This window comes from Chenopodium album, chromosome 5 (genome assembly GCF_948465745.1).
Source record: "Chenopodium album chromosome 5, dcCheAlbu1.1, whole genome shotgun sequence".
NCBI classification, from domain to species: Eukaryota; Viridiplantae; Streptophyta; class Magnoliopsida; order Caryophyllales; family Amaranthaceae; genus Chenopodium; species Chenopodium album.
The window spans coordinates 40,743,313-40,815,401 of record NC_137838.1 but is presented as its reverse complement, the minus strand read 5'-3'; the positions used below and the strand labels follow the sequence as shown (position 1 = coordinate 40,815,401).

Sequence of the window (72,089 nt, the reverse complement as noted above, 5' to 3'; positions counted from 1 at the left end):
TATCACCATCGATGCTTCGCCTATGAGGATCAAGTCTATAGAAAACCCAATCATTATTATGGAGCACGACGAGGATGATGAAGACTTATGGGGCTTTAACGAAGAAGTCTCTTTAATCAAGGAGGATGAAAGGACCCCTCTTTGCCATGACCCCGATTCCAACATGGTTGTAAATGCTATGCTGAAAAAACAAGGACATTTCCCTGGGATGACCCTAGGAAAGAAGAAAGGAATAGCAAAGTCGCTGGAGTCACCTTGCCACCCTAAGTTAGACACTTTCGGACTTGGTTTCGAACCGACTAAGAAAGATCTCAAGCGATCCCAGGAAAAGTCAAAGGCACGTAGAGACGCTCGCATTCAAAAGAAAGAAATCCCAATGGATCAGTACCCTCTTATACTTAATGGTCAATTTATAAAAGAAAGAGAGGACTATCCATGTGTAGGGAATAATTTCAAGCCTTTAAAAATCCCACTAGCTCGAACCCCACTGTGATCATACACTAAAGTACGGTGGCGTCCAAAAGGGAAGAAGATTGAGCAAAAGAGTCGCCAGCAAGTTTTTTAAGGAACTTGTAAACCGTTCACGAGGTGAAGGTTACACCCCTTAACGATCCAAGAGATCGTCAACTCCATAAGGTCATGAACCAAATAAGGGTTCGGGGATGAAGGTACAAATCCAACCTAAAAGAGATTGAACCTGCCCTAATAATAGGCCTCTACTTTATTCTGATCGTATTCATGTGCGCTTTCTGATTAACATGCAATCAATAGGATTAACCCTAAACCTGTTTATCTATGTTGGTTTAATATAATGCACAAACAAACTATTATTGGCGATCACTTGAATTATAATCACAATTAACCCTAACAAGATTATTAATTATCCTATTAAGCATGATTACAAGTACCAATTCCCTTTAAACATGCATAAAAGGTGTGATCAAGCAATAAAGAATAAATATAATATGTATCAAGCAACATAATCATAATAATAATTAAATAATCATTATCAAAACAATAATAATCATAAATAATAACAATTATAATAATTATCATATTCATGTTAAAGCATAATAAACATAGCAAGATCCTAGGCATGATACTAACAAGATTAATAACAAACCCTAGCATGTCACTAAGCAATAAAAATCAAATCTTTAACCCTAACATGATACTAACAATCATAAATATTAGGAAGAAAATAGGAAGCATCGTACTTTTAATCATACTTGATATTAAAGTTACCCTAGACATGATACTAGGAATCAAAATAACAATATAAGCATGATTTCTACATCATAAATCAATTAAACCATTAAAGTACTTACTTGGATGCCTCGTACCTCTTTCTAATAACAAAATACACACGTTAGCAACTTCAAGGAAAATAATAATCAAAGCAATTAAATTAAATAATTGAAAGAGAGATTTGGGACCAAACCCTCAGAAATTAAAACCTTTCACGTCTAGGGCGAAGGCAACTTCGAATATGGCTAGGTGTATCAAGATCTTGTGAATGCGGAATTTTGTATTAAAAAGCAAGAAAGAACTAAAGAAAAGAAAAGAATGCCAATGAATTAATATTATTGAAAATTGATGAATGAATGAATGAATGATTGAAGATAAAGAGAATGAATTAAAAGAATTGATGAATGATTGATGCTTCTTGATGAGTGAAAATGGAGTTTTTGATACGATATTTATATAGAAAATCATCCAAAAAAGATAATTTAACAAAACAGAGTCTAAAGATCGGAAATCAACATTGGCGCCAACCCTGGCTAACTAGCGCCAGGCACCAGTGGCTAGCGCCAGGCGCCAATGGCTAGCGTCTGGCGCCAAGCCTGGTTCCAGGCGCCAAGGCCTGGGGTTGGACGCCAGTCTTAATTCCAACGCGTTTTTGAAAATCTTATAAATTTACCATACTGGAAGATAAAATAATATAATTTTTTTGAAAATGCTATTTGATCTTGATTAAAACTCTGAAAAGTCCTAATCGAATTAGGAATGAAAAGAACCTTCTAGAAGATTCTAGAAGACTAAAACCATTCCTAATTTCATTAGGAATGATAAATTACATTAGGCCCTCCCCTAGATCATTAGGCCGTACTTAAAGCTCAAACCGGGCCCAGTTTAGTAAATTGGCCATAACTTCCTCAATATTCATCGGAATTGGGCTTATAATATATCGTTGGAAAGATCTTTGCAAGCCCTATCCAACTACACCACTATTGGACCCATATCATGGACCAACCAAACTGGATTGGCTATTTTCTTAAAATAAAGTTTTCAAAAACAGGGAGAAGAGAAGAGAAATAAAACTTTCCGCAACACTAGACCTTTCCACACTTCGTTTCATTCGATTATGATTCGACGTGAAAGGCACTCATCACCGGGTTTGGTTTTGGGGAGACACAAATGGGTGTCTACAGAAGCCCCCACTTTGACTGAGTTTGGAGAAACGCAAGTTTCGAAAACGAAAGTCAAAGTAGCGATAGGGACGGAGAATGATTCAGAACGTTCTGCGATCCTAAATCACTCTTGTAATGCCGATACCTGCAAAACTAGCATTAGTTAAACAGATAAAAGAGTTAAGAAACGCGTATCTTGCATCGTCGAGCACACGTCTCTGAAAGTAACCACATGTTGCTGCTGTTGTTGTTTTGATGACCTTCTGCAAACTAGAGAATACCATCCCGCTTGAAAACCACTACGCCCGTAACTGCTTCCAAATTAGAAGATTGCTTCGCCTGAAACTATCCTCTCCGCTATGATAATATTCCGCGTCCAAGGGAATACCATCGAAGATTGCTTCTCTTGAAACAATCTCCATCCACATTGATAATATTCCGCGTCCAAGGGAATACTATCGAAGATTGCTTCTCTTGAAACAATCTTCAGTTGTTTGTGACAACTCTCCATAATCCAGGGAACGCCATCTTGCTATTTCGATGTTCACTCGTCTCTGAACAAAGAGCTTCTTCTTGATATGTTCACGCGTCTCTGAACAAAGAGCGTCCTTTTTTTTATATGATCTTCTGAATGAGGTGTCCACGCGTCTCTGAACGAAGAGTTTAATAATAGGATACCCACGCGTCTCTGAGCAAAAGAGCTTGAAAATAGGAAATGTCCATGCGTCTCTGAACAAAAGAGCTTGAAAATAGGAAATGTCCATGCGTCTCTGAACAAAAGAGCTTGAATGATATGCCCACGCGTCTCTGGAGCAAAAGAGCTTCTGATGGAAATGTTTACGCGTCTCCGAACAATAGAGCTTCAGTGCTTGAATGTTTGTTGCGATAATTTCTTGAAGAAAAATTTCTGAAGACCAACGTTTGTCGATCTCTAAAGCTCGCCTGAACTTTATTCCGCTAAAACCAGTATGTCGGTGTCTCTGTGATTAGGCGCTTTAAGCTAAGTGAGACGATCTTTCATCAGGTCGATCACTTATTGCAATTGTAATCAAACTGACTACTTAATCATGTCAAATTTCTTATAGGGGCTAACTGGCGTACCAAGGAACCCGAAATTGTTGTATGAAGTCGAAATCACCTTTCTGAGAGGCTTCGAGTTCTGTCGTTGCTGAAATATTTCTGGCGCCAAGAACTGATTCTGTCGCCGAACGTTGTGATAGGGTCTTCCCTGTTCTGCTACACCTGTATTTATTTTTTACTATAGAACTTTGCCAATTTCTTTAATTATCTTATGGTTGACCTAAGGTTTAGCGTTGCTTGACTCATCGACTTGACATGACTCAAGGTATAAACTTGACTCGATATGTTTAACTGACTCGAGGTTGACTCGACTCAAAGTGAAATGACATGTGTGACTCAAATCAAAGTGATATGACATGACGTGACTCAATGTGTACATGACTCGTGTGTGCATTGTAATGTGATCGTGCAACTTAAAAAATGCAAAAAAACAAAAATTTCCGTCATTTTTATGGAGGGTACCGACTTTCTTCCGAAAAAGAAAGACGTGAAAAAGAAATCGAAGTGTGAAGATGCATGTTGAATGAGCTTAGTAAAATGTCATTCGATACTATCTCTCAAGGTGCAAGGATTAATCCATCCTAGGCTATCTCAATGGTTGACTCCATGATGAAAGTATTTGGGTATCTTAGGCACGGAGGCTAAGCACTTCGTACTTTGTGATGCAATGATGATTATGATTGATGAGTGATTTTGACGAAGCATGCTTCAGCGTTAAGATTTCATGACAAAGGGTTCCTAAGGGAAATATATTTGGTCATGTATGTGTGCAGTGTGTGAAAGTGACACTAAAGCTAGGCCGCAAGAGCTAAATGTGTGGAAAAAAATATTGAAAAGAGTCACATGGTGGTGACTCTTAGGCTAGGTAAGCTAATAATATAGGGATCAAGCCCCCAAGTCTAGCTCTAAATGAAAAGGGATGAGCATAAGGAATTCCTTGATATGATTATGGTGTAAGTGTGTGAATGTGAATATGAATGCATGTTTATTACGGCCGCACCTCGATGTGAGGTTGCCTACGTATCCGTTAGGAATCAGGCTGAACGTAGCTCTAGCCAAACCTCGCACAAGTGTGTGTATACCTCAAAAAAGGTCTTTTTAAGGGTTGTAACGTGGTTAGGCTAAAGGCTGAAGAAGAAGGGGATAAAGGCTCAAGACCCTAGATAAGCCCCCAAGGTGTGCAACCTCGCTTTTGAATCTTTGTATTTTATGCTTGAGTTTCTACTCTTTTTTAGCTCTTTTTGCTTTAGCATTTATTTTTATTTTTATAAGTGTGAGCAATCTCGATCATGCGGTCTATCACTCACTTGGCATTCATGTTTCTCAGGCACGGTACCGAGCACTCGATAAGAGACGCAATCTGAGACATGTTCTTATCGAAGATATTTTTATATCAAAGACATTGGAACACTTGCCCTTTTGTACACTTGTTTTCGTTTTTTTATTATTGCTTATTTTTTGCTATTGCTTTCTTTTGAATTTGCTCAAGCTTTCTTTAGAATTGCATAAGTTACACACCATCCCATCCCAAGGTTAGGTAGATGTAGGTTGAAAAAAGAAGGGTCTATCGTTAGACGAAGCTCAAAGTGGTTTATGAAGAAAGGATTGTATAATTGAAGGGCGAAAGGAGATATGATGTGGCTACAAGGGGTGCCTCAAGTCATTAGTATACCTTGTGCTTAATTCGACATGGTTTTTTTTTTTTTTTTTGTTTTTTTTTTTTTTTAAATGCAATATTAATGCAATGATCTTATACAAGAAAATAAATGCTCATTTTTATTAAAAGAAAATAAATAAAGAATCTACAAAAATTAATCTAAGGGAAAAAAAAGGTTCCTATGCTAGACTTATTGGGGAAAGGAAAAAATGAAAAAGAAATAGAAAAAGAGGTCATGAAATCTTGTCATTGCAGCTCGCCTCTTGTCTTGTGTTGTTTCCTTTATCATCACCCGTTCTTCTTGTTAACTGGAGGTATGGGAAGCTTGTTATTATCAATCAAATGTTGGATAGCCTCCTTTAGCTTCCAACAGCTCTCAGTAGTATGACCCCTACCTTGGTGGTACTTGCAGTGTTCGTCTGGATTCCAACTAGGCAATCTTTTCTTAAGTGGGGGATCTTTAGTAGGTCCTATGGGAGTAATTATTCCCTTGGAATGGAGTCGATTGAAAGCATCACCGTAGCTAGTTCCAATAGGGGTAAATTCCCTTTTCGGTTGCTTTCGATTACCCATGGCTAGGATCTCACTAAGGTCGAAAGTACCAACACTATTACTGGAGTAGGTGTTTTCGGAAGAAGAAGGATAGTCGTTCTTCTTCCCTTTACAGCCATTGTTACCATTGTTACTAATCTTGGCCTTCTTGTCGCGCGGAGGAACATGAAGGAGATTTGAATCAATGAAGTCTTGAACACGATCCTTGAGGGCGAGACACTTTTCAGTAGTGTGACCGCGACCTTTATGGTATCGACAATAGGAATTTGGATCCCAATTAGGAGAACGTTTTTCAGATGGAGGGTCTTGACTGGGACCAATGGAGTGAATGAGACCTTGATCGTGAAGACAGTCAAAAGCTTCATTGTAAGTCATTCCTATTGGTGTGTATTCTACAATGGTCCGTTTTTCCTGTGGCTTAGGAGCATTGAGTTCTTCATTAAACTCTTGGCGAGAATTTTGTTCGATTGCCATCACCCGATTTGCTAATCCTTCTACCACATTCAAGATCATGGAAATGATATCTTGCAGTTTTCGAATTTCCTCTTTTAGACTTGACGAGTCTTCCTTGGTATTATCTAAGAAAAGACTTTCATCCTCCTCAATTATGGCCACTTCATCGAGAGAGATCATATAATCTGTCTCGATCACGGGCTCTCCTACAGGTGTGATAAGAAGTGATGGATCAAAGGATGCTTGGTCATCTTCGATGGCTAGAATCCCGGAAGTTTCATTGTCATCGATCAAATCTTGAATAGCTTCTTTGAGTTTCCAACACTCCTCGGTGTCGTGACCCTTTTCTTGATGATATTTGCAGTGCTTATTAGGGTCCCACTTAGGTGGCCTAGCTTCTGGAACTGGATCTTTGATGGGCCCTATGGGCATGACTAGTCCTTTGTGATGTAGCTTCTCGAAAGCCGTTTCATAACTTATACCAAGTGGAGTGAACACCCTTTTTGATCTTTGGATTCGTGGTTTAGAGGTGTTTGTAGCATGTACCTCATTAGATGAAGAAGAAGGATGGTCGCTCTTCTTTCCTCTCGCACTATTATCTTTCAGAAGGTCATCTTCAATGTCAATGCCTATATTATAAACAGCTTTGAAAGTATTCAAGTTGTGTTGATACTTTAAGTGCTTTGAATACTTCCCTTGGAGATTCTTGATAAACATCCTCACAGATTCTTTTTTGGTAGGAGCCTTGACCATATTAGCAGAAGTTTCCCTCCATTTATTGAAGAAAGAAGTGAACCCTTCTCTTTCCTTTTGTTTTAACATCTCAAGTTGTCTATGGTCTGTCTCGTCTTGGATGTTGCACTTATATCTATCTATGAAAGCGTTTGTTATCGACTCCTAAGAAGAGGTTTTTTATTTCTCGAGAGAAAAGAACCATTGTTGACAAACGGTTTCGAGAGATAGTGGGAACAGAGAGGGGAAAACCTTCTTATCAATACCCTTAATGCTCATTATAGTTTCAAAAGCTCTTAGATGGAAGTAAGGGTTATCTGTTGCCTTGAATTTAGGGATGTTAGTGGCGTTGAACTTATGCGGAAGAAGTTCTTTGTCCAGCGAGACCCCTTGCGAACTCATGCCCTGAAATTTATCACTAGATAGCTTGCTTAGACTCTCTTGCATGAGATCCATCTGTTGTTGCTTCACGGGATCATCGACCTTAAGTGTGAGGAGCTTCAGTGTTTCAGTCATGGTATCCAATTGGTTCCTAAGCTCATTGACTTCTTCTTGAGTTGCCATTATCTTTTTAGCCTTCCTCTTTTGACAAATCGGTTTATCAAAAAGCGAGACTTGAATAAAGAGGTTGTCCTTGATTAATCGCCCTTCTCTCCTCTACCAAGTACTGTGGGAAAGGAATTTGGGGATATTTATTGTTAATTATTTGACTCAAATTTTATTCAACATGCAATGGATGGAGGAAATGAAGAAAAATTGGAATAGAATGTGAAAGAAGATTTAGATGGAGGGATATGAAGAATTAGGAATAGAATGTACCCCCCAACTCAAATGACGGAAAAGACCGACTCATGCATGAACCTAAGACATGGCCATGGTGATGCATACTCAAAGTGTGTGCTAAGACTAGTGAGTGTAGGTGACATGTTAAGACTCATGTCATGACCATGTGGCTAGACTATGTGACCAAGACTAGATTAATGACTCGACAAGGGGTTATTGACAGCGGAAATTAACCGAATTAATTAGCAAACTGGTTAATTAGACCCTAGGTGATGACTCGACAAATAATCCGAACTGTCGGCCAAGCGACAGGACTGGCGTCACACTATGGTGGTTGGCGCCAGACAATTTAGTTAATGCCTGACGCTACGCACTATAATGTGGCGCTACAGCTCAGACTTTGGCGCCAATATTGGAGCATCGGTCTGGGACTGTTTTCGGTATTATTAGTCAACTGGGGTATGCCTAAAGTCGTACTAGGTCAATTCCGATTAAAAAAAAACTTTATTGACTCAAATTAATTAATTAATTAATTAGGCAAAGTTCTTTAAGTCATTAATTTTAGTCTCAACACAAATCAACAAACGGTTAAGAGAAACATAGAATATATATGCACAACAAATAATGCACAATTAGTCAAGTAGGCACAATATGATACAATGAGTTCGCAACCTAACCATGGCTCTAGTTCTCTAAAGTTCGGGATATGGTTTAGTCAAATAGGGTCCATGGTTAATTGTCCGGATGCACCGCGCAGAAGCCTAACCGTGAAGGGTTAGCGCGTGTGGATGGGACACCGCGAGTTTTTAGAAAAAACTCACTTCCATGGTTTGGTGAATTCAACATCTCAGATGTACCCTTTGTTGCCAGGAGCGTTCAATCGGGTAGATAAAGCATGAATTCCCAGAGGGTTATGTCCATATGTAGAACACATATGGGTTTCAGAAAAGTGAGAAAAAATTCAATCAGGAAGCAGGATCGAGCAAACAATACGAAAAACCGGTCGAAATTAGAACGCATATTTCTGGCTCGGTATTGGGGGAAATTGGCGCCAGCAAACAGAGACTGGCGCCAACTTTTAACTGTAGCGCCTGGCGCCAATACTGGCGTCTGGCGCTACGATTAAAAGTTTGGCGCCAAGCTCTGGCCCCTGACGCTACTTCCCACATGCCTCAGCAGCTTTCTGTGCTCGATAAAATCTTCCAGTTTCGCGCGGTGTTATTTCAGTCCTAGTTGTGAAAGACATTTCTCAAATTTCCTACGTGTAAAATCCTATGTTTTTGACTCATTACGGATGGTCTTTCCAATGAGAACCTTTTTATGCATATGACAATAATGTTAATCAAAATTACGCACATGAAATACTTAGAACTTTTCGAGTCTCATCCACTCATTCTAAATCATTGCCGAAACGAATTCAGGAATTAAAATAGAAATCCTCCCCAGTGGAGTCGCCAAAAACTGTAGAAAATAATTTCAAACCTTTAAAAATCCCACTAGCTCGAACCCCACTATGATCATACACTAAAGTACGGTGGCGTCCAAAAGGGAAGAAGATTGAGCAAAAGAGTCGCCAACAAGTTTTTAAGGAACTTGTAAACCGTTCACGAGGTGAAGGTTACACCCCTTAACGATCCAAGAGATCGTCAACTCCATAAGGTCATGAACCAAATAAGGGTTCGGGGATGAAGGTACAAATCCAACCTAAAAGAGATTGAACCTGCCCTAATAATAGGCCTCTACTTTATTCTGATCGTATTCATGTGCGCTTTCTGATTAACATGCAATCAATAGGATTAACCCTAAACCTGTTTATCTATGTTGGTTGAATATAATGTACAAAAAAACTATTATTGGCGATCACTTGAATTATAATCACAATTAACCCTAACAAGATTATAAATTATCCTATTAAGCATGATTACAAGTACCAATTCCCTTTAAACATGCATAAAAGGTGTGATCAAGCAATAAAGAATAAATATAATATGTATCAAGCAACATAATCATAATAATAATTAAATAATCATTATCAAAACAATAATAATCATAAATAATAACAATTATAATAATTATCATATTCATGTTAAAGCATAATAAACATAGCAAGATCCTAGGCATGATACTAACAAGATTAATAACAAACCCTAGCATGTCACTAAGCAATAAAAATCAAATCTTTAACCCTAACATGATACTAACAATCATAAATATTAGGAAGAAAATAGGAAGCATCGTACTTTTAATCATACTTGATATTAAAGTTACCCTAGACATGATACTAGGAATCAAAATAACAATATAAGCATGATTTCTACATCATAAATCAATTAAACCATTAAAGTACTTACTTGGATGCCTCGTACCTCTTTCTAATAACAAAATACACACGTTAGCAACTTCAAGGAAAATAATAATCAAAGCAATTAAATTAAATAATTGAAAGAGAGATTTGGGACCAAACCCTCAGAAATTAAAACCTTTCACGTCTAGGGCGAAGGCAACTTCGAATATGGCTAGGTGTATCAAGATCTTGTGAATGCGGAATTTTGTATTAAAAAGCAAGAAAGAACTAAAGAAAAGAAAAGAATGCCAATGAATTAATATTATTGAAAATTGATGAATGAATGAATGAATGATTGAAGATAAAGAGAATGAATTAAAAGAATTGATGAATGATTGATGCTTCTTGATGAATGAAAATGGAGTTTTTGATACGATATTTATAGAGAAAATCATCCAAAAATGATAATTTAACAAAACAGAGTCTAAAGATCGGAAATCAACATTGGCGCCAACCCTGGCTAACTGGCGCCAGGCACTAGTGGCTAGCGCCAGGCGCCAATGGCTAGCGTCTGGCGCCAAGGCCTGGGGTTGGACGCCAGTCTTAATTCCAATGCGTTTTCGAAAATCTGATAAATTTACCGTACTGGAAGATAAAATAATATAATTTCTTCGAAAATGCTATTTGATCTTGATTAAAACTCTGAAAAGTCCTAATCGAATTAGGAGTGAAAAGAACCTTCTAGAAGATTCTAGAAGACTAAAACCATTCCTAATTGCATTAGGAATGATAAATTACATTAGGCCCTCCCCTAGATCATTAGGCCGTACTTAAAGCTCAAACCGGGCCCAGTTTAGTAAATTGGTCATAACTTCCTCAATATTCATCGGAATTGGGCTTATAATATATCGTTGGAAAGATCTTTGCAAGCCCTATCCAACTACACCACTATTGGGCCCATATCATGGACCAACCAAACTGGATTGGCTGTTTTCTTAAAATAAAGTTTTCAAAAACAGGGAGAAGAGAAGAGAAATAAAACTTTCCGCAACACTAGACCTTTCCACACTTCGTTTCATTCGATTATGATTCGACGTGAAAGGCACTCATCACCGGGTTTGGTTTTGGGGAGACACAAATAGGTGTGTACACCTTGCCAGAAATTTCCCGAGCCATTTGTTGTAAACGGCATAAGGCAACCAGGATTTGAGATTTTCTTTGATTGTTATTTCACATATGAAATCCCAACTCCTGTCCACAAGGAGAAAGCACCCCCATGCTTTGACTTTAACGTCATGGGATTACTATTTGGGCGAGAAAATAATGAGCCAACTTACAGAGAAGATAACTCCTCGCTAATTCAGATAGTCCTACAAAGCGAAAGCTTTGATCCCTCGAAGCTAATCACTCCAGCTGAAGGATCACTACAAGGGTGGCGCAAGACTATTAAGGTGACTACTCCAAGCGGAAGAAAAATATCCATCACAAAAGGGCAAGGACCCATGTTTGAAGAGTCGTCTGAGTCATATTCTGAGTCGGAGTCCCTCCCTATAGAGTCTTCTAGGTCTTTAGTAGTAGCACCTTCCCTTCCTATTTCTTCTCCTAGAATAGTTAGTGATCAAGTCCTTGAGGACATATCACTCTTTGATGTAATGATCTCAGAATATAATAATATTTCTCCTTCTCCTTATTTCTTGTGTTCTTCTCTAACCTAAAGATGACGAACATTGCTTAACTAATAATGAAAAAGACAAAGAAATTATTAAAGCAATGGAAACACTCGAAAAGAAAACACCGGTAATTAAAGAAACTGAAACGGTTGATATCTATAATGATTCAACCAATAAAAGAGAAGTTAAAATCGGATTAACACTTAATGAACAAGAAAGAACCGATTTGATTAACTTACTTAAAGAATTTATCGATGTATTTGCTTGGTCATACGAGGATATGCTAGGCATTAATAGAGAAATAGCTCAACACACTATACCACTAATTCCATAAATGAAACCCGTAAAACAAAAGTTACGTCGAATGAAACCCGACGTAGCTCTTAAAATAAAAGAAGAAGTCCAAAAACAAATAAGTCCAAGTTTCATCAAGGTATCTAAATACCCCAAACGGGTCGCCAACGTCGTCCCAATTCCGAAGAAAGACGGAAGGGTAAGAATGTGTGTCGACTATCGAGATCTAAATAAGGCAAGTCCAAAGGACGACTTCCCTTTCCCACACATCAATATTCTGGTAGATAACACGGCAAATCACGCGCTCCTCTCGTTCATGGATGGGTACGCAGGTTACAACCAGATTCTCATGGCAGAAGAAGACATGGAGAAAACAACTTTCATAACACCATGGGGCACTTACTGCTACACGGTAATGTCATTCGGGTTGAAAAATGTGGGTGCTACTTACCAACGCGTAACAACTGCCTTACTCCATGACATGATGCATAAAGAAGTTGAGGTATATGTCGACGATATGATTGTGAAATCAAAAGACTGTCCAGGCCATCAAGTAGCCTTAAGGAAATTTTTCGAAAGGCTAAGAAAATATAATATGAGGTTGAATCCATCTAAGTGTGCTTTTGGAGTCACCTCGGGCAAGCTTTTGGGTTATGTCATAAGCTCTCGAGGAATAGAGATAGACCAAACCAAGATCAAAGAAATCATGTCAATGCCACCGCCCAAGACTGAGAAACAGATTCGAGGATTTATTGGTCGGTTGCAATACATAAGTAGGTTCATATCAAAATTGACAACAATATGTGAACCAATCTTCAAAAAGCTTAAGAAGAATGTACCAGTGATATGGGATGATGAGGGTTAAAAAGCCTTTGAAAAGATCAAAGCCTATCTTGCGAATCCTCCCGTATTAGTACCAGCACTTCCCGGAATACCTCTTGGGTTATATTTGACGGTTACCAAAGAGACAATGGGAGCTATGCTAGCACAAGAAGTAGAAGGCAAAGAAAACGCAATCTACTATCTAAGCAAGAAGATGCTCGAATACGAAGCACGATATACACCACTTGAGAAGTTGTGCCTCGCCTTGGTGTGGGCCACAACCAAGTTAAGACATTACATGCTAGTGCATACCGTATTCGTAGTCTCCCGATTAGATCCACTCAAGTATCTATTTGAGAAATCTACACTCAATGGACGCATATCGAGATGGATAGTCAATCTAGCCCAATTTGATGTAAGGTTTATGCCATAAAAAGCTATCAAAGGATCTGTGGTGTCAGACTTTCTAGCAGACTTTCCAATAGAAGACTCGACGCCAATACAAGACAATGAATTTCCAGATGAAGACTTAATGATCACTGAAGATGATACCTGGACCTTATACTTCGACGGAGCCTCAAACCAAAAGGGATGTGGCATTGGAGTATTACTAGTATCACCTAAAGAAGAGCATGTTCCAATCTCCATAAAGCTTGATTTCGACGTAACCAACAACGCTGCTGAATGAGAAGCATGCGTGGTAGGCCTTGAAACAGCTTTGGCATTGGGAGTAAAAAAGTTAAGGATATTCGGAGACTCTTCTTTAATTATCAATCAAATATCCAAAAGGTGGAAAGTAAGGAGCGAAAGTCTAGCCCCTTACCAGACCTATCTAGAAACTCTTACCGATCAGTTAGAGAAGGTAGAATACACATATCTACCTAGGGAAGAAAATCAATTTGTTGATGCCTGTGCAAGACTAGCCTCAATGGTTAGGATTCCCACGGAAATCGAGCAAATGCCTCTAACTATAGAGAAAAGGCACAAACCAGCATACATCCAGGCTATAGAAGACGTCGAAGTAATCCAAGACGAAGAAGAAGAAGAAGAAAAATCGTGGTACACGGATATACTCAATTATGTGACCAAAGGAGAATACCCTCCCCATGCTGACAAAAGAGCAAAACGAGCATTAAGACTCTTGGCTTCCCAATATGTGCTTATAGACAACGAGTTACATAAAAGAGTACGTAAGGGTCGAGCTCTTTTAAGCGTAGGAAAAAAGGATGCACAAAGAGCAATGAGAATAGTCCACGAAGGAATCTGTGGCACTCATATAAATGGCAAAATGTTAGTCCAAAAAATAATGCGAAAAGGATATTATTGGACTACAATGAATAGGGATTGCCATCAATATGTAAAAAGATGCCCTAAGTGCCAAATCTATGCCAATTTACAACATGTTCCTCCATCCTTGCTCTACACCTACACATCGCCATGGCCATTCTCTACGTGGGGAATTGACATCATCGGCAAGATCACTCCCCCAGGAACAGGAGGCCACGAATATATACTAGTAGCAATTGATTACTTCAAAAAGTGGGTCGAAGTGCAATCATACGCTAAACTCACTGCAAAACATGTAGCACTCTTTATCGAGAGGAATATTATTTGTCGATATGGAGTCCCACATGAAATGATAAGTGACAACGGAACTCACTTTCAAGCCGAATGTGAAGAATTGTTACAAAAATATAGCATTCAACATCATCATTCTTCCCCTTACAGACCTCAAGCAAATGGAGTAGTCAAGGAAGCTAATAAAAATCTAAAGACTATCATCGAGAAAATGACGGAAAATTATAAGGATTGGCCTGACAAGCTTCACTTCGCCTTATGGGGTTACCGCACGTCAATCCGTACATCAATAGGAAATACGTCATTTTCCTTAGTATATGGAATGGATGTCGTACAACCTGTCAAACTAGAAATTCCATCTCTACTCATCGCGTTAGAGAGCAAACTCGATAAAGTTGAATGGACTAGGGCAAGATATGAAGAGCTAATTTTACTCGATGAAAAACGACTAGAAGCTCTACATCACACTCAGTGTTATCAAACTCGTATGGCTAGGCATTTTAATAAGAAGGTTAAGACAAGAAACATCAAAGTAGGAGACTTGGTGTTAAAAGCATTAAGGAAAAATGTTTTAGATCCCAGGGGAAAATTTAGACCTAATTGGTCTGGACCCTACATTGTCAAAACAATCCTGTCAGGAGGTGCAGCAAAACTAAATGATATGGATGGCAATAAGTTCTCGAACATGACAATCTTGACCAACTTAAGAAGTACTACCCATAATTACTAGAGTAGGATACTCAAGAAAGATACGTTTGGCCTGATTCCTTAAGAAAGGATACGTAGGCAACCCTTTACGGGTGAGGCCACTTTATTTTACGAAAATCTCGCATCCCAGAATTAATTAAAAATTCACAGAAGATCGGCGAAATATCGGCGTCGTAGAGAAAACTCTGGCGCCAGCCAACGACCATCAGCGCCAGCCGACGGCACTGTCACCTGACGCCAGACTGCTGTGGCCGGCGCCAGTCGCAGATAAGCGGCGCCAATTCACAGTCAAATTCTGGGAATATTTCGGTGTTTTTCAGAAAATTTTCGACTTCCGTACTCGAAGAATTTTTAGAAAATTAATTTTTCGGTTTTCATTGCTTTAATAAATAAATTTAAAGTAAATAATTAATTAAAAGCTGAAATTTCATTAATAAAATAAAATTACATTATTGATGGAATTTTAATAAAGCTGAAATAAATTGACTTTAAATAAAAAATATAAACTAAGTCTACTAATTTGAAATTAAGCAATGCTCCTAATCTTTCTTTTCTTTCCTAGCCCTTTTCCAAGTTTTGTCTGCTTCCTCCTCCTCATCCATAACCTTGGCTAGTAGGCATCCTTTAGAGGACCTACATTCAATCTTAGAGTAGATAGTTTCCCCTTCAGCTAGGACTTCATGCTTCTTTTCTACCCAAACCTTTTTATCTGTGGTGTCAGCTTTCCTTTTTCCCTTATTTTTTGTAGTACTTTTCTTCCTAGGCATTGTAGGTGTTTTGAATTCAACTCTTTCACCTAAGCGTTCCTTGGCAGGAATCACCCTGTCACCTAGACGACTCTTCACATCAGTTTTACCCTGATTTTTCTTCAAGTCTTTTTAAGGTTTCTTCAGCAACCACTTCTTCACATCATTGGGCAAGGAAGGAGGAACCTTTTGGGTAATCACTTCCCATAAAGGTCTTGCACTCCAATAAGCATCAAATCTGTCTACTTCCTGGGAGACAGGGAACTCGTAGGGAAGACGAAGATCTCCAGAAGGAATATTCTGAAGTAAGCCGTATTGTCTTTTTACCCTGCAAGAATAGTAATAAGTCATACGGGACAAACTTGGAAGACAGCAGAAAGGTTGCTTTTTAACACCAACCATCCTTTCTATTTTTCACCACGGGATGACCCACTTGATAGCAAAATTACGAGATTCGAAGACCCTTCTCCACTCATGGCGCCCCATTTTAGAGAAGCGTTTCTTCCTCCTCACGAAGCAATTTGGAGTGTACTTCTCAATGTTGTCCGGAGGGCTAATTAATTCTAGCCTTTCCATTAGCCACATCTGTAAAAAATTGCAATGCAAATAAATTATTATTACTATAAAAAAATATATTTTTTTTATTTCTGTAATTAAAAATATTATTTTTCTACCTGTAATAAAATTGGAGAGCCTCAAAAAGGTGCTTTTGGGTTCCTTTTCAATTCATCAAGACTAATCATAGTCTCTCCAACTATCAATGGCATTGAATTTCTCCCTGATTCAATTTGTTCTAGTACGGTGGTTATAATTGATTGACCCTCATTATTTTTACCACTACTAAGAAAAAATTGATTAAGCATGCAAAATAAGAAAGCCCTTCTTCTATAAATATGAAAAGATTCAAAAAGAGGTTTATCAAAATAATGGCGAGCAAATTCTTTCAAATTAACTATGTTGCCATCTACTATTTTTGATAGATCCATTTCTTTAAAATTGAAGAAGCGTTCAAAATCCTTGTAATAATATGCATCTATTCTAGGCATTATTATAAGGTCTATTGCAGGGAAACCTAAAATAGCACCAAATTCTTCCGGCAAAGGGCTAATTTCATCATACCCTATTCTAAAGCAATGAGTATCAACATTCCAATACTCTAGAGCACTATGAATGAAATCTAAGTCAAGATCTACCCCTTTGATACCATAAATTCCCCCTAAGTGAAACAAATCTAATTCTTTTCTTTCTTTGGCATTAAGAGATCGACACCATTCATGGGTGTATTGGGTAAAAGTTTTGGTGACTAGAGACATGATATCATTTTTCTAAGGCCAAGAATTATTTTATTTGCTGAAATCATGAAAAGAATCGGCTGGGCAGGGGCTATTTATGCACGAATTAGGAGCAGTTTTAATCGGGGTAGAATACGGAGTCAGCGCTACTTGGCGCTAGACGCCGCGATTGGCGCCAGACGCCAAAGCTTGGCGCCACACGCTAAGTGTAGCGCCTGGCGCTACACCCAATTGCGTGGCGCCAGCTGGCGCCAATTTACCTCGTCATACGTGCTTTCTAAAACCGCGTTTTTACCTTAATTCGAGTCTACTAATGACTTTATGGCTCCCTTATCTTTTCTAAACATCTTTTTATTCTTTTTTAATTAATATAGCTATTATATTATTATATTAATCTTTTTTTGGATTTTATTTAGGTTAATTTCCAAATTTTATAAACCCAAGTTTTTATTTGACTTTTCTTTTTTTTCATTTTTTCTTTTTGGGGGAGAAAGTCGAATACCCTCCATCAATAATAAAAATGTTGGAATTTTTGCGCAAAATTACTTGTCACACTTTTTTGCACACACAAACATGCACATAATAATATAAATAAAAAATGAAAAAACATGATAATAAAATAAACTAATAATAGTATGTATATACAAAATATGTCTAAACAATGAGTCTAACTAAAAGGCAAAGTTCTATACAAAGTCAAAATAAAAAAGCACAGGAACAAACTACGGCGCCGGGGGACGTACACCCATCATCTCGTAAAACTGCGCTGTACGAGGAGTAACCTCTCCACCAGCTCCGGCTCCAGCTCCAGTCTCCGCAGGAGGAGGAAAACTCAACGTGGGTCCACTCCACCCAAGATCAACCTGAGGCCGAGGCTGCGGAGGCTGCTGCGATGACGAGCCAACCTCGTACATCCCACCACCTCTAAGAGTCGAGGTAGCCTCTTCCTAGCCTACCGGCGCAGCATGAGAACCCTCAGAGGAAGAACCCGAGCCCTCTGCCACATCAGCACGGGCAGCCTCAGAGCGACCGCTTCTACCCCCTGGCGTAGTGCGGCGATGCCTCGAGCTAGACCTCCCCGGATCCCTCTGCATCTCAGGTCTCGTGCGGGTCTGAGAAGCAATAGGCTAACCCTGAAAAAAGAATTAAATCAGAAACAAGGCAAAATCAAAGCGGTAATGCAAAACACATGAAAGAAAGACTGCCTCCTGAACGGCGTCATCCTGACGGCAGGTAGCCACATTCCTCATCCAGACAAGCTGACTCCGGAAGGCATCTATACATCATGCCATCGCCGAAACCACCTCGCGCGAGAACTATCAAAGAAATAAGTCAGTAAACGTGCATAATATATATGGACAAAAATTGCAAATAACTAAGCTTACCCGAGTCTGGTGGCGAGGAATCGACCGCTCTACGAAGCGCTAGTCCTCGGGAGCCGGAGGAATCATCTCCTCAATTGACCCGTATGTCCCCTGGTAATGGATAGACATACAGGGTGGCACGAACTCAACAGCATCGTCCTGATAAAGCAAAAACCAAGTCAGTAAAGCATTACTTAGGGGCTACTTAACGAAAAGTAAAGGCTGAAAAATTTTACCGCCACATCCTCAGCCGGTACAGGAACTGGAGCTAACAATGGCAGTAACTCCTCCGCATAGCATCGCCCGGGGATCGTGCAAGATCGCCAAGGGGTACCAGCTCCCTCTGACATGCTCAACAACCGCGCGGCGTCAAACATGTGACGAGGTGGAGGAGCAGGAACGACAAAGGTATCGGAGGAATGCTGTCTAGCAACCCTCTCTCCTAAGTATGCGATCGCTCCATAAGTTCCCAGGAAATAGCGACGCTCATCAGAATACTGTGCGGCTAACCCAGGGACTGCCAAGTCAACCCATGGCCGGTACACCACCTCAGGCTCCTGCAAAAAGCATCAATCATGCAAGGATCTACCTAAAGCATCACAAAATGGAAAATAAGAAAGAATCGTACCGCGATAATCCAATCTCGGACATACGCAGTGGACATCCCCACACGGCGGCTGCCCCAAAAGCACTCACTTGAAGCCTGCGCGGCGACGGTCTCGCCAGCGCAGTAGAAGGGAAGTACTCGTAGAACCAGATCTACAAGGAGTTAAAATTATCAGGAAGTGCTAGCTAAAATATAGAGTTAAACTTTATAGGGAATAATGTTTACCTCTATGAGCCTCCAAAAGCCGGAAAAAGCAACATTCGTCCCAAAGGACCGGTGTCGACACGAGTCCCTCAACGCATGAATGAAGTCAGCATAGGCCAAGCTGGCCCAGTCATAAGTCCCGATCCGGTGTAGATCGCGGATAGCAGGAAGGTAGTAAAGCAGCGCCCTACTACCCTTGTCAGGGGAGAACGTCCCTGACAACAAAATAAGCGCAAAGATGCGCACCCGCTGCTCTCGGGTGGTCGCACCATCATCGAAAGCCGCTGCCAGAGTCGAGCGGCGAATCCCCTAGCGCTGAACTGAGACGACTCGACCTCAGCTTGGGCCCGAATGGTAATCGGCCCCAACAGCTCCTCGACCTCGGGAGAAAAGACGTCGATCCCACTGCTAAACGGCAGTGGCACGGAGCTGAACTCCAGTCCTATGATGAGACTGAAGTCGGTAGGAGTGACCATCATATCACCCCAGGGAAAGTGGAAAGTGTTGGTGGTGTCCTAGAAGAACTCCACCAGAGCACGCACTACATGGTGACCCCCGCTGGAGGCAACCATTGCCTCGGAGGTCTCAAGCAATGCAGCGAGACCGCAAGACTCCCATAGGAGTCTCGTCTCGACATCCCTGGCGATGTACATCTTGTACAAATCGCCCAGGCCATCACAGCCGGAACCGTGACAGCGCGTCCTCCCAACAGTGATGCCCCGTCTCACCCTCTTAGAAATATGGTGGACAGGGGCAAAGAACAAGGTCCGCTCGTCCCACTTTGGGAGTCGACCAAGCGAAGTGGACGACGCGGCGTCGTCCTCCACGGGCTCATGCTCCCGTCGAGTGTCTCGGGACCGTGAACCAGAGCCTCGCTGTCTAGCCATGCTACATTGTGCAGAATTATCATAAATTAAGGTTCTATAGTATCTAAGGTTCGCCTAACCGCATGATACTATGTTCGCAAAAAACAGAGTACGTAGTACTAAAATAGAGCACAAATTCAAATTGAGCATATACGGCATTTTTCAAGCAATCAAACAATTTCTTGCAATACTATAGTAATTATTATGACAAATTGGACAAGAATTGCTAGCAAAAACATCAAGAACAAGTCACATTGCATTCCCGACCTCAAGAGGTCCAACAATGGCAATTTGCTCATTTCTTCACCAAATTGAGTCAAATAAGTCTCAAATTACTCCCAAGGCAATATATAAACATAATCAAGCACTTTCATGGCATAAAATTTGATAAATAAAGAGAATTAAGCATTCTAAATTCAAAATTTCATGAAATTCGAATATAAACATGTGCAAAATTCATAAAAACCGATGTGATTTTGAAGAAAACTTACATAGATCGGGAAAATGGATGAAAAGAGCTTTGATTTGCAACAAATTTAAGTGAATTTGGTTGAGAAACGAGCAAGAACGAAGCAAATGAAATTCTGCGGTTTCAGCAAAGCACGACGAGAAAAACAGCGAAAATGAAGAAGAAAGGGGTATTTAAGGAAAATCTTGTTCTGGCGCCAAGCGCTAGGCTTTGGTGTCAACAATCAGGCTTGGCGCCTGGCGCCAATCCCAGTGCTTGGCGCTAAGGCCAGTTGTGTGGCGCTGATGCTTTTTCAGCAGCGCCAGAATATTCAGCCACTCAGTGGGGTTGTTCTACCTTTTTGCAATATATTTTGGGTTCCTTGGTACGCCAGTTAGCCCCTCAAAGCAATTTGACACGATGTTTAGTAATCGGCTTGATTGCACAAAGTGATCGACCTGATGAAAAATCGTCTCACTTAGCTTAAAGTGCCTAAGCATTGGCTCATTAACAAAAGGCACCGACATAGTGGTTCATTCGCAAAAGGCACCGACGTACAGGTTCAAAGCAACAAAAGCGCCGACGTACAGGCATAGCGGGAGCAAAGTTCAAGCGAGCTTTTAAAGATCGACAAGCGGAGATCTTCGGTAATTTCCTTTGGAAAATTATCGCAACAAATAGGGATGGCTTCAAGCAAGGATATCTTCGACGACATTCCCTATATTGTGGAGAGTTGTCACAAACAACTGAAGGTAATTTCAAGCGAAGTTGTCTTTGACCATGTTCCCTTAGTCGTGGAAGATTGTAATAAAGCGGAAGAAGATTGTTTCAAGCGAAGCAATCTTTGATAGTATTCCCTTGGACGTGGAATATTATCAATGCGGATGGGGATTGTTTCAAGCGAAACAATCTTCGATAGTATTCCCTTGGACGTGGAATATTATCAAAGCGGGAGAGGATCATTTCAGGCGAAGCAGTCTTCTATATTGGAAGCAGTTACAAGCGTAGCAGTTTTCAAGTGGGATGGCATTCTCTTGGCAGGAGGTCATCAAAATAACAGTAAAGAAGCAACAAATCGGTTACTTTCAGAGACGTGTGCTCGACGGTGCAAGATACGTGTTTCTTAACTCTCTTATCTATTTGACTAACGCTAGTTTTGCAGGTATCGGCGTTGCAAGAGTGACTTAGAATCGCATAACGTTCTGAATCATTCTCCGTCCCTATCGATACTTTGACTTTTGTTTTCGAAACTCGCGTTTCTCCAAACTCAGTCAAAGTGGGGGCTTCTGAAGACACCCATTTGTGTCTGACCAAAACCAAACCCAGTGATGAGTACCTTTCACGTCGAATCATAATCGAATGAAGTGAAAGTGTGGAAAGTCTAGTGTTGCGGATAGTTTTAATTTCTTTTCTCTTCTCTCAGTTTTTGAAAACTTATTTTAAGAAAACAGTCAATCTAGTTTGGTTGGTCCATGATATGGGTCCAATAGTAGTGTAGTTGGATGGGGCTTGACAAGAGCTTTCCAACGATATATTATAAGCCCAATTCCGATGAATATTGAGGAAGTTATGGCCAATTTACTGAACTGGACCCGATTTGAGCCTTATATGCGGCCCAATGATCTAGGGGAGGGCCTAATATGGATTTATCATTCCTAATGCAATTAGGAATGGTTTTAGTCTTCTAGATTCTTCTAGAAGGTTCTTTTCATTCCTAATTCAATTAGCATTGATAAATTGACTTTTGTTGACTTTTTAGAGTTTTAATTAAAATCAAAGAGATTTTTGAGGGAAATATGATTTTATCCTCCTGTATGGCAATTTTTATCTGATTTTAAGAAAACGCGTGATTTTCTGAATCAGCGCCAAATGCCAGCTGTAGCGCTTGGCGCCTGGCGCCAACAGCCAACGTTGGCGCTGGTTCAATTTTTTGTGCGCCAGACTCTGTTTTGATATTTTATCTTTCTGGCTGATTTTTCTATAAATAAAGTCCTAAAAACTTCGTTTTCGATAACCAGTTTTCATTTATAATTCACCAACTCTCATCAAGATTCTCTTGATTACTCTCTCTCTCTCTCTTTTTCTAAACTAGCTTCTCTCAAATACAAAATTTCGCATTCATTAGATCTAGATACACCTAGCCATATTCGAAGTTGCCTTCGCCCTAGGCGTGAAAGGTTTAATTTCTGAGGGTTTGGTCCCAATCTTTATTTCCATTATTTAATTTAATTGTTGATTATTATTTTCCTTGAAGTTACTAACGTGTGTATTTTGTTATTAGAAAGAGGTACGAGGCATCCAAGTAAGTGCTTTAATGGTTTTTATTGATGTTATTATGTAGAAATCATGCTTAGATTGTTATTATGATTCCTAGTATCATTTCTAGGGTAAATTTAATATCAAGTATGATTAAAAGTATGATGCTTCCTATGTTCTTCCTAATATTTATGATTGTTAGTATCATGTTAGGGTTAAAGATTTGATCTTTATTGCTTAGTGACATGCTAGGGTTTGTTATTAATCTTGTTAGTATCATGCCTAGGATCTTGCTATTATTATGCTTTAACATTATTATGATTATAGATATTATTATTATGATTACTATTATGTTGCTTGCATTATTTATTGTTATTGCTTGATCACGCCTTTTATGCATGTTTAAAGGGAATTGGTACTTGTAATCACGCTTAATAAGATATTTAATAATCTTGTTTAGGATTAATATGATAATAATTCAAGTGATCGCCAATAATAGTTTTATTTGTGCATTAAATTCAACCAACATAGATAAACAGGTTTAGGGTTAATCCTATTGATTGTATGTTAGTCAGAAAGCGCACATGAATACGATCAGAATAAAGTAGAGGTCTAATATTAGGGCAGGTTCAATCTCTTTTAGGTTGGATTTGTACCTTCATCCCCGAACACCAGTCATGGTTCAAGACCTATTGGAGTTGACGATCTCATGGATCGTTAAGGGGTGTAACCTTCACCCTGTGAACGGTTTACAAGTTCCTAAAACTGGTTGGCGACTCTTTTTCTCTATCTTCTTCCCTTTTGGACGCCACCGTACTTTAGAATTTGATCACAATGGGGTTCAAGCTAGGGGATTAACGCTTGAAATTATTCCCTACAAATATTAATGCACAAATAAATCTATTATTGGCGATCACTTGAATTATAATCATATTAACCCTAAACAAGATTATTAATTATCTTATTAAGCGTGATTACAAGTACAAATTCCCTTTAAACATGCATGAAAGGTGTGATCAAGCAATAACAATAAATATATCATCAAGCAACATAATAATAATCATAAATAATAAAATTATAATCATAACAATCATAATTAAAAATAATCATCATAACAATAATTATAATAATTATAATCATAAATCATAAAAAATAATCATAATAATTTTAAAGCATAATAATAGCAAGATCCTAGGCATGATACTAACAAGATTAATAACAAGCCCTAGCATGTCACTAAGCAATAAAAATCAAACCTTTAGCCCTAACATGATACTAACAAATATAAATATTAGGGAGAACATAGGAAACATCGTAACAATCATATTTAATATTAAAGTTACCCTAGACATGATACTAGGAATCAAAATAACAATCTAAGCATGAACTCTATATCATAATATCAATAAAAACCATTAAAGTACTTACTTTGATGCCTCGTACCTCTTTCTAATAACAAAATACACACGTTAGTAACTTCAAGGAAAATATAAAATCAAAACAACTAAATTAGGGCTTGTTTGGCATCAGTTTTGGTTTTCAGTTTCCTATTTTTTTGAAAACCAAAAACCAAAAACAGGAAACAAGAAAAAGGAGTTTCCACTTTTTTGTTGTCAGTTTTCATAATTATCATAATTTTAATAAGTTTATATAATTTTTGATTCATTATGGGACTCATATCATATACTATTAGAGAACAAAAACCAAAAAACAGAAAGCCACAACAATGCCAAACAAACCCTTAAATAATTGAAAGAGAGATTTGGGACCAAACCCTCAAAAATTAAACCTTTCACGTCTAGGGCGAAGGCAACTTCGAATATGGCTAGGTGTTTCTAGATCTAATGAATGCGGAATTTTGATATTTGAGAGAAGGTAGTTTAGAAAGAGAGAGAGAGAGTAATCAAGAGAATCTTGATGAGAGTTGGTGAATTAAAACGGAGTTTTTATGACGTTATTAATAAAGAAAATCAGCTAAAAAGATAAAATATCAAAACAGAGTTTGGCGCACGTAAAACCTGATCAACGCTGGCTATTGGCGCCAAGCGCCAATGCTAGCGCTAGGCGCTACAGCTGGCGTTTGGCGCTGATTCAGAAAATCACGCGTTTTCTTAAAATCAGATAAAAATTGCCGTACAGGAGGATAAAATTGTATTTCCCTCAAAAATGCTCTTTGATTCTAATTAAAACTCTGAAAAGTCAACAAAAGTCAATTTATCAATGCTAATTGAATTAGGATTGAAAAGAACTTTCTAGAAGAATCTAGAAGACCAAAACCATTCCTAATTGCATTAGGAATGATAAATCTATATTAGGCCCTCCTCTAGATCATTGGGCCGCATATAAGGCTCAAACCAGGCCCAGTTTAGTAAATTGGCCATAACTTCCTCAATATTCATCGGAATTGGGCTTATAATATATCGTTGGAAAGCTCTTGTCAAACCCCATCCAACTACACTACTATTGGACCCATATCATGGACCAACCAAACTGGATTGGCTGTTTTCTTAAAATAAGTTTTCAAAAACAGAGAGAAGAGAAAAGAAATTCAAACTATCCGCAACACTAGACTTTCCACACTTTCACTTCATTCGATTATGATTCGACGTGAAAGATACTCATCACCGGGTTTGGTTTTGGGGAGACACAAATGGGTGTCTACAAATACCTATTTGGCGCCTTCGTGGTGCGAACTTGATGAAAATCTAAATGCTAAGTGTTGTTGTCACGTGATCCGACCGCGAGAACGACTTTATTTATTAGTGATATAATATAATACTATCTTCGTTTCTTTTTAGTTCACACATATTCCTTTTTAGGAATTTTTTTTTAGTTGACACGTTTTATTTTAGGTTAAATTTTTTAACTTGTATTTACAAGCTACCCCACTTGCTTTTTCATTCTCTCTCACTTTTTCTCCTCTCCTTAATATATGTGCCTAAATAAAACGCGTCAACTTAATAGAAACGGAAGAAGTATGTTTTACACAACTCCATAATTTGATTTGTAATCAGTTATGACCCATCTAAAGGCGTTGTTCATAGTTTATGCACATATATATTGTTAACTTAGATGGAACACACAAGAGGGGGGGGTGAATTGTATAGGAACTAGTGTTCCCAAAATTTAGGAAATTAAAAACGTAAAACGAAATAAAGAAATGCAAAGAGATTTTTACGTGGAAACTGCTTGTGCCCAATGACAGACTAAAGTCGTATCACCTAATCAAAAGTAATTCCTAAACCACTAACTAATAATAGATAGGGAAGTAGGGTCGAATCCACAGGGAAACTGGTCTTTCTATTCCTAATTAATTCAAGCAATATAAATTATAAAGTAACCAATATATTATAATCAAAGGAAACTAAACTACAGAGATTAAAAGTAGGGAAGAATAAGAATAGAGGAAATCAATGAATAAAAGACCTTGGGCATAGGTTCACCAATAAATAACATTCCAGGATAAAACATAATAATCAATCATCAATGCATAAATTAATCAAATCATAAAGGGCTTTCGCTACGTATTACAATCACACAATTAATTTACCGGTATTAAATCTCATCTCTCGAATCTTGACTTAACCATTTATAAATTAACTTGCCTATTGAAAGTAGACCTAAACATCAATTTTCATCTCTCGAATCTCGAATCAATATTGTCAAACTCATGCATATCAGGCCTTATCTAGTCAAAGAGCATTAAATCAATCAATAGGAAATTAATCTAGCATTGATAATCAACAATAATAAATTACCCCTTCATATTATTTATGGATCCCCATAAACCCTAGAAATAAAACTACTCACACATAATTAAATCTAAACTAATCAAAGCAATAAAATAAGACATGAAGAAAGAATTAAAATAAATAACTGAGATAAAAGTAGAAGAAATCTTTACAAAAGTAATCTGGAATTAAGAGTAGAGTAAAGAACAAAAGTATATGAGAGAGAGAAACTAAAAGCTAAGTAGAGAGAGAAAATCTAAGAAAAGAATTAAGAAAGAGTAAAAGAAGATAGTCAACTCGCTTAACGGAAAAGTACTTATATTAAGCAAGAATCTCAAACTAAAACAAACTTAAACGACGATTAAACCGTCTAATAATAACACGCGCTCGATCGGGCGAGGCACCGCCCGATCAGGACCGCCTTTTTACTCCCAGGTATGTCTCTTGCGCCCGGTCGGGCGCGAGTTCGGGCGCCAGCTTTACTTCCCCCGCCCGGCCGGGCGCGCCTTCGGGCGGGACCTCTAATGGCTGGGCGGCACTCTTGGGCTACTCTTTGGACTTTGATTGGGCCCCAACTCTTCGGGCTAATTCGGATTTCCTCTTTGGGTCTTGAATACTCGGTCCAAATGCCCCGGTATCACATATACCGAGCCCTTAATCAAGGGTTCGATGGCTCTAACCGACTCTGGGCTATGAAGGATGGTCGTGCACCTTCAATGCTCGTAGATACTTCCTAATATCTTGGGAAAATGCTCCAAAAGTGCAAGTCCCTACAAAAGTCAACCAAATCTACGAAAACACTAGGAAACACCAATTAGTAATAAAAGTGGCTCTAAAGAGCCAAAAACACTACTAATTATGACCAAGGGACGGGGGTAAAATACTATATAAAATGAACATATCAAACTCCCCAAGCCAAACCTTTGCTTGTCCCTAAGCACAGATATCATCAATGAATAAATAAATATGCTTCGCTCCAATTAGTAAAAATCAAGCACAAACAATTCAAGGTAAATCTAATAAACATGCTTCAAAGTCAACCAATCAAATTCATCCAATTACTCTTCCTCCCTAACAATTGTGAAATAAAGCAAACCACAAGAGCATATAGAATTCAAGACTAGTGCTCACACACTCAACTCTCATTTATGTGGCGAGTAAAAAATGTACTCGATCGCTCTCCAACCAACCCCTTTAATGTGAACAATGCCCTCCCAACTCACACTCTCGTGCGTATAAAAAGATGTACACTCAACCTACTAGTCGACTCGAAATATGTCAAATTTCACTCACAAAAATGTAACAATAAAGAACTTGAGTGAACAAACAAACTTTATTTTCCAAACTTAAATTTTTCATTGAAAATCAAAGAATTTTTTCTTTCTTTTGATTAACCTCCAACTAGAACATTTGAACATCAAACAATTTTTTTCTTTTGCTCTTTTTTTTTCTTTTGAAGCTCACTTATTTTTTTATTTGAACTTCTCTTTTTTTTCATAACATCATACTTTATTTTTTTTTCTCAAGAGGATTAAACAATCAAGCTCAACAAAAATAAACTACGATCAAGAACAAAATAACTTCTCAAAACCCACCCAAATTGTGCAAATAATAAGCACACTACAAACTCCCTCACCTCACTCACTAATAGCTCCCCCAAGCCAAGCTTGGGACTAGTAACCAATGGGGCAAAATAGGCTTGTAATGTGGCTAATAAACAACAAAAAGTCAAGGCAACAACATGGGTAGCAAGAAAGGAACAAATGTATCTACAATTATCTGGAGGCTACCTAAAAGAACAAATGTCTTTGTCCTCCACAATGTGCACAATAATGAGTCATATAAACATTACTTATAGTTGCAAATCAATACTCAAATTCATTGACATACCAGGAACTATCACACATTCCTAACCAAATCAACTAGTCAAGCACTATATTCACAAGCAGCTGAACAAAATTGACGCCTGTTAGAACATCTAAGCAATCAAACTTCAAATCATGATCAACAAATCCACAATGCTTATCATCATATACTAAGAATCAAAACAATATTTTCCAAGTATGGGGCACAGGAAAGCATGATTTACAATTCATTAGAACGTATTTTTCGATTTTTTTATTTTTCAATTTTTTTGTATTTTTCATAGAAGAAAGCAATAAAACTAACCTAGAAAGCAATAAATCTAATCTAAGAAAACACACCAAAAAAAAAGAAAAGAGAAAAAGAAAGATACCAAATCCAAAATCTCCCCCAAGCCAGAATCAGATAATGTCCTCATTGGCTCGGGAACTAGCCCAGCATGGCTAGTCCTCATCATCCTCATCCATGGAGTCGAATCCTCCACCTCCGCTGCCACCTGCACCACCTTCACCAGAAGAGCTACCACCAAAATAATCAGCATGAAAACTCCCCCCCGCCGGTCCCCCGAAAGGAATGTCCTGGTCGTACCCATGGAAAGCAAAAGAGTCAGTATAAATACCATGGGCAATGGGATCCCTATCGTATCCCTGAGGTGGAGGCTGAAACCAGTCAGGGTAATAGCATCGTCGGGAATGTTGCCCCGACGAGCATAATCATCATACATAGGGTAGAGAGCTTTACCCTGGTTCCTCTCAAGGTACCCTAACCTATAGTCAATGGAGCCTACCATCCTCCTAAGGTCAGTGTGAGAATTCTTAATACGGCCTAAAGCCTGACCTATACTCTAAAGGCCCCAAACTGGGTCAAAGTCAACATGGGGGACAGAGTAAGACATGCGAGGTGGTGAAAGCGCTACCTCGGGCTCAGGCTGGGGTGGTGGAACTGGTGGTGCTTACCCCCTAGCATGGGCAACTAATAGGTCGTACGTGTAGGACGCTTGCCCGGGGGGAAAGACGGTCAAGTCAGGACTAGGTAAGGGAAAAATAGGCAATGGCTGCTCAATCCTAGTCCTAATACACCAGTGGGGGGTCTGCTCACTATCCAATCGTACCCAACCCAACTCCTCAAAATACCTAGCAGTCGTATAGGTGTCCGGTCCACAGTTAGTCATCTGGTGAGGTCCACTCTCAACAAAACCGGCTTTTTTAACTGTTATCCTTGTGATCAAGCCTCCTATACGAATAGGGGTACGAGATTGGGTACTGGCAGTGGCATGTCTACTCAGGTGGTGGATGATGTATCTACCTATGTTCAGTTTACCAAACCCATACACAGTGTCCTATAACAGTTAATTCGTTGGTTTGGGCATTGTGAGGCTCGTTCCTACCAAGAAAACACAATCCTGCAATCTTTGCTAGATTTTTGGGATAGGTTGATGGATAGGTTTCGCACTAGCATGTTGGGGGTCGGGGGTCGTCAAACCAGTTAAAGCATGATAAATATCACCCATTTTATAATCAGCATGCCATTGAAAAGGTAATTTAGAATTCAATTCAAATAATTTACAAAATTCAACAAATGTCAAACTAATATTCCTATTGTTCAACCTAAAAAATAAGTTCGACTATTTACAACTTTTAAAGATGACAACAATTTACATGTTAATTCACGGTATGTAGGATAGTGCATGTCAATGAATTTTCTCATTCCTATATCATTCAAAAATCGTTTAACAAAATCATACAAACCATAAGATTCAAGAGTAGGGCGGTGTAACCACCGTAAAGGAATTACCTCCCGCCCGACAAGGTGTTCTAGCCGTTCCTTTTGCTCCTGGCTAGCAATTCGGATTGTTGGCCAATAGGAGAGTTGCAAATCTGGATCGTACTCCTTCCTCGAACTAGAACTCCTCCCAAAAATTGATCGAGCCCTCTTTAAAGTCATAGTAGAAAAATGGGTGTGAAATTATTTGATTGAAACTTAAAAATTTTTAAGTAGGATTGTAGAAAGTGAAGAGAGGATTAAGAATATGTAAAAATTATTGGATTTGGGTGAGAAATAAAGAGAAGATCTTAGAGAGAAGGTAGAGGTTTTAAGGTTTTAGAGAGAGAAAGTTAAGGAGGAAAGAGATAGAAATGAGAAAAGAAAGAAGAAAGAATAAGAAAAGAGGCACGGCTGGTGTCGCGCCCGGTCGGGCGGACCTTCGCCCGGTAAGGCAATCTGATATGTTACTCCTTCGTTGCTCTCGCGCCCGATTGGGCGATCCATTGCCCAAAATTCCTCTTCTCTCGCACCCGATCGGGCTCTTAATCTCCGTATTTTGTCAAATCTTGCGCCCAGTCGGGCGCCTTTCGCTCGATCGGGCAAAAAATCGTTAATTCAAACCCTTAGTCTCGCGCCCGATCGGGAGAGCTTCGCCCAGTCGGGCCCGAGGCTAATTGGACGATTTTTTTTGCCTTTCTTCTTTTCTTCAATTTTTTGCTAACTCTTTTCCTTCAAACCTGTACAAAAACTCATAAAACTCATTAGATTCCTCCTCTCTCCTCTCACAAGAAAAAGAAAAGAAAAACTAGTCTAAAAAGCATTAAAATATGGGTTGCCTCCCGCAAAACGCTGGTTTATCTAGGTCCCGCATGACCTTCTTACCAAGTACAAGAACTAGGACCCTTGGCCTAACGCTTGGTCGGGTGGTTTCTCACCCGGTCGAGCGGTGTTTAGGCCACGACGCGGCTTCCTGACATACCCTGTGGGACACCAATTCACCTTATCTAGTGGATCCTCCTTGACTTGGATTGGGGGTTCTTTAATGCTACGCACTAAAGATCCTTTTTTGATCGATGGTTGCTTCAAATTGTCACTACTTTTAGCACTTGCAACTCGATCTGGCGGAACACTTATTGTAGGCTCAACTTCCATAGCTTGCTTGTTTAATTCCAGCTTCTCATCCTCAAAGCCAAGACCGACAGTGTAGAGGGCTCTTTCTATTGCATCAACTTCCTTATGCCATTTGTTTACTTCATCTGTGGAAGATGCAACATAAGATACCGCCTCCAAGGGATATTTTACAAGAGCTTGGGGCTTGTTAGAATAATTTTGAACCACATCAACACTAAAACACTTCTCCTCTGTCATGGGGCTTTTAGGGGTATTATTAAGATTAAAAATAATTTTATCGTCCCCTACTGATAGTGTCAATTTGCCACATCTCACATCTATAATTGCTCCTGTAGTTGTTAAGGAATGGTCTACCCAAAATAATTGGGGTTTGCATATCCTCAGCCATATCAAGAACAACAAAATCAACAGGTATATAAAATTTACCTACTCTAACAGGAACATCCTCTAAAACACTTAAGGGGTATTTAAAAGAACGGTCGGCCATTTGTAGAGTAATGTTAGTAGCTTTTAATTTACCCATATCTATCTTGGAACACACAGATAATGGCAAAACACTAACGCTAGCGCCCAAATCACATAATGCATTATCAATCATCAGATTGCCAATATGACAAGGGATAGATAAACTACTCGGATCTTTCAGTTTAGGTGGAGATTTTTTTGAAGTACGACACTACATTCTGTAGTGAAAGCTACTGTCTCTACCTCACTAATAGACCTTTTTCTTGTCAACATTTCCTTCATAAATTTTGCATATGCAGGAATTTGTGTAATTAATTTAGTGAAGGGAACTGTTACCTGCAAATCTTTTACCATCTCCAGAAACTTACCAAACTGCTTATCTAAATTTGTTTTCAAGTGACGATTGGGGAATGGAAGTTTGATAACTGGCTTTGGAGCAATACCACTCTTATCTGGAGTTGCTACTTTCCCTGGAGTCGTACCCTGCAATGTAAAATCAGATATATCAGTACTATTCTTTAGCCCTGCATGGCTATTAGCTACATTGTCAGGTTTAATGGAATCAAGAGTATCATTATTTAATAAAGCAGGTTCATCATCTCTGGGCATAGGGGGCCCTTCAGAAGTTTGAACCACTCCTTAGAGTAATTGCATAGGCTTGATCCGTAGGCTTGGTCGACTGTGCTGGCAGGACTCCCTATTGTCGAGCTTGCAGAGTAGCAGAAATTTGCGCAATTTGATTATCTACAATTTTATTATGTGCTAGTATCGAATCAATTTGGGCATCTCTAATCTCCAATTCCTTCTGCATATTAGCCAGCATCGCTCTAATTTCTACCAGAGTAGGGTCGAAAGGTGAGGAGGATTGTTGTGGTTGGTTCTTCTGGCCAGCATTCGGGTGGTAATATTTCTGCTGAGTTTGTTGTGGCGCCTGTGATTCTTGTGGAGGTGGTGGATTTTGAACATTGGTGCTCCGGTAGGAAAGGTACTGATGATTCCAGTACCCACGATTGTAGGTGTTGGAGTATGGGTTATTCTGCCTATAAGCTTAAAAGGCATTGACTTGCTCCACGGAACTCCTGCAATCTTGCCCCCAATAACCTAGAATTCCACAATTTTCATAGAAAGCCTCATTAGAATTATTATTAATTGCAAAGACATTAGCTACATTTGCAGTACTAAGATTATCTAGTTTCTGGCATATAGAGGTTAATTTAGCTTGTAAAAAGGATACAGAGTCGACACTATGTTTTCCTTTATTAGCAAAGCCTCTGGGATTCCCATATTGGGAATTATGTATTGCCATATCTTCAATAACTTGACATGCATCATCAACATTAAGGTTCATAAACCTCCCACTAGCTGTAGAATCCAATATTATTCTAGATAAATTTCCAATCCCATTATAAAAGGCTTGGATCAACTGCCATTGTGCCAGATTATGGTGGGGGCATTCTCTTTGTAGATCCTTGAACCTCTCCCAAGCCTCATATAAAGTTTCATCGGCCTCTTAGGCAAAGTTCTAAATAGAACTTCGTAGTACAACTGTTCTCTTACAGGATAATATTTGTTATAAAAATTCAAAACAAGAGTTTCCCAGTCAGTTATACCAAGAGCAGTTCTATTTAATCCATTAAACCATAATTTGGCTTTTCCACTTAAAGAAAAAGGAAAGAGAATCTCCATGATTTGCTCTTGTGTGACCCCGGCTTGCCTGATGGTATTATAGTACTGACAATAGTCTACAATATGAAGATTTGGGTCTTCACCCTTAGCTCCACTAAATTGCTTCCTTTCTATCATCGTTATAAAATCTCTCTCTGTACCCCATCAAGAGCTGGAGTGGGAGTAAGGTGTGGAAAATCTGTAAGCTTTGGATGTGAATAATCACTGAGCTTCTTAGGTACCGCCATCTCTGATTCTGGATCTGAAGATACCTCTGAATTGCTAGAATCAGTTGGAGGGTCTCGGTGATTATTATTATCACCAGAACCCGCTAGAATTTGCCTGTAGAAATTCTTTTGTCTATGGAAGGATCGTTCGATCTCAGGATCGAATGGGATGTAACCTGATCTGGAACACCTGGGCATAAACAAAGAACTAAAAGCAAATATGAGACTTGCCTCAAAGAAATAACCTAGACTACAAAAATAATCAGAAATAAAAATAAAATCGTTTCCCCGGCAACGGCGCCAAAATTTGACAAGCTAAAGTCGTATCACCTAATATAAAGTAATTCCTAAAACCACTAACTAATAATAGATAGGGAAGTAGGGTCGAATCCACAGGGAAACTGCTCTTTCTATTCCTAATTAATTCAAGCAATCTAAATTATAAAGTAACCAATATATTATAATCAAAAGGAAACTAAACTACTGAGATTAAAAGTAGGGAAGAATAACAATAGAGGAAATCAATGAATAAAAGACCTTGGGCATAGGTTCACCAATAAATAACATTCTAGGGTAAAACATAATAATCAATCATCAATGCATAAATTATTCAGATCATAAAGGGCTTTCGCTACGTATTACAATCACATAATTAATTTACCGGTATTAAATCTCAACTCTAGAATCTCGACTTAACCATTTATAAATTAACTTGCCTATTGAAACTAGATCTAAACATCAATTCTCATCTCTCGAATTTCGAATCAATATTGTCAAACTCATGCATAAAAGATCAGGCCTAATCTAGTCACAGAGCATTAAATCAATCAATAGAAAATTAATTTAGCATTGATAATCAACAACAATAAATTACCCCTTCATATTATTTATGGATCCCCATAAACCCTAGAAATAAAACTACTCACACATAATTAAATCTAAACTAATCAAAGCAATAAAAATAGACATGATGAAAGAATTAAAATAAATAACTGAGATTAAAGTAGAAGAAATCGTTACCAAAGTAATCTGGGATTAAGAGTGGAGTAAAGAACAATAGTATATGAGAGAGATCGAGAAACTAATCTAAAAGCTAAGTAGAGAGAGAAAATCTAAGAAAAGAATTAAGAAAGAGTAAACGAAGATACTCAACTCGCTTAACGGAAAAGTATTTATATTAAGCAAGAATCCTAAACTAAAACAAACTTAAACGACGATTAAACCATCTAATAATAACACGTGCCCGATCGGGCGAGGCACCGCCCGATCGGGCTCGCCTTTTTACTCCCAGGTATGTCTCTCACCACGCCCGGTCGAGCGCGAGTTCGGGCGCCAGCTTCACTTCCCCTGCCCGGTCGGGCGCGCCTTCGGGCGGGACCTCTAATGGCCGGGCGGCACCCTTGGGATACTCTTTGGACTTCGATTGGGCTCCAATTCTTCGGGCTAATTCGGATTTCCTCTTTGGGTCTTGAATACTCGGTCCAAATGCCCCGGTATCACATATACCGAGCCCTTAATCACGGGTCCGATGGCTCTAACCGGCCCTGGGCTATGAAGGATAGTCGTGCATCTCCAATGCTCGTAGATACTCACTAATATCTCAGGAAAATGCTCCAAAAGTGCAAATCCCTACAAAAGTCAACCAAATCTACGAAAACACTAGGAAACACCAATTAGTAATAAAAGTGGCTCTAAAGAGTCAAAAACACTACTAATTATGACCAAGGGACGGGAGTAAAATACTATATAAAATGAACATATCACCCAACAAGGAGAAAACCACGACCACTTGGGATTTTCTAACACGACTTCACTAAATAGGGCAACTACTCCGTTACAACGTATAAGGAACTCGACAAAACTTAAGTTCCAATTAGAACCTAAGCTAACCCCAAATGCTCACTCTAGCTTCTACTCCGAAGCCTACACTCAAGACTTAACTCTAAGTCTTTACAAGGATCACTCAACCCTTTCCCAAATTACAACTCAGTAATTTGAACTCTATGTGTTTAGATATCTTACAATAGTTGGAACATAGGAATACTCTCACTGACAAATATATTTTTTACTCAAATGTTGTACGATTGTCAGGATGCCTTAAACTGAAACTCAACTCCTTTTTTATACTGTTTCAGCAACCCAACCACCTTCCCCACATTCTCCACTACTTGAGGCGGTGTTCCTAAACTCTAGGAACTAACTCAAGCAATGTAGAGAAGTCAGGAAAGTCATTCAATATAAAATGTGGGATGAGGTTTGAATAAATCTTTTTCTTGGAGAGTAATTTAAGGAATCACTCAAAATCTTTTTACATAAGATATTTATTTTGTTAAAAAAAATATCAAAGAAATATCTTTTTATAATTTTAACAAAAAACAAAAATAAGATAAAAACCAATTTTATAAAATTGATCGATCGTTTCACTTTTAATTCCAATTAACTCTCGTATTCCTTGTGTTCCAACCAATCATAAAATATCAAACACTTACATAAAGCCTAAAAATAATAACTCATACTTTTTAGTCTTCATGTAATACTCGTTGCTTTTATGATATTCCAATTGGACCTTTGAAAACTCTATCTTGCCAAATAGAACATCCAAGCATAAAATCTTCTTCGCCTTCTTCACTTCAAATTGTTGTGTATGCCATATGTAGATTAAGGACTTCTCTTAGTTCCAACCCCAGAACTTTGTTCTTAATTAGAACCTGCCTAAATAACCTGCACACTTAATACACTTTAATCAAATCGAGTTTGCTTGTCATCACCAAAACTAATCGAGGTCAACATATATTGAGATAAATCTTGCCAATATTTGCTTTAATCTTTACACTTGAAAAGGATTTACAAACTAAGTTATGTATGGGTGGTTCAACTAGTAAATTTCAAAGGATTTTCTTATCTGTTTGACTAATCCAATATTTCTAACACCAACCACACGTTCATCCAGACAATAGACATACCCCAAAACATTTTAATACTAATTGAAAAACAAAAATAATATCCAAAATACTACTAATAAAATAAAAAATGAGATAGAGTAAGCGCGGAAAAAGAGGGGAGACAAGAAAAAGAAGTGATTCCTTCCACTAAAATGGGAACTTCATCAACAACTAACGACTTCGATCTTCCCGATGAAGTTTTACAGGCATTACCTTCAGATCCTTTTGCTCAGCTTGATGTTGCCCGTAAGATCACCTCCATTGCCCTTTCGACACGTGTTTCTGCCCTCGAATCAGAAGCGTCTGTTCTCCGTTCTCAGGTCACCGAAAAAGACGACATCATCTCTGACCTTCAATCTCAGATTGAGTCTCTTGATGCCTCCCTCTCTGAAACTATAGACCGTGTTTCCCGTGCCGAAAAAGAAAAGGTTTTTTTTTTTTTTTTTTTTTCCGTGTTACTCCCTCCTTTTCTAAATGGTATTTCGGTTTTTTTTGTATTTATTAATTTTCGGGTTTTTTTATAAGGGACAATTATTCGCTCTGGTATTGAATTCTGTTTTTGAATTTTCAAGTCTGTTTTGTAATTGATATATTTGTTTGTTTAGGAGAATTTGTTGAAGGAGAATAGTTCGTTGTCCAATACTGTTGCTAAGCTTCGAAGAGATGTATCCAAGGTACGTTGCTAATATTATTATTTTTTAAATGATATTTTAATAATTCAGAATGTTTTATTTTAGGAAAATTTTGTCTAGAACTGCTATAAAGATAGCGTCATTTGTGAACAACTATCTAATTTTTTTTATTTGCGAACAACTACCCACAAGTTACAAAACGTTTAGGGAGGTCCAATTAAGACGTTATTGGGCCTACTTTTTCAATTTTCCCACTTAATTAACTCCCCTAATTACCTTGTTTCTCCTTCCTAATTAACTTTCCCTCCATTCTCACTCAATAATCCAAAAGATTATACTCAATCAATTGAACACAAATTCTCAATTATTCAAATAATGTTTCACACTTTCCTTTTAATTCATTGTTTATTGTATTTGTATACAAGTTTTAATTGAACGCAATTAACATAATTAGGGTGTAGATTAGGGATTCGGATTAGGGTTTATGGGGTTTTTCTTTATTATATTGATTTTGTGGATTTTGAGCGATTAAGTAGTTTAACAGAGTATTTTGGAATTACTAGAGAAGCATTTCAATTGAATTATGAGTTTATGATATTTTTGACTTTGGATTTTAAGCTAAGTGCATAATGTTGGGAACATTCCGGATTATCAATGGTTTAATAATTGGGAATTATTGACATTTTTTTAGGGAAATTGTTCCATGAACCCTTGTGGTTTTAAAAAAATGCATCGTGTATCCCTGAAATCTATTAAATGCAGTGTGTACCCTTGAGGTATGTAAAAACGTGCACAAAATACCCTTAGACTTACAATAAATGTCAATTTTGCTAAATTGAGACCCGCTTAGCTTCAAATTCTATTAAATTATTACAATTTAGTGCTACTATAATGCTAAACCTACTAATTATAAAGTAAACTTAACTAATAAAACAAATTCTAACACCCAAAAGTTTAGGATTTAGAATAATCGACGAAGTTTAAATTTTGATATAATTTATGCTTTTAGGCGGTTTTACTGTATAAACATAAAGTACTAAAAAGTAAGTCAGTGTGGCATGATTTTAGTTTAATAAGTCAATATATGTGCATTTGTTAGAGGATTAGGGTATTTGGTGCATTTATTTACAAACCTCAGGGGTACACGGTGCATTTTTAGTTTCAATTAAGTTCATAATTTCCTTCTCTCATAAATATTCAGTTTAGTTCACTCCAATAAGTTCAGTTCAGTCAAACAGAACAAACCCTAATTATATTGCCTATTTAGTGTTCTAGCACATTATTTTTTACAACCACACCTAATTACGGAGTAGTTTTCTTATGACAACCTAAATTATTATTTGGAATTCAAATACATGACCACTCGTTTTGTACTTTTATTCATCATTAATCTCAGAAACTTTGATTTCTTGTAAAAAAGTTGTTGCAAAGCTTCTGTGGGCCATTTTTTTCAAGAAGGAAAGATTGTGGTAGAGGCAAAGATTTGTATAATTACTATTATCCTACTAATATGTCTTGGCCCCTTAAGAGGGTTTTGACTCTATTAAGCCAATTAATTATTTAGGGTTGTTCATCCCAAGTTCCACATAGAAAGATTAAGGAAGTGAAGATCTCTTTATAAGTGATTGCACAGTATGAGGCCTTTTGGAAAGGTTCTAAAAAACAAATCCAACAAATCCGTGCTAGCTACGCCTAAATCGGACAATATCAAACTAATATGGAGTGGGGTGTGCATGCCCCCAACATGGGTGACTCGAGCCCAACAAATCTTTCATGTCAAATGACATTCACTTGTTGCACAAACTAAATTGACATCATCACTTTTAAAAGCTGTTGTTGTAGTGCTTTTATCATCTCTTTCCTTTTGTGAATCATTCTTCTTTCTTTATTCCTTTTTCAAATGGAAACAATAGTTCTTCATATAATTAGTCTTCTTGAATTATCATGAGTTATTAGAGCCTTTGGGACCTGCTATTTGAGTTATCACGACTTATGGGACCCCTATTCTTGCTCCTTCCTGTAAATTATCAACTCCCATCTCCGTTCTTCCGATTTCTTCATTAAACATGCTTTCTTTGATCACATCCAAATATATCACATCCTTTGGAGTAGAGTTATTAATAGTCACAACCATAGTTTCCCCACTATCTGGCAAAGAACTCAACAAGTACAAAGCATGCAATCAACGTGTTAATATTAAGATGGAAGTCACTAAGATGTGGCGGTCTTTCTTTCATAAAGACCTTCCAATTTCTTGCACAATTCATATGGGTGACACATGGTCGAATATGCCACCATTGTCTAATAGTCCCTAAAGTCTTCCTTTTTAACATCACCCAATCTTTACAATCCATTTTTTCAGGTTTTGTTGGTTTAATAGTGCTACCATTTGTCTTTGTGGTTGTTTTTATTGGTTCATGTAAGTCTTTACAATATAATAAGTCTTTCATCATAGGTTTCCAAATTGAATAATTAGTTAATGTGAATTTAACTATCGAACTAATATTCGACTCCATAATGTGACAAATATAACTCCGACTCTGATACCTATAATGTCTTACACAAGACAATAATCCAACAATTCAATCCAATAAACCCTAATTCTCACACAACCAAAAACACACAATCAAATTAGCAACAATGAAGTAGCAAAACAACAACATTAACAATACTAAGAGACCATTGAAGGAGTCCACTCTAACTTCTATTATTGATTAATTGAGGGAAAATGAATCCCAAATCAGTTTTCAAAGGATTCACAACCCATCAACGTCAACAAACAATGATAGATCAAAATTAGAGAATGAAAGGAGTTGAATTCACCTAAAATTAACAACTTTGTCTAGAGACAATTTTGACCAAACCGGAGCTCAACGATGATCTAACCATCCCAAATGAAGCTCTTAATGTCAGCAATAAGATGTCCAAATTTGAGTATGGTCCAACGGTGGAGTTTCTGACAACAACTAGTTTAGTGAAAGATGTGCCAGAAAACCTCACTTTTTCTCTCTACTTTTGTGTGTGTGTATTCTTTGTTGCCTTCACACTCTAACTACCCTTATTGCCTTAAGGGTTAAAAGTTCAAGCTTACTCAAGAAGCTACAACTTAAGTCCTAAAATTGGACTTACTCTAAATAAGTAAATGCCATAAAATCGACGAAATGGATGGACCAAAAAGAAATACATTTTACTACTAATTTAGCTGGAAAGCAAATCTTAGGCATGAAGATTGCTCGTGATAGGAAAGCTGGAAAATTGTGGCTGTCACATGAGAAGTATATTAAACAGGTGCTAGAAAGGTTCAATATTAAGCATGCCAAGCTGGTTAGTATACCTTTAGGAGCTCACTTTAAGCTAAGTAAGAGAGTTTGTCCTTAAACATAGAAAGAGAAAGCAAGTATGTCTTTTATTCTTTATTATTCTTCTGTTGGTTCTAGATGTATGCTATGGTGTGTATTAAGCAAGATTTTGCGCATTCTTTTGGTTTGGTAAGTATATACTTATCTAATATTGGTAAGGCTCACTAGTTCCATTGAAGTGGATCTTCAGATATTTGCGTGGTACCTCTAAACTTTGTTAGTGTTATGATGATGCTAGACCTATTGTAGAAGGCTATATAGATACAGACATGGCTGATGATCTTGATAACAAAAAGTGTACCGCAGGTTATGTTTTCACTTTTTCAAGGGGAGTGGGAGCCATTTCCTGATAATCCAAGTTACAAAGTGTGTTGCCTTGTCGAGGTAGAGTATGTTGCGAAGCAAGTAAAGAGATGCTTTGGTGTTTCTTCAAGAATTGGGTTTGAAGCAAAGTGATTATGAAGTATTTTGCGATAATCAAAGTGCTATGAATTTGAGCAAAAATTCTATGTATCATGTGTAGCCCAAGCATATTGATGTTCGATATCATAGGTTGCAAAATGTCATTGATGGGAACAAAATGAAACTGAAGAGTTCACAGATAACAATGGTGCAAATATGCTGACAAAGATGGTTCCCACAAGCAAACTTGAAGTTTGTGGTAAGCTTGCGGGATTTAGCTTCAAGTGATGATTAAAACATGTTTGTCTTCCCCTTGTTCAGCTGGAGGGGGGGGGGGTTGTTATGGGTCTTACCAATTGGTAGAAAAATGTATTTTCTTTTAGGTCCATTTATTTGGTCCATTTTATGGCATTTCACTAGTTTGGAGTAAGTCCAATTTTGGGACTGAAGTTGTAGCTTCTTGAGTAAGCTTGTGCCTTTAACCCTTGAGCTAATAAGGGTAGTTTGAGAATGTGAAGGCAGTAGAGGAAGCGCACGCAAAAAAATAGAGAGAAAGAGTGAGGGTTTCATAGCTTCCATTTTCAGTCTTTTCGGCATAGCATTTACAAACTGGTTGTTGTCGGAAATTTCACTGTTAAATTGTGCTTAGATTTGGGCATCTTTTTCACGACATCAAGGGCTTTGCTTGGATGGTTGGATCGTTGATTTAAGCTCTGGTTTGGTCGGAATTCACTCAAAACTATTTTTGGGTGAATTCTACTCTCATCATTTTCTAGTTTTTATCTCTTATTGTTTGTTGTTGGTGGGTTGTAAATCTTTTGTAAACTGATTTGAAATTCTTTTTCCCTCAATTAATCAATAAGAGAAGTTAGGGTGGACTCCTCAAATGGTCTTGTGGATTTTACCTTCACATCGAAGGGAATTTCCACGTATAATTCTTGTGTGTTGATTAATATCATTTGTTCCTGGTATTGTTGGTGTTAATGTTGTTTGCTACTGCATTGTTGCTGATTTGGTTGTGTGAGAATTTTGGTTGATTGGATTAAATTGTTGGTTGATTGTCTTGTGTGTGACATTGCGAATGTCGTAATGACCCCTTCCAATCCCTACATATATTAGTTTACTATCTATTTATTAAGTATGATTTTAATATATTTATAGAAAATGATATCTAAAACTAGCCCGTGTAAAAAAAATTATGAATACATGCTCTATAAATGGCGTCTAAAGGGCACCAATTTGTTATCTTGCCCTGGGCCTTTAGATTGCTTGGAACGAGCCTGGAGCTAATTAGAGATGTTGGTGGTTGGGTTTTCCTGGTTAAGAATGAGAAATTTTCTGTAAAAAAAAAAAAAAAGGCTTCTAAATGTATTCTCGGTTCCTTTCTAGAGTTCCCTGGTGCAGAATTCTATGCTCCAACTTGGCTTCTCCAAGAAGCAAGTTTGTAACCTGGTTAGCTATCTAAAAAAGGTTGCTAACCCGAGATAGATTAAGACTATGGAAACAGTTGTGATCTCCGCGGTATGGGCTCAAAGTCTGCTGAGCACTTATTCTTTCCTTGTCCCTATGCTGCTGCTATTTGAAGCCAGGTTTTATAAATGTTGTGATTACAATGAGTTCCTGCTGGGTTTGCAGATGAGCTATAGTGGGCTATGAGGAGTAGTAAAAAAGTATGGAGATAAACACATGTTATATCAAGTGTTATTGCAAAGAAACAAGAAGAGTTTTCAGCAATTGTGAAGAAACTGCTACTTTATTTCGTAGAATAGCCTATACAGTAGCTTGTAGAGCTAATGCTGTCCAGAAACAGCTTATTTGTATCTAGCTTGGTTTGTTTGGTTTTGGTGCTAGCTTAGTCCTGCCTAGAAAGTTTGAGCTGACCTTTCTTTGCTTCCTGTGCCTTTGTTGTACTGGTGGTCTGGTGTTTTTTTTTTTCTGTCTTTTGGACTTTATTTCTTATTATTTTAATTGCCAAAAAAAAAAAAATTAAAATAATTAAAGACACCTTCACAATTTCTTAGTCTAGTTTTTGTATGCCAGATACTTGGGAAGTGAGGGGGGACAATTGGGGGGATTTGATGTCATCATGCCTTAAGGTTACCAGGTGAATCCTCAACCAACTAAATCAAGCTTTGCGTTGTTTGGAAAGGGACTTATTTGTTCAAAGTTATTAGCTTTATTTGACAGGGCATCCTTCCATTGTTTTTTGAAGGATTAACATCCTAGCATGTGTAGTCCTTGTGTTGTGGGAAGGATCTTCATAAACATTGCATGGGGTACAAATAAAATTCTGATAGTGTTCAATGATTTGGGTGTTCATATTTGCTGTTTTAGTTAGTAATTGACTTATTCCTTTTACTGCTGCTGTGTAGTGATGGTTAATCTTTCCTGTCTTCTGTGAGTTTTATCCTTTTGGAAATATGCTTGTACTAGTTTGTTCATTTACCTATATATGTAGTTTTAGGATTCACACATGAATTATGGAATGATGTTAATTCACCAACTTTCCTTATTGAAGATTATATTTGTAGTAGATGGATTTAAGTTGGAACATAATGTTTTGTATCCTAAGGCATGGTAAGATCAAAATATGAATATTTGTGAAAATTTTCCACAGTTAGTGTTAACAGTACCTTTTAGTTCATCATTAATTTTGTATGTCTTCTTGTGTTAACAGTTGGAGGTGTTCAGGAAGACACTCATGCAGTCACTTCAAGAAGATGATGGAAGCTCTGTAAGTGCATTATCTTTAAGCAATTTACTAGTAATGATTTTGAAATTTGTCGACCAATGACCATCGCCTGCATGTTTGACAGGCAAAATTGCAAGAGAAAGCCGCTAAGGAAGCTCCTACGTCTACAACTATTTCTGCTCAGTCACAAAGTGGAGGTTGTATACACTGCCGTTTCTCTATACCTTAGATTGGTGTCATAATGTTCTGGCTCTCCTTCCAAAAAAAAAAAAAATTAATAGGAAATGTCCTGATTATTGTTATCTTCTGTTTAAATTTCTAACATTATATTAAATCATAGTAAGCCCTTACGGTGCTGTTTCTTGGAACCTAAATGGTGAGCATACTTGCAAGTTGCAACCCAAATTTTTGGGATGGCGGAACATAAATTTTTGATAGCTTTAAGTTTTTCCAAATCTGGGATTAACAAGTAATAACAAGGATGACCAACTGTTGGACTCTCACTTAATACTCACTCAACTTATTTTTATACTATGAGGAATGTTCAAATTGAAAATAAGCTCGGATGCGTTTTTCTGCCGAAGAGTGCTTTTTTATTTGGGTTTAATGTTACCTAGTCTATCTGGAATTCGTTAATTGAAACTTTTTGCAAAGATCTGCCTTTTGAATATAATAATTTATTAGTGTAATTGTTGTGGACTGGTTCATTATTGATCATGGTGGAGGAATGGCTTGTCCAAGTTATCTATAATGATATCTTGATATGGATTGTATAAAAAAGATTTATATTGAAATAAGAATAACTATCAAGAGAGATATAATCTCATCCATGTCAATCAGGGTCTCTGATGTGGTTTAAATGCTTTTGTTCTGATTCAGATGATGATCCTGTACCTCCACCAGCATATTCTTCTACCGACACTGAAACTTTAGAACGTGGAAACTCATATCGGGAGGATCGTGTTGCAGAAGGTGAGTTCCTGCTAGTGTTTGCTTACACGTGCATTTGTGCACATCATGTGCTGCTTTGTGGACATTGTGGTTGTAATCTTTCCATTAAACAGGTGCAATAATTAAAGAAAGATTGCTATGCTGGAGCTTGTGACAATAGTAATAATTGTTTGATTGTCATCGCAGTTTCAAGACCTCGGATATCACCAGGTCTCTTGTTAGCATCACAAACTAGCACTCCTCGCCTCACTCCTCCGGGCTCTCCTCCTATATCTGCATCTGTGTCACCATCCAGAACATCTAAGCCAGCATCACCAAGGCGACATTCTGTTTCATTTTCAACAACCAGAGGCATGCTTGATTCTTTGCCTTCAAGCACCCATAGTTCTTTTTCAGGTTCTGAATCGACAAGCGGTGAGTTTAGACGTTCAAAGAATTAGCTACTATTTATTCATTACTTGTTTGTAGTAATTAGTGCACAAAATTCATAGAAACTGAATAAAGTAGAGGCCACAATTTGTTTAGGACTGATCTGAGGAAGCCATTATCTACTTAAAAGTGTCTTAGACATTTGGGAAACCATTTTAAGGAACAATGATAATGTCAAGAGTATAACATATTTCATAAGAATATTGACACATTAATTTGACACATCCAAAAATACTATGCCACTATGTTAAATGGCGGCATTTATATTTTTTATATATGTACACCAACTACCGTCTTTTATACTCTGGTTGCTATAATTATCTTTCATGTTTCAGGGAGACCTCGAGTTGATGGGAAAGAATTCTTCCGCCAAGTCAGGTATCCTCTCTGTGAAGCTTTCCATATAAATTTAATTCTCTCTTTTTTTTTTTTTTTGTCTTTGAAGTGTTGTATATATGCATCTGCGTTCAAAGCTTGTTTATTTGTTCTCATCATTCTGTTATCAGTGTTATCACAGCCTGGTCTATGTTCTAGTGCCTACGTAGAATTCCAGTGCCTTTTATGAAAAATTCCTTAAGACTTTGAAAGCTGCTATTAATTCTTATTGCAATGCTTGAAACTTAGTTTTAAGATCGAAAATACAGCTTTTTTTTTTTTGGTAAATAACAAATTTTATTACCAAAAGGAGAAGTTACAACTAACAGAAGCTAAGTTGCAACAAGCAACAGACACCACAAGACCAAAAGACAGGCCAAACACCCACCCAACAGTTCAAGCTCATTTTCTAGCCACCTTCTAGGAAGGGTTCTAGAAAAAGAGACAAGAACAGTCTAGACTCAAGCTTTCAGCCACCTTCTATGAAGGGTTCTGAAGGCTAGAGCCAGACAAAAGACACAGAAAAAGCAAGGAAAGAGCTTGCAAAATCTAAACATAAACCAAGCTGCAAACTGCAGCAGACACAGAACCTCCACCTAGACTCAATTGTAGAACACAGCAGGGCTAGAGAAAGAGGCAATACACCAGAAACAAACTGTACTCAGATTGGAAAGACTGGAAACACCAAACTGAGCACCAAAAACACTACAACTGCCAAAAGAAAACACAAAGTTACAGAATCAGCAAATTTCTGTCAGGAACAGGGCATCTACAGGCAACAGCAAACAGAACATCCCTGAGCACAGCTTCACTAGATTTGCAGCTTCCTGTAAAGATCAAAGAGTTTCTCTGCAACCAAATATGATAAACAGCTTCAGCAAAACACATTCCCAGAAGTCTATTTTTAGTTCTATCCTTCCTGCAGATTTTAGAAATCCACATAACTTCAGCATCAAAGCTTAAAATAGCCCTTTTGTAACCAAAGATAACCAAGATCCTTCCCCAAACATCCTTAGCAAATCTGCATTCAAAAAATAAATGCTGAACTGACTCAAGGTGAATATTACATAAAAAACAGATAGGATCACATTGCATATTCCATGAGCTCAATCTATCTTTTGTAAGCAGTCTATTCCTATCTTTTGTAAGCAGTCTATTCCTAACAGCAAGCCACAGAATGAACAAGCTTTTAGGAGTAGCAGCATTATTACAAAATAGCCTTCTCCATGGAACTTTGGGAGCTTGAGCCATGATCTTCAGATAGATTTTTTTAATCTTGACTCTTCCACCATGCTTCACAGCATCCCAACCACCAATATTATCAATTACAGTTCTGCACTTCAAGATTCTACTAAGCACCCAAGAACATCTCCTAGGGGCTGGCTTGTTCCACCAAGAATTGCCTTTGAAATAGTAGATATGGACCCATTTCACCCATAAATTGTCAGCTTTATGAGCAAGATCCCAAAGCATCTTAGAAATAGCAGCACAATTCCACTCAGGAAGGGAGAGAAGGTTCCAGCCACCACTAACTTTGGGAAGACAAACTTGAGACCAAGAAACAAGAGATTTCTTAGATGGGTTGGCTTTCCCAGTCCATAAGAAAGCTCTAAATCTTGCCTCAATTTCTCTCAGGATCTTTTTAGGAAGGATAAAGATCTGAGCCCAGTATGTTTGTATTCCAAACAAAACACTCTTCACTAACTGAAGTCTACCAGCATAAGAAAGATGATTAGCAGACCAGCCATTGATCCTGGAAGTCACTTTATCCACAAGGGGTTTACATTGAGCAATGGTCAACTTTTTAGAAGAGAGGGGAACCCCAAGATACCTAAATGGAATAGTACCAGGAGCAACCCCAATAAAATTTCTCAGCTCATTTTGACCAACAGCATCAAGACCACCAAAATACACCTCACTTTTATCCAAGTTTGCAGAGAGTCCAGAAGCTCCAGAAAATTTAGAGAAAGCTTGGAAAAGCAAGGAAACAGACTGAGCATCAGCCCTAGAAAAGAGAAGCAAATCATCAGCAAACATAAGATGTGTCAAGTACATTTTCTCACATCTAGGGTGATAGTTGAAATTAGGATTCAACTGTAACTCAGAGAGACATCTAGAGAGATATTCCATCCCAATGGCAAACAAAAAAGGAGACATTGGTCTCCCTGTCTAAGACCCTTTTTTGCAGGAAAGGGCTTAGAAGGAATACCATTAATCAAGATAGAGAAGGAGACAGAAGACAAGCAAGCCATAATCCTGGCAATAAATTGGTTAGGAAAACCAATCTCAGACATAACAGTGTTCAAAAAACTCCACTCAACTGAATCATAAGCCTTTTTCAAGTCAATCTTCAACATACATCTAGGAGAAAGAAACTTATGCCCATAACCTTTAATAAGCTCAGTTGCTAAAAGAATGTTGTCACCAATGTGTTTCCCAGGGATAAAACCAGCTTAAAACCAGCTTGGGAGCCATCAATCACCTCAGAAATCACTTTTGCCAACCTTGCAGTAAGAATTTTAGAAATGATCTTATATAAGACACAACAACAAGCAATTGGTCTAAAATCTTTAGCAAAGGAAGGATTTTGAACCTTAGGAACTAAGATTATAGTAGTACAATTCCATTGCTGCAACATAATACCAGTATTGAAAAACTCTAAAACACCAGCATAGACATCATTTTTCACCACATCCCAAGACTTCTTGAAAAAGTGAGAATTAAAACCATCTATCCCAGGAGCTTTGGAGCTATCAATATCTTTCAAAGCAGAATCAATCTCCTCAATAGAAATAGGGGCTATAAGGGACTGCTGAGAATCCCTAGACAGCTGTGCACCTCTTCTCACAGTACTAAGTACTAAGATCAATCCCAGGCAGAGAAATAGCACAAGAACCAAGAAGAGCCTTATAGAAACCAGTAATTTCATCTTCAATAGCATCAGGGGTTTTCAATAAAGTACCATCACTAGCAAATATAGTGTCAATTCTATTCCTGCTTTGTCTTTGTTTCATGAGAGCAAAGAAATACTTGTTATTACTGTCACCAAGTTGAAGCCAATCAACTCTGGATTTTTGCCTATAGATACTCTCCTGAACATTAATCCAGTATTTGACTTTCTGCTCTTGAGTGTGCAGGACAACATTATCAACATCATTGATAATAATCTGCTGCTGAATATCAGTGAGGGCACTTTGAGCAGCTTCAAGTCTTTCACCAACTTTGCCAAATTTCTCTGTATTCATGGTTTTAAGAGCAGCCTTAACTTGCTTGAGTTTATACCACACTCTATGCATAGCACTACCAGTAGCAGAACATTGCCAGGCAGAGTCCACTACAGACAAAAAATCTTCATGATCAGCCAAGCAATTGAGAAATCTAAAAGGTCTCCCTTTGCCCAGTTAAGAATGAAAAATATCAACAAGATTGTGATCAGAAAGAGAGGGGGGCAAATAAATAGCTTCCACATGCCCAAACACCTCAATCCAATCTTGATTTACAAGACCTCTATCAATCCTAGAGTAAGTTCTAGGACCATTATGAGCCTTGTTACACCAAGAGAAGAATGAACCCTTACTCTTTATCTCAGTCAAAGCCAAATCATCAATAAGATTCTGAAAGTCTCTTGTTTCATAATCAGTAACCATAGCCCCATTGATTCTATCACTACAGGATAAAATAGAGTTAAAGTCACCAACACACAACCAAGCTCCAGATATACCAGTTAACTGTTTAATGCCAGTCCACAGGACAACCTATCCTGAAAAGTGTGTAAACCATACACAAAAGTAATGAAAATCTGAGTTTGCAGATCCTTTGTAGTGAGCAAGCAATGTACTAACTGTTCTTGAGAGGACAAAATAGTTAGATTGAGCAGATCAGATTTCCAACCTATCCAAATTCTTCCTCTTGGAGAGTTAGCATAATTGGCAAACCAAGACCAGGCACACCCAAATTTCCTTTGGATCTTAGTAAAATTCTTCTGTTTAGAAAATACAGCTTGTTTTTCCTTAAAGGACGTGTTTAGAAAATTTTCATTTTCATCTTTCTGGCGTTGGAGTTCAATTGAATTGTCAGTTCTGTGAGGATACAAGAACATTACAGGAAAAAAGGCTGGGGCTTTGGGATTGATATACTCATATACTGACTATATTTATTGTAGCTTCTCCCTTGTCAGACTGCATCACAGATATATATCATTATCTTTCTCAAAATGTTTGTCTAACCGCTTACCCTGGAGTTGTTTTAGTTTTTCTGATATTTTGAACATGTTTTTATAGTTGCACAATACTTTGAACCGCGTTGATGGGTTCCTGTCAGAAACACACTTAAGTTCATAACTGTATTTACCTAATCAAACTGTGACTTTGTGACTAAGGGATAAGTTAGAGTTTTGACAAATGCAGCACATTATATTATTCTTTTTATAAGCTACTTCATAATTTCATCTTGCTAAACAGGGATCAATTGTTTAGCATTCCCCTTATGAAGATTTCATTTGTGAAGCGTTTTACCTTGATCTTATGCTGATGCATTTCTGTAGAAGTTCTAAGAACTTTGTTTAAGTGGTCTGGTAACTGGTCCACTCAGTTCTGACATAAAAGGCGGAGTTTGTCATCTGACCCTTGGTTTGTTTTTCTCAGGAGTCGTCTCTCTTATGAACAATTTGGTGCATTTTTAGCAAATGTGAAGGAGCTGAATTCACACAAGCAAACAAAAGAAGTACGTGATTTATCTCTACTCTTTTTCTGCTGGATTTCTTTTAAATTTTGTAAGAAATAACTTATACTGTAATTGTTTCTAACAAGTTTGATATCAATATTCTCACTATGCTTAAGCTGTTCCAATTTCTCACTTCTCATTCTCCATTGACCATTGAGTCCTCCTTTACCCCCTTTGCTTCTCCATGCCTTCATGTTTGGGTAGAGAAATAGCAAAAGCTTGTTTTAAACTGGTATACTTATCAATTATATTCCAGCTTTATTGAATGCTTTATCCTTATAAATAACAGAAGAATACGAGTACTAAAATCCTTTACTCCTTTACTCCTCTTCCTTTACTCCTCTTTCCCTTCAATATGTATGTCTTTGTATGTGTATAGAGGAGGGAGAAACACAAACTGGGAGGGAAAATTCAGGAACCAGTGAGGTTGTAGAGGTTTGCTCTTTGACTCTCACCATCCCTAGCTAGCAACTGAGTTTCTTCAAATGATGGAAAAGGAGAGGAGCCATAGAAGAAAATGTGCAAGATAGTTGAAAAGAGGTTAGCTTCGCAGGCTAAAAAGGCAGTTCATAAGAGAGACACTGATTAAGTGAATATGATGGTGTTTCTGGAAACAGAATACTCCTCGGGGTTAGGGTAATAATATCAAGATGTCCTATAGACTAAGTCCAATGAATGTCCAAATGTCCTCCGGCTCCGCCTTGTTGTCCGAGAGCTCGACCTGCAAAAGAGAGAAGGTTAACTGCCCCGGGGATGTGGCCCGGGAAAGCCCCTCCGACGCTTAAGTCAACGAATGTACTTTCTAGTGAGAGAAAGGAGAGAGAAAGTAGAGAGAGTAGGAGAGAGAATTAGGAAAAAGTTACCCTCATTAATGATTTGAGTGCTATTTATAGTTGTACTTTCAGGTGGCAGAAGTTGTACTTACTTGGACAGATTAGGGGTAAATCTGTACTTTGCAATGACTAATGATGGGCTGGATCATGGAGAGGTATTTTCGTAATTCCAGGTCAATGGACTTAGGACAATGGGCTTGACCCAAATAGATGGTTTGTTAGTGGAAGAGGGTCGGGCGAAGGTGAGGGCGGAATAAGATTGGGTATGGGAAACAGAGAGTATATCAGGAATAACTGAATGCTTGTTAGGTTTATTATTTGCTTTATTAATTTACTTAAAGCCCTTTTTTTGGATTTATTTTCTGTTTAGTTTTGCTCAGCTTATTTCATTTGTATACTTTTCACAACATCTCGTGGGTATTATGTTGTCATAGGTAACACTTTGCTTGTGCTTTTATTATTCCGTATAATGTTATGTGATTTTGTTGTCACATATGTGCTTTTATTACAAGAAAAATGTCAAAACAATTGTGGTTGTATGTATATGTGTGATTTGGTCTATGTTCTAATTTGCATATTTAACCTATCTCGTGGGTATTATGTTATTGTAGGAAACACTTCGGAAAGCTGATGAGATTTTTGGTCCTGACAATAAAGACCTCTATACAATTTTCGAAGGTTTGCTGAATCGTAATGTGCATTAAAGCGTTCTTCTAATTCTTCTATATTTTTGTTTCAAAATTGTTATTTTTGGTGCAACTAAGAGCATCTTATTCTTAAATAATAAGTAATTTTTTATCTATTGAACGCATTTAAGTTATATGATTTTCAGAATTTGTACAAATTTGATCTGCCATTGTGAATTTACCTTTGCATCTTCTTTGTAAATGAATGGAATTCATAATCTGACCATGCATGGTGAATTTTCTGTATAAAGGGGGATTTTCTTTTCCCCCTGTTTGCATATTATTTGTCGTGGACTCGTGGTCATTGGCTACCAATCACTGCCACGACACCAGTAAACTCAAGGGCCATGATTGATCAAATTTGTAAATTTTTTTAAAATCAATTCATTAATAAAAAGCCATTCGGCATCTACAACTGAAATCTACCTTAACAAATACATAAAATTGAATCAAATTAGGTTTTCCTTCATCAAAGCTACGATCGTGTAAAAATTCTTGTACTATGGTACATCTGTTGCACACATCGCTGGAATATACAACCTTTTTGGAGATATCATCTAACGATTTTTTGTAGCCGTAAGGATGATTTTCATTTGATTAGCTTGAACGCATTAGAAAACTTGACAACCGTTGCGATTTCGAATAAATCTTTACCAAAGAACTGACAATAGGACAAAAGATGATTACCTTTTTGATAAACCATAACACACAAACAAACCTTAAACATAAACAAACAACTACACCAACAAAAACTAACAACTCCACCATAGAGAGACACTCCACCATAGGGAGACGGACGTATCTACACTTGTGTAGATTTATTGAAACCTAAATTGCAAAACTAAAGAAAATTTAGGAAAAATGGCCGGAAATAGTCTAAACGGCCGTTTCCAGCCTAAACGGCCAAGATATTGGAGAAACTCTAGAAGAGAGAAGGAGAGAAGAGGAGAGGAGAGGCCGCGTGGGAGCAATATTTTGATGATGATATTGTTATGGGTATGTTATCAAATTTGTAAGTTGATTAGGACTTTAGTAGTACCTTTGTTTTTATTTGATCTTAACATTAATTAACTGTTGATGTAATTATTTTTTTTTTCAAGGAAGCTAGTGCATTTATTAACTAAGAAGAAATATTGTCCAAACGTGTATAGGGAAACATCATCCGAAGCATGACGTTCCCAACATTGTTTAACATCAAACGACACTAACTTTGTGAGATGATGGGCGACAAAATTACCATCTCTCTTGACATGAGACCAACTAATGAAATTAAACCAACTACTAAGACACAGAATATCATGCATAACAACATTAGCAAGGGAAAGACTCAGGGAGCTCTTACGCAACTTAGTCACCATTGTGAGCGAATCTGAATCAAGAAGTACCTCTCCCAGGCCAAATTCTTTTGCTTTCTTTAAGACCAAAAAGTGCAGCTCTGCATTCTGCAACAAGGGGATCCTAATAAGCTCTGACACGTCTAACAACAGCAAAAATAACCACGCCCTTATAGTCCCGCGCCACTACTCTCTTACCAACCCAGCCATCAACAGCAAGGAAAGCATAATCGTTAAGTTTGACAATACCAGTAGGGGGGTCGATCCACGATTGGGAGAAGGAGAAAGAGAAGCCTAACCACCTTAATGAAGGAGTTATGTCTTTGATAAGTACAATTACTAGATATATTAAGGATCACTATTATTGAGATAATTAGTTCATTCTATAGGGTCGTTAGTGTTTGGTGCTAGAAATGACAATTGATCTTCGGGCTAGTTAAATAGTCCAAAGCCTTATTCAATGGATCCTATGAGGTCACACACAAGAGTATTGGGTCAAACAAGTTAGAGGCCCATTATTGGGCCTCATGAGTTTATGACATGCCACATTGATTGTTGGGCTAGGATAGTTTGGTGAGCTTAGAATGTTTTGGGCTTGACATGGATTTATTTAGAGATGTGATCTTTAAATATAATCCATACCTAGGGTTGTATGATATAACAATTAACAGTTAATTCTGAACCAAGCAACAAACTCCCAAAACCCTAATTCTTTCTCTCTCCACTCGACCCTCTCTCTCTCCTCCCTGTCCGTACGGTCGACCCACTTGGGTGGCGCGTGTGGAGGTTGTTTAGGTGGTTTGTGGTGTGCTCGTGATTCACATCTCCGTCAAAGGTTGATTGAAGTGTTTGATCATAACTAACTAGCATTAATGGAGGTTTGATCCATGCTCATGGACTTAGTAGAGGAATCACACGTGGGGTTCTTATTCTCTTTATTGTTCTTGCTCGATCATACGTGGAATCACGCTACAAAGGTATTAATTCTTATTCTTTATGTGTTATGCATGATCTTGGGATTAGGTGATATTCTGATATATGAATGTGATTCATGTTTTCGCAATTCGTACCTATAAACTCCTACAGTTATATGAGTTAGCCTATGCATGTACATATATTGAAGAGCGTGTATTACGTGCGGCTTGACGCACGAAACACTTCGTACATCAAAGCATAAACCCACTTTATCAAAAAGGCGCGGGTTTAAAACCCGTTAAAATCGGGCTTCGTCAGTCGATTAAAAAAAAGCGGAGATTAAAAAAGCCCAGCTCGATTTAAAAACGCGCGTTTTTTAAGGCCCATTGTAGACTGATATCGTCAAATGATATAATGGTATCCTCAAAACAATATTCTTCATATGATATCCTTAAAAGGAAATATTATATCATTAAACATTTAGTTATAACTTTAAATCACAGAAACCTATCCTTCATTAACTGTATGATATCCTTAAAACTTTAAATATTTCTTTTTACACTGCTAAATTAACTTAACCAAACACTGAACTATATCCTATAACGATTGGTTGATATCCTGTAAAGACTAAATACTACGTGATATCCTCATAAAAAAAAATTATTTCCTTAAATTGATATATTTTATCAACCTCATGTTACTAATATAATAAAAATACTTGTTATTCCTAATACAGAATGATATCCTCCAAAGACTACATAATATCCTATTAACATAAAATACTAGTTATTTCTAATAAATATATAAGAAATTTTCTAAACACTGGACTATATCCTATAACGACTAGATGATATCCTCTAAAGATTAAATACTACAAAATATCCTCATAACGAAAAATCATTTTCTTAAATGGCTATATCCTATAACGACTAGATGATATACTCATAACGAAAAATCAATTCCTTAAATGGCTATATTTTATCAACCAACCTGTTACTAATATAATAAAAACTCGATGATAAAAAATATTCTAAACACTACATTTAATCATATAACATGTTGTTTATATAATCCAAAGAAATATCCTCTAAAGACTAAATGTAAGCTGATATCTTCAAATGATTTGATATTATCCTCTAAATAATAATTTTTATATGATATGCTTAACAAAAAACTAGACTATATCCTATAACATCTTAATGATATCTTCAAAGGAAATTTTTTATCATTCAACATATTACTATTAATCTTCAATTCTTAAAACTATAAATAATTCTTTTTACCCTTCTAAATTAACTTAACCAAAAACTAGACTATATCCTATAACATCTGAATGATATCCTGTAAAGACTAAATATCATAAAAACAATTTTACATTTCAATATTGAATAGATAATATCTTCAAAAAACCAGTAAATATCATAAAAACAATTTTACATTAAATTTCATGTTAATCCACAAATTCTTAAACAAACTTCTGTTTTTTATGTTTTCATTTACCAATCAAATTGTTTTAATAATATTCAAGTCAAAGCATTTATGTAAATGGTTTATGACTATTAATTTTATGTTTGACTTAGATTTAATAACTGTTATATATATAATCAACAATTTTGTGAGTTACCTAATTGCTTTTTAATCTGAAAAAAAAATCAATACTTTGAGTAACTTCTTAAGGAGATATATCATAAGAATGGCAAATAACAGTAGCAATTCCAGAAAAAATCGTGGAAGAAAGCCTTCAATACAAGGATCTTCATCAAATATGATAGAGGCAAAAGCTTGGGCAGAGAGCATACAAGCTGACTGTGAAGGGGATTGTTTTAATTTCATTTTTTCTAAGTCTTATTTAGAAGGAATTATAGTAAGGAATTATGGTTCATTTTTTCTGAGTTTTATTATTCAGATGGAATTTTACTTTTCTATTTATTATATTGAAAACTTTTGTTTTCTTGATGCAGAATGTTCCCTTGGATTTTGCTAAAAAAAACATTTCAGCACGCTTGGGAAATCAACTGATGTTAAGTTGCGACTTTATGATACTGAATTTGAAGCGCAATTGAAGATTAAAACTTCTGAAAATAAAATCATTCAATGTTTTATTAAGAATGGTGTTGATAAATTGATTGAAGATTATGAAGTTCAACCTAATGAAGCTGTTGTACTTGAGCTTTTGTAGGGGAATTCTATTGTTTTTATTTTTTTTATTTTTTTTTATGTTTATTTACAATTAAATTGTTATGATATTATTGATTAGATGCTTTGTAATTTTTTTTTAATGGATGAGGATTTTTTTTTTGTAAATAATATATTTAAATTAATAAATTTCTAATTTTAGTTTACTAAATAATTGTTGAAGTACATTAATTTTTATTTACATATTCGTTGTTTTGATGATATCCTTATAAAAATACTATAATCATTAATCAAATAATATGCTGAAAAAAATTACATCTAAAAAAAAAAAATCAATGATATTATCCTTCAAAATTTGAATGATATCATCTAAAAATAGGATCTTATCTTGAAACAAATGGATAATATTTTGTAAATAGTGAACGATATTTCATTCAAATAACATTATTAAAAATGACTGAAATTTTTACTTTTTGAATACTATAAACACTGTAAATTTTTTTTTATTCAAACCACTTTATTAAAAGTGATTGATATTTTAACAATGTCTAGTCTTTTCAATCATTTTGCAGTGTTTAGTCTTAATTACAATTTATATTTTATCAATGATATTATCAAATTACCTTTAGATATCTTATAAATATTGAATAATATTATAACAAGTCTACATATTATTTATAACCTATCATAAAAAGAATAGAAGATATCCTGCAATGTTTTGAAGATATCCTCCAAATAATTAACAATGTAATCTATCGTAGAAATACTTGTTCATATCCTTGAATGACTGTATTTTATCTTTGAATATATCCTACAAAGACAAAATGATATCCTTTAATATCTAAATAATATTCTTATATATTTTTTTAAAAAAATTTAATGTATCTCGCAATAACTGCAAAATATCCTCAAATGATTACAACATATCCTCTATAATCTGAATGATATCAGCTAAATAACATACACTAATTTATATCCTTAAAAGATGTTATACCTTAAAACATAGTCTATAAATACTGGATGATATACTCCTATGACTGATAATATTATAAAAAGTCTACATATTATTTTCCAACCTATCGTAGAAAGACTAAACGATATCCTACAATGTTTTTAAGATATCCTCCAAATAATTAACAAAGTAACCTATCGTAGAAATACTACTTGTTCATATCCTTGAAGACTACATTTTATCTTTGAATATATCCTTTAAAGAACGGATGATAACCTGTAATATCTATATAATATCCATTAAAATTTAATGTATCCTGCAATAACTGCACAATATCCTCAAATGACTACAACATATCCTCAATAATCTAAATGATATCAGCTAAATAACATGCACTAGTTTATGTCCTTAAAAGATATTATACCTTTAAACCTAGTTTATAAATACTGGATGATATCCCCTTACAATTGAATGATATCCTCCAAAGATCAAGTAAAATCCACGTTATATTACACAATACAAACCACTTTATACAAACCATCTTTAACATTTAATGTTCGAATGATATCATTTAATGTTTGAATAATATATTATTCACACCATTTTATATAAACCATCTGAAACTTTTACAGTGTTTAGTCTTTTCTAGTATAAACACTATAAATTTTTATCCACAATTATTCAAATCACTTTATGAAACGGAACTGAAATTTTAACAATGTCTAGTCTTTTCAACCATTTTGCAGTGTATAGTCTTTCTTTCACAACATAATTTTTTTTTAAACTCTTTTAGGAAATTATAAATTTATCCTATATCCTATATATATTTAGTCAACTAAAATATTATATTTTCAAACGTAAAGGCTAAAAATCATGTTAATTTGTATGAAAAAGTCAAGATTTATTTGCCTATATACAGCCTAACTCTATGTACACCTTTGTATATCATACTTTATTTCTTATTATTCATATTTTTCTTCTACTAATAAAAAAACACTTTCCTATTAGAATGGAAATGGAGAACGAAAAAGTTTATGAAAATATGGAACACTGCATTGTGAAATACGGAATCTCTTCCAGAATTTCCCTTGTAAGATTATATTCCATTATATGTTTTATAATTCTGTTTATGTGTTAATTAAAAATATAATTTTTTATTAATGTATGTTTTCAGCCTCTTTCTCTTAAATTGAAGTTACTACTACTTTCATTTAAAGATAATGCAAGAGTATATCGAGGAAACAATGGACATGTTTGGAATGTTAAGGCGCTATCTGTGGAAGAAGATACAGGGAATTCTGGAGGATTTTTCATTTATGAACAGTGGCAGGACTTTGTGGATAGAAATAATTTAGCTGTTGGGGAACATCATCATGTGTATTATAAAAATAAAACTTTTTATGTTAGAATTTTTGATAATAACGGTAATGAAAGGCTTCCTACTGAAGCTGAAAATGGTGTTTAATATGCTGTATTATTATTTTGTTTTAGTTTTAACAAAATAATTAAGTTTATGTTTAATATTATTTATAAAATAAATAAATTGTGTTGTGTTTTGTTTGTTATAAATTGCTATATTTGATAATATATATCCTCAATTATACATATTACATCAGCAAATTAATATAAAATATCATTTATTGGTTGGATGATAACTTTTACTGGCTGGTTGATACTCTTCATTCTGAATGATATCCTATAATTGTTGAAATCATTTATGATTGTGTCTATGATATCATTTATTGCCTGGATGATATCCTCTAGTGACTATATGATATCATCCGGCCAGTAGAACATATCATTTATCTAATGGATTATAAGCCAACAGAGGATATCATTAGATAACATAGGATATCATTCAATTAGTAGAAGATATCAACTAAAAAATAAAGATATCATATAGCCAGTAGAGGATATTAACCGGCCAATAGAGGATATCATTCAGCCAATAAAGGATATCATCCCGTCAATTGAGCTGAGGATATCAAAAATCCGCTTTTTGTCAATTAGCAAACAAATCTTATATTCTCAGAAATATATCTTATATCCTCACAAACATATCTTATATCCTCAGAAAAATATGTTATATACTTCATAATATAACATATATCCTCATAAACATATCTTTTATCATCAATATCCTATATTCTCAAAAATCAATATCCTAATTTAATCAACATTAATTTCTTTATTATTATTATTATTATTATTATTATTATTATTATTATTATTATTATTATTATTATTATTATTATTATTATTATTATTATTATTATTATTATTATTATTATTATTACTACATATAAATACCACACACATTTCACATGTTTTTAAATATATATATATATTTATATATATATATAATAAAAATAAATGATTAAAACTCTATAAAACAATATAATACCTCACACATTTTGAATGTTTCCTCTTTAAATATTCTCTCTCCTGAATATGGAAATCAATTCTCAATCGTCTACTTCTTCGAATGATCCAGAAGAAAATGCAATTGATAACTGGGAAAAGAAACTGAATGATCTATTCAAAAGAAGAGATAGAGTGCAAGCCCAGCTGATGGAGTTCTATGAGAAAGTGGAAAAGATTATAATTGAAGAACTGAAGAAGAGAAAGAGAGAACTCGAAGAAGAAAAACAAAATAAGAGAAAGAAAGAAAGGAAGAAGAAGAAGAAGAAGAAGAAGAAGAACGAAAGATCAAAGAGAAAAAAAAGAAGAAATCCAGAAGAAAAAATGAAGATGAAGAAGAAGAACAAATGTAAGAAAATCTGAAGAAGAAAGAAGAAGAAGAACGAGATTAAACCAAAAAAAAAAAAATGAAAATGAAAAATATTAAGATTCTTGGGGTTTTTAATTTTTTTTTAATTTTTTCATAATATAATATTTTTTAATGTGTTAAATTTATTAAATAACATGGTTTGTTCATGTTAGAATATTATAGTTTTAAAACAATATGATTATTTGTTTAATATTGATGATATCTTTTATTACATAAACGATATCCTATTTTTTGTGAGGGGATATCCTTTATTACATATATGATTTCTGTGTTCTGTCGATCCTTTATATAGTAGTTTATTATTTTTCCTTTTATTAATTCAAAATATTATAAGTAATGTTAAGGATATGTTTTTTTTTTTTGAAGATATACAATTTGCGTATTTAGGATACAATATATTTAGAAATTTAATGATATGACTTTTTCATAACAGGACACGTTTATTCTTTTTCCTCTATAAATTTAAAATATTATTTATGTCTTTATGTTTTTAGGTTATAGAATGAACCTATTGAGGATGCAATATATTTAGAAATTTGATAATATGGTTTTTACATAATAGGTTACGGTTATAGAATATTAAGATATTAATTAATAAAGGATATCATTCAGACAGTTTATGATACCATTAATCCTATAAATGACATATTTTATTGTATAAATTATATCATCAAGCCTATAAATGATATTATTTATCTTATCAATATTATCATTTATCCTATAAATAATATCAGTCAGCTTAAAAATGATATTTTGTAGCGTATAAATTATATATATATATATATATATATATATATATATATATATATATATATATATATATATATATATATATATATATACATATTTACAATTTAAATTAATTGTATAAGTTTATAACTACTGCTACTACAAAAGGTATAATTTATTATTTTATGATCATACATTTCTTAGTTTATTTTACTTGATTTTGTAATGTTTTATGTGTTTTTTAAGAGAAAAAGAAATGAGGCAACCCAACCAGGCAGAGAGCCAAAAACAATGAGACTTTAAGAGGAAGACATCAGTTGCATCATTTCAATGTTTTCTAATATGTATTTAATTTAAAACTTTTGTTAGTGTTGTTTTTAATTTTATTTTAATTTATTTTAATTTATTTATTTATTTATTTTATGTTTCTTAGTATTAAATTAATAAATTTAAAACATTACTTATCTAAACATTTGTTCAATTTTTCATGAATTTCTACTGATAAAAAGTTAGATGATATCTTTTATAAAATAGACAATATCCTCTAAAACTTAATATATATCAACTGTAATATGAATGATATCCTCTAAAATCCAAAGATATTATTTTTACTAAATTGATATCCTTAATCATCTATAGGATATCAGTTATAGACTAGAATATATCATTTTTACCCTGAACGATATCATTTATAGATAATTTAGTAACGTACATGATGTAGTATGTGCACACATTCAAAAATTAATGGAGAGTATTTAGATAAATTCTATGCTTATCTTCCAAAATTTTGGTAATATCTTCCAAAGACTTTGTGCTATCCCTTAAAGATGGGATTATATCTTTTAAAGATTAGATAGTTTGATTACTTGTAAGAAGTAGTTGACAACCTAGTCAAACTCAATGATATCCTCAAAACAATAGATGATATATACCAAAATCCTCTAACTATTTGATGATATCCTCCAAATATTGGATAATAACCTATTACTATTGCATGATATCCTTGAAAGATTAGATGGTGTAGTATAAAAACACTTTCAAGACTTAATGATATCCTTTAATACAATTATTATATCCTTAGAGTATATAGATATCTTCTAACAACTGGGTATAACCTTTAAAACCTTTGTTATTTCCTATAAAAATTAAAAGATATCATAGTGGAACTAAATGGTATCCTCTAAAGATTGGATGATATCTTCTAAGGATTATATGGTATCCTCTAAAACTCTCTTAAGACTTAATGATATCATTAGAGTATATAGATAATTTATTGATATTCTAGACAGGCTGTAGTATGTGCACACATTAAAAAATTTAGTTCAGAGTATTTAGATAATTCCTCTCTAGTATGTGCATTATACTGGAAAAGTTGTAGTGTTTGATGTTAACATTAAAAAAATGTAGTGATTCTTTCAAAAAATATTAATAAAAAACAGTTAAAATTAAAAGTACTTACCTGATACAAAATATCTCCAATATAAGAGAAGTCGTTTCCAAATACATTTCACCATTAGTAACCTCTTCATTTATACTGTATATATTATTTAAAAAAAAAATCATTAGTACATGAATATAATTTAAATGTTGCAGGATATAAATTATTCATACAAGGATAGATTTCCAATCAATAAGAAAAAGAGAATCTATTACTGAAGGATATATTTTATCACAATTGAAAATATAATAAATTCATTAGAGGATATATCACAATTAAGAACTAAATGATATACAATTATTTGTGTAATATCCTTGATTGGTTGGATGATAAATTTTACTGGCTGGTTGATATCCTCTTCTTACTGGATAATATCCTATATTTGTTGAATGATATCATTTATGATTGTGTCTATGATATCCTTTATTTCCTGGATGATATCCTCAAGTAAGTATATGATATAATCTAGCCATTAGAACATATCATTTAGCTAATGGATTATAAGCCAATAGAGGATATCATTCAGCTAACATAAGATATCATTCAGTTAGTAAAGGATATTATCCAAACTATAAAGGATATCATATAGCCAGTAGAGGATATTATCCGGCCAGTAGAGAATATCATCCGGCCAATAGAAGAGGACGTCAATTAAGGATACATGTTTACATTTTATCACAATAAAGAATAAAGTATATTGTTATATACTATTAATAAAAGGATATATATTATAACAATTAATAATACAATAAATTCATGAGAGGAAATAAATTATTTATAAGAGGATATGTTTTCCGTAATAGAGCATACATATAATTTGTATTATAATTATAAAGGATATCTTTTATACATAGGAGAATATTATTCTTACAATAAAGGAAAACTCTTATTAATTAGAAGATATACATATAAAAGCAGAGTAAAAATTATAATTTATACATTTAACAACATAAGTTTTATTAGAAATACAAATATATGAACTAAGGATATAACTATGTGAGCAGAGGGTACGTTTTTCATCTTTTATTCAAAGTACAGATTATTAAAAATATCTAAATAAAATATAATTATTTTTCAAAATATCTTTATTAAAATAATAATATTACTCAAAGATTCTTATCCTAAACTAACCGACATGTGGTTTAAAAAAAAACAAACGAACCGACACGTTGTTTAATAAAAAAAATAATATAAAATAAAAAAACTTAAACCTAAAACTTGAAGCCCACCTATATATAGTACAATTTTCTTTCTTCTATCCAAATCTAAGCTCTCCATCAATTTTCTTTCATTTTTCTTCTATTCACAAAACCCTAAATCTAATTTTAATAAAAAAAATGTAGACACATGGAAAACAAAAAATCATCACGAAATAACAAGAAATAAGATTCAATAGATGGCGAAGAAATTGATATAAAATCGATGGAAATTCAATTAGGTTTTCTCAAGGGTAAATTACAGAGAGCAATAGATCAATGCAATGCTGAGGAAAAGCTTTGTATTGAATTAACAAAAGAAGTGAACAAGATTGAAAATTTTGTTAAAGAGAAAAAGAAGAAAACATGGAATAATGATATTGAAGATGTTGTAAAGGATTCTGAAGAAATTTCAGAGGACATGCACAAAAAGAAGAGGGTGATTGGACAATCATCAAAGTAGATCCATAATTGTATATCTTCTTTTTATCTGGTTTTGAGAGCACACTAGGAAAGGGTGAATGAATTTCTTTAATTTTTCTTACCTAAAACATAATGTCTTTTATTTTTTAGCCTGCAGGACAAACCCTACAAAAATCACCCTCTCATTTCCCAAATTCTCTAACAAATCCCATCTTTGAAAGTAGGTATGTTTTAGAGAATTTTGGAAATGAGAGAGTGGTTTTTGTAGGGTTTGTCATTCAGGCTCAAACATAAAAAATGTGTAGTTTTGGGTAGAAAAAGTATTTGAAATTCAGTTACAATGTCATAGTGTGTTCTTGAAATCTGGTAAGAATAAGAATATGATTAAAACTTTCAATTTTTTATATTCCAGAGATTTAAGAAAAATGTTATTTTAGATGTATTAAAAATTAACGTTATTATTTTTTGTTTTTTTATGTACTCTCTTTACGGGATATTAAGCAAAGATTGGAGGATATCATCTAGTGTTTGTAGAACAATTTGAAATATAGTGTTTTAAGCATATACTTAATTAACAAAAAATCAACCTCACACAAACAAATTATTTCATATTATTTATAAAATATATCCTCAATACAGAAAAACAAATCCTCAAATTTAGTTAAATAATAACATAACATATCCTCAAATTCAGATAACAAATTCACATATTAATAAATTATATATCCTCAATAATGTTAGACCAATAATCAGAGATGTATATCGTATCCTTGTATAGGTGAAAAAAATATTCTCAATCAGGAAAAACAAATCATGACACATATATATCATATCCTCAATTAACATATTGTATATCCTCAAACGGATATCTTATATCCTCAAATGGATTTCAAATATTCTCAATAAGGTTAAACAAATCCTTTAATAGATTAATATTTTATTATGTATTTTTTATGAAGGATATTAAGCACACATTGGAAGATAATATAAAGTAAATGTATTAGAAATAAAGAAAAACTCAACTTCACACATACAAATCATTTCCTATTTTTTATAAAATATATCCTCAATAGAGAAAAACAAATCCTCAAATTTAGTTAAATAATAACATACCATATCCTCAATTGAGAAAACAAATTCACATATTAATAAATTATATATCCTCAATAAAGTTAGACAAATAATCAGAGATGTATATCATATCCTTGTATAGGTGCAAAATATTCTAAATCAAGAAAAACAAATCATTACACGCATATATCATATCCTAGAACTGGTTGTAGAGCTAACATTAGATTCAAGAAGATAGACTTTGGAGAATATTGTGTTATTCAACACAATATAAAACACAATCATGAATTAGTGAATCCTTTAGAAAGACATCATTTAAAATCTAAAAGAAGTGTTAAAGAAAAGATTGGATTGGTGATCGAAAAGATGGTAGAAAGTGGAATTAAACCAATGGACTGCTATGGATTTCTTAAAAGAGAAGTAGGATCAGAGGAAGCTTTAGGACACACAAAGAGAGATATTTTAAACTATGTAACTAGGTACAAATCTAGAATGATTGAAGGAGGAGATATGCAAAGTGTACTGGACACACTACAACAGAGAGCGGAATCAGATCCTTCTTTCTTTTACAGATTAAAGTTTGGTGAAAAAATTATATAGTGAGCTATTTTTGGCGTGATTCAATGATGTTGGAAGATTTTAAAGCGTTTGGTGATGTATTAATATTTGATACCACATATAGAACTAACAAATATGGCTTAATATGTGCACCATTTGTTGGAGTAAACAACCATTAGAGAACAACAATGTTTGGATGTGCTTTTATAACTAATGAAACTACATATACTTTTGAATGGGTACTTGAAACTTTCAAAAAGTAATGGCTGGATTAGAACCAAAGACAGTTTTCACAGATCAAGATCAAGCAATGAGCAATGCAATTGGAAAGGTAAGATATTAACCAAAGTTGATATATATAATCTTTTTGCCGAATGAAGTATTTCAATTTCAGTTGATTGAAATATATAATTAAAAATAGATGATATTCTATAGAAACTATATGATATCCTTTAAAAAGTAGGTGATATCTTTTATAAATTTAGTGGTATCCTCTTAAGGATTTATGATATCCTATAAAGTAAAGATTATATCCTCAAACCATATAATTTATTGTTATAATTATATAAAAAATTTCAGGTTTTTCCAAAATCAAGACATAGGTTGTGTTTGTGGCATCTGCAAAAAAACTTTATATCGAGATTTGGCCGGCTGAAAAACAATGAAGATTTCAAGAACATGTTTGACAAATGCTTATATGGCTGTGATGATGCGAATGAATTCGATAAATGTTGGAATGATATGATTCAAAAGTATGGATTAGAAGAGAAAGAGTGGTTTGATAGACTGTATAACCTAAAGCAGAATGGTGTCCTGTGTTTAGCAAAGACATTTTTTCAGCTGGAATTTTTTCCTCTCAAAGATATGAAGTTACAAAAAGAGCAATATCATTCAAGGGCAACAAAACATGCAACTTGATTATATGAATTCTTTCATATATTTGAAGCTAAAAGAGGTGGAGAAGCAATGAAAAGGAAGATAACTTTAGATGTAGAACAGAAAAGCCAAAGACAAAATGCAAACTCTTAAAATAGGCTGCTGAAATCTACACTCTCAAGATTAAAGATTTTGAAGAGAAATATGACACAACTATGAGATTATATATTAGAGATGTGTCAAAAGAAATGACAGCAGGCCTAAAGATGTTTGAAGTGTCTTTGAATGAGGATTTCAAATACAATAACAATGTGTTTTACAATGATAGTCGGAAGGAATTTGCATGTTCCTGCTTATGTTTTAATGAAATAGGTATATTTTTTTTCCTGAATTATGATTATGACTTATCTTAAATTCAGTTTATCATATCTTATATTATGTACTTTATAATTACGATGATTATGTGTTCAATTCTCTTTGATAATGTCATCTATTTAATATTTGATTACCTATAAGGTGATGATGATGTCCTATATTCAATGAATAATGACCTATATTAAGTTTGTGAATATAATGTACATTATAATATGTGATTATTTATAATCTATTATCCTGAAAGATGTCCTCTATCTAATGAATGATGTCCTCTATTTTGTTTATAATATCTAACACTCAATTCTATTTTAATTTCAGTTCTCAGTTAATGATATTCTACATTATATGTTACTAATGTTTCAATGCAACATGTATAATTTGTTATCATATACTTAGGGTAATGCATATGCATAATGTATTCACCATTCCTGCAAAATACATTATTAAAAGATGGACAAAAAATGTAAAAACTTCAATTTGGGATGACAAAGAAGGCATGTTTAATATAATATAATGTGTTAGTAAAAAAATATTTAATATAATTACTCAATTATATAGTTTAATATATGTCCTGAAATAAACTTTACACTTCTTCTATAAAATATTACACTATTTATATAATTTGGGGTTAAATAATTCATATCCTGTAACATTTTATACATATCATCCATTATATAAAATATATTTTGTAACAAATTATACATATCATCTATTAAATAAAACATATCCACTAACAAATTGTAAATATCATCCATCAAACTATACATATCCTTGTAGACACCTAAAAATGTCTCCCAAAAACCAAACCCGATGATAAACAACCTTTCATCGCCACTATTGGTCGGGTTTAGTATTTAATCCCGAGAGTGCTTAAAAAATCGTATTTTATAAAATTCATATTTTTGAACAGTCCATGGATTAGTCTTGATGTCTGGTAAAAGCATAGTTTTAATTTCAGCCCAAACTTATTAATTAATTTTAAGCCCAAACCTTTTTTATTTTATTGTTTTATTATTTATTTTTGGCCCAAACCTTTTATTTTATTTTTATTTAATTATTTTCTTATTTTAGCCCGAATAATATAAAGTCAGAAAAGGCCCGAAATTATCAATCGACACTTAAAATGCCGAAGGAAATTAGGGTTAAAAATGTATTTAGACGGAAAAACGGGCAGGAATTTCCCGCGCCACGGCAGGTACCTACCGTGTCACGGGAATCCTTCCCGTCTGACAGTGGGATTTCCCATGACACGGGAGGTCTGCCGTGACACGGGACATTCCGTGTCTTTTCCGCGTAAACCCTTGACGCGTTTTCTATCCCGTTTTCTGAAAATTTCCCGCGTCACGCCAAAAGTGTACCGTGTCATGGAAAAGAGTGCCGTCTGACGGTGGAGCTTCCCGTGTCACGGTACAGGTTGACCGTGTCACGGGATACTTTTTTAGGGTTTTTATCATTTTAGGGTTTCATGTGCTCCCTCAGCACATTTTCCCTATAAATACCCCCTTATTTATGATGTACGGGGCACCGAGTAATTCTCTTATTTTATTTTCTCTTTTCTATGCTTTAGCCTAAACACTAGCCTACCCTTTTCACTTCAAAATTCCTTCTTCAAGCACTCAAAGGAGTCCATATTTTACTCGAGGTTCTGTCCTTAAGCCAAGGCGTGAAAAGTAGAACTGTTTGAGGGTTTGGCCCCAAAATCAACTTTATTTAATTTAATTTAATTTAATTATTGTTTATTTATTTCCTTGAAGTTACTAACTCGTTTATTATTTTGTAGTTGCAAACAAACAGAATCAAAGTAAGGATCATGCTCCTTTTGTTTTTATTATTTTTTCTAACGATTTTATGTTGTTGGAATTGTGATTAAATTGGTTTTAATATTAATGTTGTTCTATAATTGTTATTGATCACCATATTACATGTTTAAAGGGAATATGTAATTGAAAATCACGCCTAATAAGATAATTTGGACAACCGGTTTAGGATCCTTTTTAATCTTGTTGTTTAATTCAAGTGATCACCAATATTTTAGAATTATGTGTGCATTAATATTAAACCAATTTAGTTAAATATAGTTTGGAGCGAATTGAATTATTGTTTGTATGCCTTTGAGATCACAGGAATGCTTTTCACTATAAGAATCGAGCAGGTACCTACCGTGGCACGGGAATGGTTGCCGCGACACGAGACTGTCCACCGTGGCACGGTGGACCTGTAAAAAAAAAAAAAAAATTCCCGTGCCACGTCAGCATCCACCGTGGCACGGGAATGGTTGCCGCGACACGGGACTGTCCACCGTGTCACGGCACAGTCCACCGTGGCACGGTGGACCTGCAAAAAAAAAAAAAAAATTTCCCGTGCCACGTCAGCATCCACCGTGGCACGGGAATGGTTGCCGCTACATGGGACTGTCCACCGTGTCATGGCATGGTCCACCGTGGCGCGGTGGACCTGCAAAAGAAAAAAAAAAGAAAAAAAAAAGAAAAAAGGGGCTGCCGCGCCACGGGAAACTCTACCGTGTCACGGCAAATTTCCACCGTGACATGGTGGAATTTCCAAAAAAAAAAAAAAAAAAAAAAGAAAAAGAAAGAGTCAGTCAAGTCTTCTGTGTTAATTTGGTCCTCGCGTCAGTCATTTTGGTTATTGTTCACATGTCTAGCCATACGATCATACCACGAGTCTTATAACATCACTTAGTCACTCACGAGTCAAGTATAGTGCACACACTTTCTTTATGTTCTGACTCGAGTCGTGCACCAGGTCCTTTATGATCGTATATTAGGTTCATGCACCCTTTTTTCGTCATAATAAAAAATGAGTGGAGTTTTCTCACCTGTTTTCAAATGTCTATTTTTTTTCCTTCCTTTCCTATCTTGAGCAATGAGTCAAACAATTAAGTGAATTATTTTATTTCACAGTACTTGGTCAAGGAACAGGGATAGATCAATATGGTTCGAGCCATTACCGCAACAATCTCTCAGATCTAATAGGCGTTCAAAGAGAACTTTGTCATCTCCGTTACTCATCACCTTTGAATGGCCACTAAAGAAGACATTGAGAACATCAACAAATCCATTGAGGCACTGTCTTCCATGATGCAAACCCTTACCACTAGGGTCACTACCATGGAACAAAACAAGGTCACTGTTTCCACCCTTGACAAACTGAAGGAACAAATGAGTAAGATCTCTGAGGATTTCACTTATGTGGAACGGCCTCCCACTCCTTTGGATGTGAAGGATAGACTTCCTGAAAAGTTCTCCACTGCTGATATTCCAAAGTTCAAGCCTACTGACAATCCAATATTCCATTTGAAGGCGTTCTCTGCAACCATGGCTCTTAAGGGATTGGACGTAACACTCTTCCCTCTCTCCTTAGAACATGTTTGCCAACAATGGTTTTATTCCTTAGATGCCAAGCATACTGCGACTTGGCAAGATGTCATTGAAAGTTTCATGAATCGTTACAAGTGTAACATTCAAACTAAAACTTCTGAACGTGAACTCTCCATTCTCAAACAGAAAGAGAATGAAGGCTTCACCGCTTACCTAAACAGGTGGAGGGAAACAACTTCACTCTTGGTAGATCCTCCCAAAGAAAGAGAGATGGTTTGCCTCTTTATTCAAAATCTGACACATAAATATAGGGAACATCTCAAATTTCTTCCACTGAACACTTTCGAAGCTGTATACGACATCGACATCAATATCGAGGATGAGCTAATAAAGACTGCTGGTAGTAACAATAATAAAACTTGGAAAAACAAGAAGAACGACCATCCTTCTTCTTTGTCTTCTAAGCACGAAAATACTACCAACAATATAAGCCAAGTTGATCTCAATGAAGTGTTAGCTCTTGATACTCCAAATCCCAAGAAGAAAAGAACTTACACTCCTTTAGGAATGACTTATGATGCAGCCTTTGATCACCTTTACAGTTAAGGCTTGATCACACCTATTGGGCCATTTTTAGAGCCAAAACTTGAAGAAAGGAGCGCCAAATGCAATCCCAATGCCCATTGCAAGTACCATCAAGGAAGGGGCCACACTACGGAGCCATGTTGGAATTTGAAGGACGCCATTCAAGACTTGATGGATGCAAATAAACTTCCTGTCCCTCCAGGCGGCAAGAAGTAATGAATACAAGGCACACAAATCCTTCGTGCAAGATTTCATGCTTTTTTTTATTCTTTAGTTTCAACCCTTTCCCCCAATAAGTCTAGCATAGGTTCCCGTTATCCATGTGTACTGTCTATGTGTCATATTTCTTACCTTTTCCGTCAATGAGCATTCCTTTCCTTTGCAATCGATCATCGAATTCATTTGCAAAATAATAAAAAAAAAATCAATTACCGAACTAAACCCAAGGTACGCCAATGACTTGAGGCACCTTTGCAACCATGTCATTCCCTGTTAACCGTTCAATCACATTCCATTTCTTCATCAACCATTTTGAGCCTCGTCTAACGTTTGGCCTTCATTTCTTCAACCCACATTCACTTAACCCTGGGATTGGAAGATGTGTAATTGTATAACATTCAAAAAGCAAGTGAAAAAAAAAAAGAAAGCAGCAAAGCAACAATAAAACAATGTCTAAAGGCAAGTGTTCCAATGTCTTTGATATGAACACGTCTCAAATTGCGTCTCTCATCGAGTGCTCGGTACCGTGCCTGAGAAACATGAATGCTAAGTGAGTGATGGACCGCATGATCTGAGATTGCCTACATTGATTCAAAAGAATAAAAAAAAAAAGTTTAAAGCAAAAAAAAAAAAAAAAATGTTGAAAATAAACTTGCAAAATTCAAAATTTTCAAATACACAATTGCATATCTTGGGGATTCTCTTGGGTCTTGAGCCTTTTACACCTTTCTTCCTTAAACCATCAACTTAACCACATTACAACCCTTGAAAGACCTCTTTGAGGTGTACATACACTTGTGCAAAGTTCGGTTAGAGCTACGTTCGGCCTGATTCCTAACGGATACGTAGGCAACCTCACATCGAGGTGCGACCACATTCATATTCATATCCATGCATGATCGAGTCAAAGAATATCCAACGCTTATCCCTACCCATTTAGAGCTAGACTTTGGGGCTTGAACCCAAATCACATTAGCTTACCCAGCCTGAAGAGTCATCATCTTTAACTCTTCTCACATCTCTTTCCATCGCTATAACCCTTGCAGCCAGCTTTAGTATCACATTCACACACTTCACTCACACATCCATATCCATCATCCTTCCCTTTAAGAGCCCTTTATCATGAAATCTTGTTTCAACACTGTGCATGTTTCATCATATTTAAAGACAACATTCAGTAGAAGAAACATTGTATACTTGCTTAACTTCCTGACCTGAGCAATATTCATTGTTTCATGCATCGCATAATGTGCTGAGAAACATTTATATATCACTGATGTTTAATCATACAAAGCATATTGTGGTTAGCTCCTTGACCTAAGTAACGTTCATTATGCAATAATCACTATACGTGCTTAGCTTCCAGACCTAAGTGACGTTCAAAATCGCTTCTTTACACCATATATGATGCTTAGCTCCATGACTTAAGTTCATTCATCTATCATGTAACATGATGTAATTGTCCTTAGCCTCCTGG

General features: G+C 35.7%; 1 protein-coding gene and 1 non-coding gene across 2 annotated transcripts; both read left to right on the top strand.

Annotated features, from left to right (window-relative positions):
• The first annotated feature begins 33,197 nt into the window (after nucleotides 1-33,197).
• Nucleotides 33,198-33,304, top strand: LOC145633454 (small nucleolar RNA R71). The gene has a single exon (XR_014112779.1). It is a non-coding gene; the product is annotated as a small nucleolar RNA R71 (small nucleolar RNA).
• A 3,345-nt stretch (nucleotides 33,305-36,649) lies between these two features.
• LOC145632085 (uncharacterized protein At4g15545-like) lies at nucleotides 36,650-51,904 on the top strand. Its single transcript, XM_081684360.1, has 9 exons — nucleotides 36,650-37,023; nucleotides 37,201-37,269; nucleotides 43,666-43,722; nucleotides 43,805-43,877; nucleotides 44,560-44,652; nucleotides 44,818-45,045; nucleotides 45,396-45,438; nucleotides 50,079-50,157; nucleotides 51,602-51,904. The coding sequence occupies exons 1-9, from the start codon at nucleotides 36,748-36,750 to the stop codon at nucleotides 51,692-51,694; spliced, it is 1,011 nt and encodes a 336-aa protein (XP_081540486.1). The 5' UTR covers nucleotides 36,650-36,747; the 3' UTR covers nucleotides 51,695-51,904.
• The last annotated feature ends 20,185 nt before the right edge of the window (nucleotides 51,905-72,089 follow it).

What these genes read in the sequence shown, in the direction of transcription:
- LOC145632085 (XM_081684360.1), top strand. Translation starts at nt 36,748, where the DNA reads ATGGGAACTTCATCAACAACTAACGACTTCGATCTTCCCGATGAAGTT. An exon ending in TTCGAAGAGATGTATCCAAG is followed by an intron (nt 37,270 to 43,665) that starts GTACGTTGCTAA and finishes TTGTGTTAACAG; the next exon opens with TTGGAGGTGTTCAGGAAGAC. An exon ending in GGAGGATCGTGTTGCAGAAG is followed by an intron (nt 44,653 to 44,817) that starts GTGAGTTCCTGC and finishes TTGTCATCGCAG; the next exon opens with TTTCAAGACCTCGGATATCA.